Below are 72,089 nucleotides of genomic sequence, written 5' to 3' on the forward strand. Positions count from 1 at the left end.
ACTTTTAAGATAGAAAATCATTTCATACATCACATTTTGAAGCATGTGAAATCAGTTGGATGAAATCACAGTTATAAATCACATGTCATTGATTCTATAGCATGATGTTTTCTACTTGTAGTCCCCCCCATTAAAGTATTTATAAACATTTGAAAACATTTAAAAGGTTAATTTAGGGGTATGAACTCACCTGTAGATGATGGTTTGGATGAACTGAACGATGTAGGATTGCTAGGTGTCAAATGAAGACTTGTACACACACTATGATCCTAGTGAACATATAATCACACATATATGTATTCGATTAGAATTTAAACCACTAATTGACAAAGTTAATACATCCTAAGACATGTTAAATACCTTATCTAAGTGCTTCAAGTCATAAGGATTGCATCTAAGTGTTGTAGGACCTTGTTATTGTGTTTGGGGTTCAAGGGTAAACTCCTTTGGAGTTTACGGTACTGATGACCAAAACCCAAGGAGTTTACGACAGTAAACTCAAGGGTTTATGGTTGTAAGCTCTACACTTTATGACCATAAGTTGTTTTGAAGTTTTACAAGTCCTTTGAAGAATTTCTACTTGGTGGTTAGGCCTTTGGAAGGGACTAGGGCAACAAAACACTCCTTTGAGGAGTTTACGGCCTCATGGTCATTTCCCTTTGGGTTTACTACCTTAAACCCATATGGAAATTGGTATTGTTATGTTTTCAAGTCCTTATCTCATCAAGGTAATTGTCTAGGTTAGTTTTTAGGCCTAAGGAAGGAATATGGCCCAAATAATCTCACTTTAGGGTGTTTACGGTTTTGGGAGATCCCCAAACCATAAACACATAAAAAGGTTGGACTTTGGTGTTTTTGAAGGCTTATACACATCAAAGGAATGTTCAAACATATCAAGGAAGGCTTAAACATCCAACTAGGTCTTAGATTAAGGACTTAGGCACACTTTGGTGCCTTTCTTGGTGTTTACGGCCCAAGAACATTCTTCGACCGTGAACACCTTATTCCTTGTGTACTTGGCATATTTTCTTGATGCTAACATGTAATACTAACTTAATAAGACTCAAGGATGGAAGTACTTACTATAAGGAAGCTTGAAATATGCTAAAAGTTCAAGAACACTTAGTGTGTGTTCTTGATATTTTTGGAAATGTAATCAAAACACAAAAATGAATGGATGAATAGATGCACAAACACTAGATTAAGTGTTATATCAACTTGGAATGGCTAGAACACTTACAAGTTTGAAGATCTTGATTTAATTCTAGGATGATACTTGAAAGGGTTTTTGAGTTTACTCTTTTGGTGATTGGGGAGTAAACCTAAAATGACTAGGTTTTGGGGAGTAAGCTCATGCTTATGCATGAGTTCACGGTTTTTGGATGATTTTCCGACCCAAACATAAAAGTTTGGCCGTGAACTTCTAAGACACGAGGTGTTTTCGGTTTAGAAATTTCAAGACCCGCGACGACACTTCCTTTCACCCGTTCGTTTAAAGAATAATATTACAATAATCAAATGAACTTTAAGTTTTTTAAAAATAAGTAATAAAGTAATTGAATTATAATAAGAAGTGATTGACTTTTAGGGTTTGACCGAATGAAAATTACGGGTTGTCACATCATCCCCCCGTTAAAGGGAATTTCATCCTGAAATTAAAGTCTAAGCAATTAAAGTAGTTACAAACAACTAAGCAAAAAGATGAGGATATTTTAGTTTCATCTGATCCTCATGCTCCCAAGTGCATTCCGATCCTTGCTTGGCGTTATAGCAAACCTTCACTATCGGGATACGGCTCTGCTTTGTTTGCTTGACCTCTCGGTCCATGATCTCTACTGGTTCTTCCACGAAGTTGAGGCTCTCATTGATCTCGATCTCGTCGAGTGGAATAACAAGAGTCTTGTCGAATAGACACTTCTTCAAGTTCGATATGTGGAAGGTAGAATGTAGGTTACTGAGTTCATGCGGTAGATTGAGTTTGTAAGCTACGGGGCCGATTCGGGCAAGGATCTCGAAAGGCCCTATGTATATTGGATTGAGCTTCCCACGCTTCCCGAAGCGTATCAGGACCTTCCAGGGTGAGACCTTTAGTAGAACTCGGTCGCCCACCTGGAATTCCAATGGTTTCCTTCGCTTGTCAGTGTAGCTTTTCTGTCGGTCTCTAGAGGCTTTCAATCGTTCACGAATTTGAACGATCTTCTTTGTCGTTTCCCGAATTATCTCCAGACCCGTGAGAGTGCTTTCGGGAACTCATCCCTTAGCTAACTGGGTATCACCCACCTCAGCCCAGCATAGAGGGGATCTGCACTTTTGGCCATAGACGGTCTCGAATGGAGCTTCCTTTATGCTTGTGTGGTAACTATTGTTGTAGGAAAATTCGACAAGGGGTAAATGAGTATCCCATGCTTTCCCGAAGTCTATCACACAGGCTCGCAACATATCCTCCAAGGTTTGGATAGTTCTCTCACTTTTCCCGTCGGTCTGTGGATGGTAGGCTGTACTCATGTCCAGCCTAGTTCCTAGGGAACTTTGTAATAACTGCCATAACCTCAAAGTGAATCTACTATCTCTGTCTAAGATAATAGATAAGGGAACACCGTGTAGTCTTACAATCTCCCTAATGTAAGTTCTTGTAAGTTTCTCCATCTTGTCTGTTTTTTTTTATTGGCAGGAAGTGTGCAGACTTGGTCAGTTTATCGACGATGACCCATATGGAATCAAGTCCACCCGTCGTCTTGGGCAACTTGGTTATGAAGTCCATAGTGATCCACTCCATCTTCCATTATGGTATCTCCGGTTGTTGTAGGAGACCGGAGGGTTTTTGGTATTCGACCTTTACCTTCGCGCAAGTAAGGCATTTACTTACAAAGGTAGCAATATCTGCTTTCATGTTAGGCCACCAGTATAACTTTTTAAGATCCAGATACATCTTATCTGAACCTGGGTGGATGGAATAACGAGTGTTGTGAGCTTTGGTCATGACCAAGTCTCTGAAGCCACCATGTTTTGGTGTCCAGACCCGATCCATGAGGTATAAGGCTCCGCCACCCCTGACTTCCAAGTTCTTATCCATCTCTCTAAGGGATTCACCCGCCACATTTTCAGGTTTCAAAGCATCGAACGGAACCTCCTTAATTTGCGTGGACAAGTGTGAATGGATAGTTAGAGTCAAAGATTTGAATCTACGAACAAAGTATTCCTTCCGACTTAGGGCGTGAGCTACTACGTTGGCTTTACCCGGATGATAACGAATTTCGCACTCGTAATCACTGAGTAGTTCGACCCACCATCATTGTCTCATATTGAGCTCCTTTTGGTCGAAAATCTGTTGAAGAATTTTGTGGTCTGTAAAGATCGTTCTTTTTGTACCATACAGATAGTGTCTCCAGATCTTCAGAGCAAACACTACTGCTCCTAGCTCAAGATCATGGGTGGTGTAGTTAACCTCATGTGTCTTCAGCTGTCTTGATGCATAGGCAATGACTTTACCTCGCTGCATCAGAACACATCCGAGTACTTGATTTGATGCATCGCAATAGACAACGAAGTCTTCTATCCCTTCAGGGGGATAGTATTGGTTCGGTACACAAGGCTCGGTTGAGCGTTTGGAACACTCTTTCCTGTTTCTCTTCCTAGTCAAAGGCCACGCCTTTCTTTTTCAGGGTTGTAAGTGGTTTCGCTATGCGGGAGAAGTTCTGAATGAACATGCAATAGTAGCCAGCGAGACCTAGAAATTGACGAATTTCTGTAGGTGTCTTCAGTGCTGACCAGTTCTCAATGGCCTTGATTTTGGAAGGGTCCACGTGTATTCCTTCATCTCTAACAACTTGGCCCAAGAATTCGACTCGTCGGATCCAAAATTTGCACTTAGAGAACTTCGCATAGAGTTTCTCCGATTGTAGTGTTTCTAAGACTCTACGGAGATGTTGACCATGTTCCTCCTTACTTCGAGAATAAATAAGTATGTCATTAATGAAGATGATGACAAACTAATCCAAGTATGGATGACACACCCTATTCATCAGATCCATGAATATTGCGGGCGCATTAGTTACTCCGGATGGCATCACTACAAATTTGTAGTGTCCATAACGAGTTCGGAAGGCTGTCTTGGGAGCATCTTCCTCTAGCACTCGTAGTTGGTGATATCCGGATCTTAGATCTATCTTCGAGAAGTAGTTGGCTCCTTGAATTTGATCAAATAAATCGTCAATGCGGGGCAAAGGATAACGATTTTTAATGGTAAACTTGTTGAGTTCCCTGTAGTCGATGCACATGCGAAACGATCCATCTTTCTTCTTGACGAACAAGACCGGTGCTCCCCATGGTGAGAAGCTTGGCCTAATAAATCCCTTCTTGAGAAGTTCGTTGAGTTGACTGGAAAGTTCCTGAATCTCTGCCAGTGCTAGACGATAAGGAGATTTGGCTACGGGAGTAGCTCCTGACACTAAGTTGATTCTGAACTCGACTTGGCGTTGTGGTGGTAATCCAGGAAGTTCTTCTGGGAAGATGTCAGGAAAATCGCGTACTTCTGGGATGTTCTGAATGTCTTTCATTTCTTGACTCATATCGACAGCGTGTGCAAGGAATGCATGATATTCCTTTCGCAACCACTTCTGGGCTTGGATGCACGAAATGATGCGAAGACTCGTACTCGGTTTGTCGCCATGGATAATTAAGGTTTCATAGTTAGGAAGGTTAAGACGAACTGCTTTCTCAAAGCACATGATATCGGCGTGAAGAAGACTCAACCAATCCATGCCGATGATAACGTCGAAACATTTAATTAGAACCGGCATGAGGTCTATCTTGAAAGTATGGCCATCTAAAGTTAGAGTACAACCTATGTATATGCAGTTAGTACTTTCCGTTTTCTCGTTTGCCATCTCTACAATGAATGATTTATCTAAAGCACTGGGTTTTTGTTTAAGTAGGTGTGCAAATTTATGGCTTACAAAACTCTTCTCTGCTCCACTGTCGAAAAGTATTCAAGCATATGAATTATCGAGGAGAAACGTACCAGTAACTATCGTAGGATCAACTACTGCTTCCTCGTGGCCCATAGCCATAACTTTTCCTACTCCGCTAGCCATCCCCGCCTTTGGGCAGTTCCTCTTGTAGTGGCCCACCTCGCCACAATCGTAGCAAGCTTGGCCCACACCGGCGTTAGGAACTTGGGCGGTCGGCGCTGGTGGAATATTGCAGAAATGGGCTGTATGCCCCTTCCTGTTGCAGTTAGAGCAATTCATTTCCTTGCAAGGTTTGTGGTGGTGGAAGTTGCATTTGTTGCACTTCGAAAGAGTTCCAGCATAAGTCCTGGCTGGTAAGGGGTTCGCAGGGACAACAGGAGTTACCGTGGCAGCATTGATTGCCACAAGTTGTTGTCTCTTGGAGGATTCTTGGGAAGTCCCTCTTTTCCTCTTGTTCCACACCTTGTTGTTGTTGTTTTTTTTGTGGCTGGGGTGTAGGGATTGATGGGTTCCGGTGTTTCTCGTGGTCTATGAGAGATTGTGCCAGCTCCTTGGTACTGTCAAAAGTGACAGGCTTGGAATCTAACACACTTGACTGGATCTGGGGCGACAGTCCCCGAATGTATCTCTCTATCTTCTTGCTTTCGAGAGCAATCATATCAGGGCATAGGATTGCCAGATCACAGAACCTATTTTTGTAGGTTGATATGTCGGATCCAACCATTTGTAGACCCCAGAGTTCCTGCTCGAGTTTTTGTATTTCACCTCGAGGATAATACTCTCTCATCAGCATATCCTTCAAGTGTTCCCAGCTGATGGAATATGCCACCACTATAGTCAGATACTTAACATGGCCATTCCACCATGTTAGTGCTCTGTCGGAGAAGGTACAAGTTGCAAACTTGACCTTGTTGCCCTCCTGGCAAGCACAAATTTCAAAGACTGATTCCATCTTTTCAATCCATTGTCTCAACAACATAACCCCACCAGTTCCATTGAAGTTTCGGGGTTTGGAATTTGTGAAGTCCTTGTAGGTGCATTCCCGAGGATGTCCTTGGCTATCGCCGTGGTTAGAGGGATGTGTACGTGTTCTCAATCCACTAGGGACAGGTGTATTGATAGCTGATACAACAGCTGCTACGGTTGCTGTGAAGGCCGCGTGGAACATAGTGACATCGAAAGGAGGAGGTGGTTGAGGTGGTGGTATCAGTGCTTCGCTATTTAGGTTACGCCTGGGATTCCTGTGTGGCGGCATTTTTTAACTATAAGTTTTAAAAGATGACAACATTGATAAGAATAATCGAATAATGAGAGTGACTCATGGACTAACCCTCCATAGTCCAACAACACAATGGATAGTATGATTGAATGAAGATAATAACATTTGGATAATAATTTCCATATGATTAGATATTTGTCAAAAATATTGGAATTACGGATGTAACAAGTTCGGGAAAAGTGGCCTAGAAGTAGGCCTTACATCAACCAAGATAGGAAAATTTTGACAGAGCTATGACTAGATCAAGACCTAACAAGTCTAAGATTTACAAAGATAAGGAAATTAGACCAAAGTTTTTACATAACTAGGTTATATCCAAAAGATGAGTCGATGAGATTCTATCGGTGACGAGAACTACTAGCATGAGTTCTTGATTCCGACATTATGCGTTCCATGTCCCTTATACGCCTGTCAGCTCTTGCTTGCTGAGCACGAAGTTCCCTGACCTCAGCTTGGGTTTCAGCAAGTTCTCTCTGCAGAGCTTCATTTCGGTCCAGAGTCCTTTCCTGAGTAGACTCTAGTTGGCAAATACGGACACTGTTTACGCCAGAGTTGGCGTCAATCTCCAAGACTCGATTGATAGTTGATTGACCCAATATCGTGTTCCGAGAAATCCTACGAATCATGATGGGTAGGACCCTGTCATCAGAACCTCCCTCAGTGAGGTTGTAGAAGCTTTTGTCTCCATTGTAGGGGATATTTTGACCAAGTTCCTGACTCCATGTATTCAAGATTGTGGCCCACAGAGGCGTGGGTCCTTGAAATGCAGGACGGGGGTTCAGGTTTGGGTTTTGAGCAGCTGGAGGTAGGTTGTTAACTTCAGGCTCCGAGTCAGAACCATCAGAAAAGCCCTCAGCATGGTGATCATCCAAAGGGATTGGATGATCATCTTCTGGTTCTTCTTCTAGCCATCCAGCGTTGCCTTGGTTTGGGAAGTACGGGTCACCATGATGAAATCCCGCCATGATATCTACGCGAGAAAAGGGATATGAGAAATAACTAACTAGACGAACTAAGATAATTATAGTAACACTAAATACCCCTATGGTATTTCTTTGTGGTTGTGTTGGTAAGTTTTTAGACTTGTTACCACATCACAACCATTCTTGGGCGTATGCTAATCACTCCTTGGACCAACATAGTTGATCAGGGTATGCCACTCCTAAGACTGACCATATATCCCCAGGCTCAGTTGTGATATTCAACAATAATAATACTTTTGTTCTTGTCGTTGTGACACCGATTTTAGTATGAATGCAGGCACAAATACTTACTTAAATATTTTGTTATTTAAAAGTATAAACTCTTAGTCAGAGTGTTTTAATCCTAATGTATTTATAGTTAGTATATCTTTTTGTTGGATTAGTGTCTAAGTCCATAACTATTTTGGTATGTACTTGACCCGATGGTGCATGGTCCTTTTGGGTTGCCTTCACCAAAGCAACTTGATAGGATGAATTATGGAGAGAAAGGATTAAATATGATTTATTAATATATCATGAGAATAATATATTAAAGGAGAAATCATATTGTTTAATTAATATTAGTTAATAATTAATTGGTAATTAGTTTTGTGACTGGAAGAGATTTATTAAACTTAAGGGACTGGAATTGTAATTATAAGATAATTGCAATTTGGGCCATGGATTGTCTTGTATTGAGGAGTGGACAAATTCTATGGGGAAACCCATGGGGAAATCGTCCAAGGCCTTAAGGAAAGGAGTCCATGGGTTGCTTAGGGCTTAAGCATCCAAATTAGGGTTTCCTTGTTAGATAACCCTAATAGCCTAACTATATATACATCCCTTATGACCCAAAAACGTGGCTAAGCTTTGTTCTAGGGTTTCACACGTTTTTGGGCAGCCTCCATCATCTCTCATCTTCATCCTCTTGCTTATGGTGTTTGTGAACCATTAGAGGAGTAATATTTGTGACTCTAAGCTTTCTAAAGTCAATACAAAGAGATTTGGGATTGTTATTGCTACATAACAATCAAGGTATGATCTTAAACCTATTCTCATGTTAATATGATTACTTGAATGCTAGAATTATGGTTAAAAGTCTTGGATAACTTGCATGTACAATAGAGAAACCTAGATCCAAGCATTAGGGTTTGTATGAGCACATAGGATGTTCTTATGACGAAAACCCATCACTTTTATGGGTTGATATACTATATTCACTATAAACAACGCTTTGATACCAATCTGTCACACCCCAAAACCAAGAATGACGGAAACGTTCAGGGGTGGAGGACGTCATGTACAATATCACAACAATGCAAAGTAGTAAACAAGAAACAACATCATCCATTGCATTAAAAGTAAATATTTAATACATGTGTGTTCTTTAAAAGTAATAAGACACAAAAATATGAAATCAAAACAAAAGACGAGTCTTGTCTATGCTCCGTCTTCTCAAAACTTGGCCATCGTACCTATCTACGGGTGACCTGAGAATACAAGTTATTTTGAAAGCGAGTATCAACATAAAGCTGGTGAATCCATAAGTATTTAAGTGTCATTGTCTTGTTTTGGAAAGCTGTTATGAATGCCATGTAAATCTTTGAATGAAACAATTGATATAAGTATGAAAACCCTAGAAAATCCCATATTTCCTATCAGTATAAGAGAAGTCTTCTACCAAGACCCGCATGTTTTGAATGTAGTCTTCTACCAAGACCTGTATGTTTTGCTGTAAAAAAGATGGTTTTCCCTTTTATGACTATTATTAACAATATCTAGTCTACCTCCTCATTTATGTGATTGTAACACAAAATAAAAGTAATAGGAAAAGTATAACCATAAAAGTATTATCCTTTTGCATTAGGATAATGCGACATCGCGATTACCGAAATGTATAACCTAGAACATCCGAAGATTGTTCATTTTCCTTTGTAGCTAACAGCAGGTTTGAGGAATGGTTAGTCCCATAAAGGTACTCCTAATATAAGTATTAACCGTAGGCATCCGTAGATATTCAATACGTCTTTTGCTAACAGATCGGTTCCAGAATGGTTAGTCCCGTCAATTTATCCTTTTGAACAAGGATAGGCAAAAAAAATTACACATAATGTACTAGTAACTTATCCTACTGAATCTGGGTACAAGTATTCATGTAAGTGTATACAAATAAATGTATATATTTAAATGTATTCATGTAAGCGTATCGACGTAGACGTATTCATGAAACATGTAATGTATAGTATAGACTCATGAATGAACTGACTCTGGTGTAATTCCTTGTAATAGGAATAATGTTTTGTATCTCCTAACTATCCCTATAATAGTTAACTGGAATATAATTGATTCTCCAAGCAGGTTTATACACCCTTGCTACACAAGAGTGTGGGAAACTAAATGAAGGATGAAAGCTTTCATATCAATACATATATAAGAACATAAGTGAATAGATATAGTTTTGTTCAAGAAGATGAAAATGGTTTTGTAAGACATTTATGAGTTTTGAACAATAATTAACAATGAATTGATATCATTTTAATTTACATTTGTAAAGTAATACATTTGATAACAAAGTATTTTTAAGATAGAAAACCATTTCATACATCACATTTTGAAGCATGTGAAATCAGTTGGATGAAATCACAGTTATAAATCACATGTCATTGATTCTATAGCATGATGTTTTCTACTTGTATTCCCCCCCCCCCCCATTAAAGTATTTATAAACATTTGAAAACATTTAAAAGGTTAATTTAGGGGTATGAACTCACCTGTAGATGATGGTTTGGATGAACTGAACGATGTAGGATTGCTAGGTGTCAAATGAAGACTTGTACACACACTATGATCCTAGTGAACATATAATCACACATATATGTATCCGATTAGACTTTAAACCACTAATTGACAAAGTTAATACATCCTAAGACATGTTAAACACCTTATCTAAGTGCTTCAAGTCATAAGGATTGCATCTAAGTGTTGTAGGACCTTGTTATTGTGTTTGGGGTTCAAGGGTAAACTCCTTTGGAGTTTACGGTGCTGATGACCAAAACCCAAGGAGTTTACGGCAGTAAACTCAAGGGTTTACGGTTGTAAGCTCTACACTTTATGACCATAAGTTGTTTTGAAGTTTACAAGTCCTTTGGAGAATTTCTACTTGGTGGTTAGGCCTTTGGAAGGGACTAGGGCAACAAAACACTCCTTTGAGGAGTTTACGGCCTCATGGTCATTTCCCTTTGGGTTTAATACCTTAAACCCATATGGAAATTGGTATTGTTATGTTTTCAAGTCCTTATCTCATCAAGGTAATTGTCTAGGTTAATTTTTAGGCCTAAGGAAGGAATATGGCCCAAATAATCTCACTTTAGGGTGTTTACGGTTTTGGGAGATCCCCAAACCGTAAACACATAAAAAGATTGGACTTTGGTGTTTTTCAAGGCTTAGACACATCAAAGGAAGGTTCAAACATATCAAGGAAGGCTTAAGCATCCAACTAGGGCTTAGATTAAGGACTTAGGCACACTTTGGTGCCTTTCTTGGTGTTTACGGCCCAAGAACATTCTTGGACCGTGAACACCTTATTCCTTGTGTTCTTGGCATATTTGCTTGATGCTAATATGTAATAATAACTTAACAAGACTCAAGGATGGAAGAACTTACTATATGGAAGCTTGAAATATGCTAAAAGTCCAAGAACACTTATTGTGTGTTCTTGGTGTTTTTGGAAATCTAATCAAAACACAAAAATGAATGGATGAATAGATGCACAAACACTAGATTAAGTGTTAAATCAACTTGGAATGGCTAGAACACTTACAAGTTTGAAGATCTTGATTTAATTGTAGGATGATACTTGAAAGGGTTTTTGAGTTTACTCTTTTGGTGATTGGGGAGTCAACCTAAAATGACTAGGTTTTTGGGGAGTAAACTCATGCTTATGCATGAGTTCACGGTTTTTGGATGATTTTCCGACCCAAACATAAAAGTTTGGCGGTGAACTTCTAAGACACGAGGTGTTTGCGGTTTAGAAATTTCAAGACCCGAGACGGCACTTCCTTTCACCCGTTCGTTTAAAGAATAATATTACAATAATCAAACGAACTTTAAGTTTTCTAAAAATAAGTAATAAAGTAATTGACTTATAATAAGAAGTGATTGACTTTTATGGTTTGACCGAATGAAAATTATGGGTTGTCACAGAAGAGTCGACTCATGAGGAGCCTAACGGCTAAAGTTTTGATAACAAGACTAGTACGCTAAGCGTACATAAGGTACACTAAGCATACTAGGTGCACCCTAGTACATTGTGCATACACTTGTGTACGCTAAGCGTACTCGCATCAGATGAAAACCCTAATATTTAGGGTTTGAGTGCTATATAAACGTCCTTATGAGCTTATAACCCTCTCTTACCTTAGCCTCCATAGATTTGATCCATTCTCCTCAAACCCTAACCTCTTTATTGAGTGTGTGAGCTAAAAGAGTGTGCTTTAAGTAGTTAGAGAAGAAGGTGTTGCATTAAGAAGTTGGAAAAGGAGGATAAGCATGTAGATCTGACGTTTCTTTGTGCTCTAGAAGCTCCAGAAGGTAAAAATCTCAAAACTTTATGCTTTTCTGATGTAGATCTTGCCATACTAACTTTATAGAACCATTTCTTGTCCCAAAAGTCCCAAGTTGGTGCATGTTATTATTTGAACGAGATAAGTTGTCCTTTCAGACCCTAGAAGGGGTCCTAAGTGATAAAAATGATCTACAAATGGCTGAAAGTGTCCCATGCATGTAGTAGAAGGGTCTTAATGGGTTAAGACCGTGTATGTCTAAAGTCTTAAAGTTCAATACTTTATGGTTCTAAGGCACTTGTGGTCGATGGATCTGGAGTTTGGACTTAAGTGCTTAAGCCATTAAGCACTTATTAGGGTTTTGGCAAAACCTCACGTACGTCTTGCGTTATTTCTATATGCCCAGCATATTGCATCAACCACCCCGATGGTGGTCAACACAAAATGAAAGCATACCTAGCGTACCAGAGGAATACGCCCCGCGTACGCCCTCTGTTGGGCTTTTGACGACTTGAGCTTTGGGATTGGGCTCCTTTTTGGGCTAGTTTAACATAGGCCTTGCTGGATTTTTTGAATAATTGTATTTTGGGCCAGTTTTGGATTTGGTTCTTAAAATAAGGCCCAAGTTGGGAGTTGGGCCCAACTAGGAAAATTGGGCCAATAATGGGCGTTAAGTATATGGACTTCTAGACAGTAGATTTGATAATTGGGCCTTGGACCAATTATGGACTATGCGGACATTTAGTCAAGATTGATATCTCCTGTGTTGACTTAGTAATTGATTATTTTGGATAGTTCGGGATTTTCAGTGAGAAAGCGATCGGAGACTTTTAGTCCAGTTCAGCACTACTTGAGAAGTGAGTTATCTTTACTATACTAAGGGGTCGAAGGCACCAATGTCGGCCCATTGGATCTGATATCCTAGTAGTTGGTGATATGTTAAGTATAAGTTAGTTGTGTATGCTAGTTGTTATGCTAGTTTGGTAGATCTGTAGGACTACCTGTATTTCTATTTGATTATATGTATGTGCATTAGTTATGTTATATGTCGACATGTTATGTGGGATGGGTTGAGGTTGTACTGCTCCGCGCCATAGCCAACAAACCCTCGAGTATGCTACATATGAGCTAAAGGTCGGGCAGGGCATGCCAGACTTATACTGAGGACTCAGGAGCAATCCATATACGAGTTGAGGGTCGGGTAGGGCATGCAAGACTTGAACCGTGGGCTCAGGGGCAAGCCAAATGTCAGCTGTGGGCCCGGAAGGCAAATCAGACTCACAATGTAGGCCTAAGGGTAATCTAGTCTGTAAAGATATGGACCCATTACATGCTGTTATTTGTATATGTGTTATTTGCTGTGTATTGGTATTTTGTGGGAACTCACTAAGCTTCGAGCTTACAGTACCAGTTTTGGTTTCAGCTACCTCAGATGATCGCAGGAAGGCAAAGGCGTGATCATATAGTTTCTCACATTTTATGACTTTGTTTCTGGTAGAGTCTCATATGGAACTATTTTGAAAACAAATTTGTAATAACTATTGGGTTTTGAATGATTTAAGAAGTTTTTAATTGGCATGATTTTTATGGGTGTTACAAGTTGGTATCAGAGCCTTGGTTTGAGTGAATTAGAGGAACACTCATGTGAATTCAGTCTCAAACCAAGGAAAATATTTTCAAAACTATTTTCAAATGGGTTTCAAAACATGTTATCTGAGCATGATTAAGCCCGATATCTGACAGTTTGTTGCTACCCAGTGTTGTGATACCCTGTTGGAGTTACAGGAGGCCGCTAGGCAGAGTGAGTTGGAGATTGAGCTACAACTGAGAGAGAAGAGGCAGGCCCGTGCACAGGCACAACCGAAACCAAAGCAGCACAAGACCACTGATTCTGGGAAGGAAGTTCAGTGCGGCTATACTTGTTGAAAGTGCGGAAAGGGTCATTTTAGGGTTTGTCGAGCAGGTAGCGGGTGCCACAAGTGTGGAAAGGAGGGACATTATGTGAAGGATTGCCGCCAACCTGCCCCAGTTCCGAGTGTGATGATATGTTACCACTATGATTAGGTTGGCCATGTGAAGGTCAACTGTCTGTTACTCGCGCCTAGCCGCCGCAAGCTCCTGCATCAGCCACATTGAGGATTACAGACAGGAGACAAGGTCGAGCAGAGCCCCCGAGGACTCAGGGATGCACCTTCCAGCTTACAATAGAGGAGGCCAGGGCAGCACCAGACTTGGTCGTTGATATCTTTCTATCCCTTATCTTACTGATTATATTTGTTTTATGATTATATGTTTGTACCGGTGATTATGTACCTTTTTAGTGAACTTCTTACCTATATTGGTATTATATGACTCGGGGGCGAGTTGTTTTTTGTCTCTCAGACATTTAGTAGGGAGTTCAGGGTGCCAGTAGGAGAGCTGGAGTGTCCGTTGCGAGTCTCTATCGCCAACGAACATGGGGTTTCCGCTTATTTGGTTTATCAGGTTTGCGTGTTAGAGATCTTCGGGGTATTTTTCCTGATAGACTTGATTCCAATTCCCATGGGGGATGTACGCGTGATTGTGGATATGGACTGGCTCAGTCGTTTCGGTGCCATGATCGACTGCAACGGTCAACAAGTAGTAGTTCAAACCCCAAGTGCGGGAGAACTGATTGTCTATGGCGAGGGTACCAGATTGGGATCAAAGTTTTGTTCAGCTGCCAGGGCTCATCAGTACATTAAGCGTGGGTGTGCGGGTTACTTAGCGTACGTGGTGAATATGTGGGTCAGGGATCAGATTTCGGTTTCAGAGGTTCCATTTGTCAGGGAGTTCGGTGACGTGTTTTTTGGATGAGTTGACCGGAGTGCCTCTAGAGAGACATGTCGAGTTTAGGATCGACCTAGTGCTAGGTGCGGCCCCTATCGCTAAGGTGTCATACTGGCTGGCACCATTAGAGATGCAGGAGCTGTCATCACAGTTGCAGGAACATCTTAGTAAGCAGTTCATTGCTCCGAGCAGTTCTCCGTGGGGAGCGCCAATTCTCTTCGACAGGAAGAAGGATGGTTCGCACCAGATGTGCATTGAATACATGGAGTTGAATAATTTGATGGTGAAGAACCATTATTCACTCCCAAGGATAGATGTGTTGGATTACATGTCTAAGGCCATAACTATTATTAGTATGTATTCGACCCAAGAGTAGCATGATCCATTTAGGTTGCATGACATCGGAACAATTGGATAGACTAAATGAGAAAAAAGGATAGTTAAGATTTATATTAATATATTATAAGTTCTGATATATTAATATGAAATCATATTATTTAATTAGTATTGATCAAGAATTAATTTAGTGATCAAAAGGAACTAATTAAATATGGACTCTTATATATATATATATATATATATATATATATATATATATATATATATATATATATATATATATATATATATATATATGGTGGGCCAAGTTCATTTAGGTTGGGCTAAGCTTTCATGGATAGTCATTGAGTGTTTAACCCATGGATCATATGGAAATGAAAGGTCACGGGTATTAGGGTTTACATGAATATAACCCTAATCCTCCATACTATGTAAAGAGGTCTTTGGTTCATGAAATGGACACTACAGTGTGTAAGAAAACAAGAGTGAGTCAATTTCAATTGTGAACCTAAGTATCCTTATTCTTAAGTTATTACAAGTTGTTTTTGGTGTTGTGTGATTCCATTTGAGGTGCAACACTTGGGGTACTAAGCTCTTAAAGGTTCAAGACTTCAAGCCCCATCAAAAGGTATGTCATCTAACTAGGCTTTGTAGTATAGCTGCTTTATATTTTGTTAGTTAGGACTAAAACATTGGAATATTAAATATTTGCATGTATAATAGAGAAAAGATAGGTCCAAGGTTTATGGGGTTGCATGTACACCATATGAGTGTTAATATGCTCAAAACCCATCAGTGGTATCAAAGCCTAGGCGTGTTTTCATTTATACTTGATGCAAATTGCTGAAAATAGAAGTTTATATGCTGTCTGGTCAGCTGACTCGCCGATTCCATTAAGAGACTCGACGAGTCCATGTGTAAATCATCCAACTCGTTGATTTGGTTCATGCACTCGACGAGTTGGATCCCCTAATAGCGTATCTTTGAGTTTTAAGGCTGGAATTGGTCTAGAATCATAACCTTAAATTGTTTTGGACTTATAAAACCTGTTTTTGATGTGGTAATGATTATGGAAAACCAATTTCAAGGTTATTATCAAAATTTCAAGTTTTATGTGTGTTTATGTAATTCTTGAAATTATTGATATGATTGTTCATACACTTATGAGTTTTGGTAGATCATAGGAATTATTTGCAAATTGTTTTTAGTTAATTCTTGATCTAAATATGTTTTAATGGAGTCCATAATTTGTCCTCAAGTTATGGATTACCAAAATTCATTTCTTTTAAAGATCCTTTAACATTCATAGGTTACACATTTGAAAAGTCTTTATCATCATAAATTGTTTTATGAACTCCATAACTTGTCCTCAAGTTATGGAAGTTCAAGAGTCTCTTCATTAAAGGTTTTAAAAACTTTAATTAAACTCATAAGTTATAAAAATCCAAAGGTTTTTTGAATTTTTCAAAACCTGCCCTCACGTTTTGGAATTTTTAAAGTCTCACACACTTTAATTCCAAACCCTAGAGTTTTAAAAGTTAAAATCCAACTATTATACTTTATAGTATTATAAGCTATTAATATATATATGTAACGCCCAGGTTTTAGGGCTAATCATTTTAGATGATGTAATAGTCTAGATCAACTATTTTAACTATTTTTGAAGTAATAAAGATGAATTACTTGAGTATTAGGTGAACTATGTGTATTTATGTGCTTATTATGTATTTTTAACCTATAATAAATAAAAAATAAAAAATAAGCGTCAAAATTAAAGTGTGAGATAAGCTCTATATCTTTACATAAAGGTGTAGAGTACGTTTCTGCCTAGGCATGGATATAAAGAACGTCGAAAACGGAGTTCGTATGCAAAAGATACGATAGTTTTAAGAAAATAAGACAGTAAAACACTGTTTTTCTTTAATCGCATAAAATCAAATAGATCCGTTGAGGTACTTACATTTTGCCGACGGGATTTCCGATAACGTTTTTGGACTCAGGTTATACTCTATTATTTAATTTCACACTCGAAATAATTTTAATAAAAATATTTACAAAAGTCTCGAAAACGGACACCACGAGCCGTTTAGACGCAAAACTTCAAACGCAATTTTCCGGAGATCCGTAACTCCAAAAATTAATCCGTTTAATGTTCCAAAATCCTTGAATTAAACTCTATCTAACGGTATTCTCGAAAAAATTTCTCAATGCATGGATCTCGAGACACCCAATTTTGTGTGTTTTAGGCAATTAAAGGAGGAATAACCCATGTGGGACCCACATGACTTGCATGGGAGAAAATCACCAGCCAATTGCTTCTCCTCTTGGTCTTGTCCACGTGATCTTCTCCTTATCCTCACTCTTTTGCTTGCACACTTCAATTTGTGAGTACATTGCTTAGCTGGAGGCATGGCTGAAACTTGTATGTGAGTGTGTGTTTACTATAAAATGAGACTTAGACACCTTCATTTCTCACTCACAAAATTTGCCATCATATTCCTCTTCTTAACCTCTCTCTCAATCTTAATCTCTCCATCTATATCCCTCTCTATCTCCCTTAGATTGAATAACCACCATTTCCACCACCCACTGCCATCACAAGCTCCTCCGTCCAACACCAACCTTGCACCATCACTACCATCTTGGTGCCACCGTAAGTCCTCCATCTCTAAGATTATTATTATTATTACTATTTTTCCTACGTTGTTGAAACTCACTAGGGAAGCAAAAAAAAATTCATGTGTTTTCTTTCTTAAAACCTCATGCACATATGTGATGTATTTTCGATCAGTAGCCAAAAGAAAGAAACCATTCATTTCTTTTATTAGCCACACGTAGGAATTGCTTGTTTGATCAGTAAAATCTGAAAATAAAACTCAAACTTCCATTTATTTTATTGAAGACAAACCCTCAAGTTATGCTTAGTTTCCAAAGCAGCCTATTCTTATTTCCTAATTTACAAACAACATTTATAGACGTAAATATGAAAGAAACATATATACATATTTTTCTTTTTCCTTTTTCTTTTCCGAACTTCCATTTCAATTAACTACATGTAGTCCTTATAGTTATTCAAATAATTCAAATCCCCCTCCATGGAATTTTGATTGCAAAATAAGTCCAAGATGCAAACTTGGAATTTATATAATTCATTTTAGCCATTAATTTGAAAAGTATTAACAAACATAGCCCCATTTGATTTATTAAATTAGTAAATGGACCCTATACCTTGGCTAGTTACCAAAATACCCTCCAAATATTAATTATATTAATATTTCCTTAGGAAACTAAATATTCTCGGAGATTCGTATTAACGGAAATACTACTCGACCTTCTCGTATCCATTCCAGAACACTAATCGTCTATCGAACATTAAGGTGAGTGCATAGTTACTTTCAACTTACACATAGATATGAAGTATTTTATATAAATTACGTGTTGTGTGTGCATATTATCTGTATACTTGCTATTTATGTTGGATGAACGATTTTATACACGTTTTAAATGATTTAAACTGTATATGTATTTTATATCTACAACATGTGTTGGATAAAACATGAGTAGATGTAATAATTGCTGTGTGACAAAATAAAATAATGAGAGGCCTTGTTATAGATGTTATTGATTATCCAGTCATCTAGCGGAGTATAGATGACGACCACGGACTACTCTAGACAATCCAGTGGAACGCTAGCAGGCTCGCAACCTGTAGGTGTTTATTTGAACTGTGTGTTTACCAACAGTACTCCATCCCCCACATGGTTGCCTTATTTTTCATGAATTGCTAAAGAATCCCCGAAGCAGATGAAAGTCCTTAAACTAGGTCCGTTGTGTTAGATATTTTAGGGATGTAAAGTGAGGATAACGGGAACGGGTAATCGGGTTTGTTTGGTTTGATAAAGTTAATAAAATTATTTATTGTGGGTTGAAAACCCCATGTGCTCACCAGGCTCCCAAGCCTGACCCACTTAGTTTCTTGTATTACAGGTAGTGGCGCATGAGCATAGATGTTTGGATGAGAGATAAGGGATTATAGGCTTGTAAATACGAAATAATGTAGTAAGGCTTATGTTGTACTGTTTATTCTTTTGATTTGTATCGAACATGACATCCTGAGTCTTTTAATGAAATACATTTCTTTGGGAATGCTTTTGATAAATCTTTATCATACTTTGTTTTGGGACAAATTCTGTAACATTTTTAATTAAAATGTTACTCTTATTTTTAAACAAGCATAAACAAAATTGGTCTTTTCTGGCTGTGAAAATGGGGATGTCACAATATATATGTATAAGACCAAGTCAGTCTTACCGTTAATAGCCTTCATTCACAAATCTGATATATAAGGGGGAGGGGGTATAAGGTTGCTACCTATAAAATGGCAACTTAATGGGTGTGTACTCTCACCCACCGCTTCCTTGTCTGGTGGAGGGTCTTTAGCCGAAAGGGTAGGACAAGGACTATAATTCTCCCTTCATTATAAGTATAATGATAAATATAAAGTAACTAATCCTTTTATAAATTCCCATTCTTAGTTACTTTAGGAAAATGTGAATTTGGTGCTAACCCATGAAATTACACTTTGCACTTTGCTTAAGTCATTAGTGGAGCGTGTATGGTTAACCGCCACACTAACTTGGATTTAACAAGGTTGGCAATGGGTGGCTTAAGGTTTATCATAGAATCGGTGGAGTGCATGTGGTTACCTGGCACATCGATTAGGTGATAAAAATTAAGAGTACCAAGTATATTTGCATGGTTATTCACACCTTGTTTTGTGATCCTTGGCATCCCAGTCACATAACTTGAGAGGGCACAATCGAGATTGAAAAATGCCATTGAAAAGTTCAATGAATCTTAAAAGATATAGGAGTTTCAAATCCAATTAAAACCTAATAAATTATTTTGGTTTTCTTCGTGGAAATTGGTGAATCGTCATTCGCCTACCTTCAAATATTTTATAGCTTGGATTACAGCATCCCTCTTCGAAGTTATAAAATATTGTGTTGGGTCGTGGCCTTAATATTTCATATTGGGTGTTTTATTAAGGACTTAAATCAACTAACTTGAATTTCTCCCATTGTAGATGTCTGGTTCAGAAAACTATGATCTTCCCAAATCTCTTGGAACAAGCTTTCCTAATGAAGATGATTTTCCGCAATTGGTTCATGGAAATCATAGTTCACTTCATTCAACTCCTCTAATATTCTCCCTAACCCACAAGCTCGAAGACTTGAAATGTTCAAGCTCACTTAAGCCCTGGTTGCAATGAAACATAAAGATGGAAGACCTGTGTACACTCATGTCTTAGGAATGAAGTCACACATTGACAGGTTTAGAATGTTGGATGTCGTTGTCACAAGGAAGTTAGCTATTGACTGGGTTCTTCAGTCACTTCCCGAGTCGTATAGTGAGTTCATTAAGAACTACTATGTGACAGATCACGACATGACCCTAATAGATCTATCTTATTTGCTTGTTGCTGCTGAATCAGAAATGATTTGGCGCAATGGTCAAACAAATAACGGTAGAAGGTCTATTTCTCAAACTTCCATGGACATCGACAATGGTAACATTGGAATTCCAGAAAAGCTTTCTCTTCCCAATGGAAAGGGATCGACCTTGGTCAACCCAGTTGACCAAAAGGTAAAGGGAAAGGCTAAGTCTGTGATAGTCCCATGTACCATTCCCAAAGAGTCTATATGTTTTCATTGTTAAGAGAAGGGGCGTTGGTTGCAAAGCTCCCCTGGCTATCTGAAAGATCTAAGAGAAGGAAGAATCAAAAATTTTGACTTTGCTTCATGTAACGTCCCGAAATATTAAGAGTAGATTTGAAGGGCTAAAAGTGTAAATTTTGAAGGGCAACTCGGCGAGTCCATGGATGGACTCGGCGGGTTGGGTCCCGACTTTGGTCACGTCTCAAGTGACCTACTCGGCGAGTCCAAAGATGGACTCGGCGAGTAGGTGCTGAGTGGAGAAAACCTTAATTCTCGGGGCTAAGCCCTATATAAAGAACTTAACATCCATTCCCCTAGCCTCTTTACTCATCCTCAAGTCCAGAAACCCTTAGCATTCGTGTGTGAGTGGGTCAAAGTGCATTTGGGAGCTTGAAGAGTATTTGTTGAAGGAATCTTGGGAGTTTGGAGGCTTGGAGCAAGGGGCTTTGCTTAGATTTGAATTTCATTGCAGTTGGGGCGTTCTTTTGAGGTAATATCTCGTTCTTGGGTTGTTACTCATATGGATTCATCATTTTGGGGTTTATGGGGAGCTTATCTTGGTATGTTTTGGAGTTTGGAGGTTAGATCTGAGGTTGCTACCTCAAATCTGGAATGGGGAGGGTGTAGAGTGAATTAAAGTCCCTGTGTTTGAGTGCTTAGTGAAGCCATCATGTCCCAAACCCTAGCTCTAAAGTGTATAAGGCCTAGATCTCTTTGGATTCACGTAAATTTTGCCACTTTACGTGATGTGTGGGTTGTAGGAGGCTAGATCTATGTTTTGGATCAATTGCATCGCCTGGAATGCTTCTGTATGGATTCAGACTGGTGGTACTCGGCGAGTCACAAGGATGGACTCGACGAGTTGCTTGAAGATAAGCTGGAACTCGACGAGTTGGATGAACAACTCGGCGAGTAGGTTGAAGATAGCCTTAGACTCGGCGAGTCTTGTCGAAGAGTCCCAATACTTTCTGGTTGAGTCGAGAATCGATGAGTCAAGGGATGACTCGGTGAGTTGGGTGCGAGTGGACTCAGATTTGTTGGACTCGATGAGTCTCGGGGTGACTCGGCGAGTTAGGTCGCGGATTGAGGGAAGTTCTGAGCTTGGGGACTTGGCGAGTCATCGGGTTGACTCGGCGAGTAGAGTCAGTCAGGGGTTGACTTTGACCTTGTCCATGGGTTGACCAGTTGTCTTCCAGGGGTATTTTGGTAATTAAGGGTATTTATTGAGTTGAGTGTTTTGGTGTTCAGTGGAGGAGTTCGTGTCGGAGTTGGAGCAGCGAGATCTTATCCTTTCAGCCGGCAGTTTCGAGGTGAGTTATCCTTACTATATCAACAAGGTCTAAGGCACCAAGGCCGACACTTTTATCAGATTGAGCTCCGGGTATCTGTTGTTATGTTATTGCTTTGATATGTTTGCATCCTGGTAGTTAGGATGGTATTCGTTAGAGACCTGGTTAAGGTCGGTATCCTGGTATGTAAGGTGAGGCTATGCTAGTGATCGGTTAGGTCGGTATCCTGTTAGAGTATGTTGTGTTATGTGATCTGCTAGATCGGTTTGCCTGAATATGGATTGTTATGTGATTGTATGTTTATGTGCACATGGTTGTTTGGAATGGAGTTGGGTTGAGGCGAGTCCTGCTTTGTGCTGTAGGCCAAGATACCCAAGGCGGACCGGTTGTTCCGAAGGCCCAGCAAGCAGTCCGGATAGGCTGTAGGCCCCATGAGGGCGAACCAGACGTGCCGAGACTCGGAGAGTGGACCAGGCCAACTGAAGGCCCGATGCGGGCGGACCAGTCATACTGTAGACTCAGAGAGTGGACCAGGTGAGTTGAAGGCCCAGTGCGGGTGGACCAACCACACTGCAGACTCGAGAGACATGATGGGACTTAGAGAGTGGACCAGGTGAGTTGAAGGCCCAGTGCGGGTGGACCAACCACACTGCAGACTCAAGGGACATGATTGGACATGGAGGGTGGACCAGGTGGACTGACGGCCCGACAAGGCGGACTAGTCCCACAGTGGACCCGATATGCATGATTGTTCTGTGATTCGTTATGAGATAGCAGGATATGTGTATGGTATATGTGGTTGGTATTTTGGGGTATCTCACTAAGCTTTCGGGCTTACAGTTGTGGTTTAATGTTTTTCAGGTTCTTCAGGAGACCGTGACAAGGCAAAGGCATGATCGTACCGCTCCTCATGATTTTGTTGTAATGTGATTCTGGGAATACTCTAAATGATTTGTATTGAAAACGTTTTTGTAATAATTTAATGAAATCAGGTTGTTTTTGAAAAATTTTAAATTGGTTGGATTTTTCGGTCGTTACAAGTTGGTATCAGAGCCTTGGTTTGAGTGAATTGGAGGAACACTCGTGCGACTCCAGTCTCAAATCGAGGAGGGTTTTCGAAAGAGAATTTAAAATGGTTTTTAAAAAAAATAAGTAAAGGAGGACGCGGAGGTACGATCAGTCGGAGCCAGTAAGTAACCCCAAAATACCATACATGATATTTGTTTTATTGAGCTTTGATAGAACAACATGCTAGAGTTAGGCTAGGGATCTTCATGATTTCATGATGTGTTGCCTGATTTATCATGCCTGCTAGCCTAGGGTTTCCTTGTGAGAGATTTCTAGTGTTCCTCTAGTAGTGAGGATAGAGTGTTGTTATGTGTGTTTTCTCTAGGGTGTTGTGGTAATACTTCATACAAATATGGGTAGGTGTGGAAGGTAGTATGGACCCGTACTACTGAAAGCACAGGACCCATACGCGTATCTGGGAAACCATGACCTCTGGGGCTGGGTTGAGAGTTGGTTCCCGGGATAGTGGGAAGTGTCTGAGATTTTGGTGGTTTATTTTCAGTATAGAGATTTCAGGGCATGCTGGGAGTGGATCCGGGTCAGGATCAGGAGCAGGAGAGGGAGTTCCGGGTCAGGATCGGGACTTCGATAATACGAAGCCTCCCACCTTTGATGGAGTTTAGGATCCGATCGTTGCTATGAGATGGTTATCAGACGTGGAGGGGTGTTTCTTCACGTGTTCATGCCCTACTGATCAGAGGGTGAGGTGTGCTCTGAACCTGTTAAGACTCGGGGCAAAGGATTGGTGGAGGTTGACCACGGGGTCATATTCGGATGCGCAGAGGGCTGCGGTTTCATGGGATCAGCTCAGAGAGATGTTCAGCACTCGTTATGTTCCGTAGGTCGAGAGGGAGTGGTTGGCTCAGGAGTTCCTTGAGCTGAAGCAGGATTCGGAGTCGGTGATGGAAATCACCAGGATGTTTACTGAGAGGGCGATGTTTTGCCCTGAGTTCGCTTTGGAGCAGGCTTAGATGTCCCGATATCTGAGTATGCTAAAGAGAGACATCAGACAGTTTGTGTCTGCGCAGAGGTGCGAGACCTTGTTGGAGTTGCAGGAGGCCGCCAAGCGGCGTGAATTAGATTTTGAGTTGCAGTTGCGTGAGCTGAGGCAAGCTCCGGTTTAGTCGCAGCCGGCGATGAAATGGTCTAAGACCGTTGATTCTAGGATGGGAGATCAGGGCAGCCACATTTGTGGAAAGTGTGGAAGGGGTCACGCCGGAGTTTGTCGGTCCGGTGGTACATGCTGCAAGTGTGGAAAGGAAGGACACTATGTGAGGGATTGTCGGCAGTCAATGTTGGTTCGGGATTTGAGGATATGTTATCATTGTCATCAGGTTGGGCACTTGAGGGTCAACTGTCCACAGATTGCTGCAGGACCGGTGCAGGCTCCAGCACCGGCCACTTTGAGGATCACAGGAGGAGGTCAGGGTGGAGCGGAGCCCCCAAGGGCTTAGGGTTGCGCTTTTCAGCTTTCAGCAGAGGAGGTCAGAGTAGTGCCGGATGCAGCTGCGGGTATGTTTCTTTCTTGTTGTCTTGATTATTTATGATTATTGTGGAGTATCGTTCATCTGCTAGTCTCGTTGGGTGGTTTTCGTTTTGGTATCCGTTTTTCCTTGAGGGTTTGGCATGGTTATGGGTTAGTATTTCGGGTTTTCGCTGGTTATCTTTTGTGAGAATTATTGGTGGATGCGGCGTTGGTTTGAATGTCGGGTAGCATCTGTAGTCTGAGGAATGGATACTTGAAGATTGGGTTCCTTTCGAGTGGAATGATCGGTGAGGAAATGTGTTTTTGCAAAGGTTGCTAGTGCTAGTGGGAATCAGTCTGAGTGTAAGTGTTGGGTTTTGTGCAAGGTTATCTTGGGAGGTCGGTGATAGCAACCGGTGATTGGTAGTCAGTGCCCTAAGTGGGGGAGAATTGGAGAATTCTCCGGAGGATCGACGAGTATGAAAGGTTGTTTACCTGCATGGGATTCAGTAGTGTCTCGGTCAGCCAAGGGCATTGGTTGGTATGAGTAAATGGCAGGCGTGCGGGGCGGGATACAGACCAAGAGCTTGATTGTGCAGGGCCTGGGAGCAGGCCGAGATCGAGTATGTATGATGGAGATTGAGTTCGGAACCCCTAGGGGGCTAGAACAGTATGCATGGGAGGATTTCCCGGAGATGTAACTCGGAATGTTGATTGCTAGTTGAGCGGTCCGGATAGACTGAAGGCCAATAGGCGTACCAGTCAGGCCGAAGGCTCGATGAACGGTCCAGCTAGACTGAAGGCCCTGGAGGGCGGTCCAGGTATGCTGAAGGTTATGAGAGTGGTCCAGTTTGGCTGAAGGCTTGGTAAGACGGTCCAGTCATGCTGAAGACTCTGCAGGTGTCGTTAGATCGGTGTGAGGTAATGGATTGAGTATGTCGCGATATGTTAGCGTTGCAACGTTTGGCCCCGGATATTGATCGCAATCAGTGGAGGTAGTGCATGGGATAGCGGTTACGCTATAAAGAGGTGGTGTAGCATTGGGTGAGCACCGTGGCTCTTGTCGTGATGACGAGGCGGTCAAGTGGTTTTCCTGGGTATGGAAAGAGGGAGGAATGTAATTCCGAAGGGGAGTGCAAATTCACGGAAGTGAAAGTGGCAGTGTAGAGTTATGATCGGAGTGGTCCGACAGTGGTCATTGAGCGGCGTGTGCGGCGGCGGTATGGGATGACATCATGAGGGGATGTCTGCTGAGGTCGCAGAAGGAAATTCCGAGAATGTAGAATCAAGAGGCTCGTAAGGGATGCAGGTATGGAGTTTTAGATTCCCAGCTTGTTTTCGGTGAAGGAATTGTGTAGCAGTGGTTCATCCTAAGGGATGTTTTGAAGGTCGTCAGTGTGATGGGTTTTCCTAATCCGAGGGTGCTAGAGCTAGTTCAACATGTGCATGAGATTGCAAGAAGAGAACTCATGGGAGTTGCTCTGAAGAGTGTGTGTTTTTGTCAGCATGGAATGGATAGAGTTGGACTCGGATCGGGAATCGGGTGGTGCATAGTTATTTATAGCTCATTTGGGTCAAGTAATGGTTGTGATTTGGAGCAGTGATGCATCGTGAGTGGTACTCAGTTGTTGTGTGTGGTTATCAGAGGGTAAAGCTGGTGCCCGGTTTGAGACGGTGGTCAGGACACCGCAAGGAAAGAGAAAGTGAGTGCGAGTTTCGATGGGTATACTTGAGGGACCTGGTCCGGTTAAGTCCAGGTGGCGTGTTGTGGGAGTATTTTTGGAGATGAGTTGCCGTAGGCTTCGAGGACGAAGTCTAATTTAAGTGGGGGAGAATTGTAACATCCCAAAATATCAAGAGTAGAGTTGAAGGGCTAAAAGTGTAAATTTTGAAGGGAAACTCGACGAGTCCAAGGATGGACTCGGCGAGTGGGGTCACGACTTTAGTCGCGTGTTAGGTGACCTACTCGGCGAGTCCAAAGATGGACTCGGCGAGTAGGTGTTGAGTGGAGAAAACCCTAATTCTCGGGGTTGATCCCTATATAAAGAACTTAACATCCATTCCCCTAGCCTCTTTACTCATCCTCAAGTCCAGAAACCCTTAACATTCGTGCGTGAGTGGATCAAAGTGCATTTGGGAGCTTGAAGAGTATTTGTTGAAGGAATCTTGGGAGTTTGGAGGCTTAGAGCAAGGGGTTTTGCCTGGATTCGAGTTTCATTGCAGTTGGGGCGTTCTTTTGAGGTAATATCTCGTTCTTGGGTTGTTACTCATATGGATTCATCATTTTGGGGTTTATGGGGAGCTTATCTTGGTATGTTTTGGAGTTTGGAGGTTAGATATGAGGTTGCTACCTCAGATCTGGAATGCGGAGGGTGTAGAGTGCATTAAAGTCCCTGTGTTTGAGTGCTTAGTGAAGCCATCATGTCCCAAACCCTAGCTCTAAAGTGTATAAGGCCTATATCTCTTTGGATTCACGTAAATTTTGCCACTTTACGTGATGGGTGGGTTATAGGAGGCTAGATCTATGTTTTGGATAAATTGCATGGCCTGGAATGCTTCTGTATGGATTTAGACCGGTGGTACTCGGCGAGTCACAAGGGTGGACTCGACGAGTTGCTTGAAGATGAGCTGGAACTTGACGAGTTGGATGAACAACTCAACGAGTAGGTTGAAGATAGCCTTAGACTCGGCGAGTCTGTTCTTGGACTCGGCGAGTGTTGTCGAAGAGTCCCAATACTTTCTGGTTGAGTCGAGAATCGGTGAGTTGGGTGCGAGTGGACTCAGAGTTGTTGGACTCGGCGAGTCTCGGGGTGACTCGGCGAATTATGTCACGGATTGAGGGAAGTTCTGAGCTTGGGGACTCGGCGAGTCATCGGGTTGACTCGGCGAGTAGAGTCAGTCAGGGGTTGACTTTGACCTTGTCCATGGGTTGACTAGCTATCTTCCAGGGGTATTTTGGTAATTAAGGGTATTTATTGAGTTTAGTGTTTTGGTGTTCAGTGGAGGAGATCGTGTCGGAGTTGGAGCAGCGGGATCTTATCCTTTCAGCCGGCAGTTTCGAGATGAGTTATCCTCACTATATCAACAGGGTCTAAGGCACCAAGGACGGCGCTTTTATCGGATTGAGCTCCGGGTATCTGTTGTTATGTTATTTCTTTGATATGTTTGCATCCTGGTAGTTAGGATGGTATTCGTTAGAGACCTGGTTAAGGTCGGTATCCTGGTATGTAAGGTGAGGCTATGCTAGTGACCGGTAAGGTCGGTATCCTGTTAGAGTATGTTGTGTTATGTGATCTGCTAGATCGGTTTGCCTGAATATGGATTGTTATGTAATTGTATGTTTATGTACACATGGTTGTTTGGAATGGAGTTGGGTTGAGGCGGGTCCTGCTTCGTGCTGTAGGCCAAGATACCCAGGGCGGACCGGTTGTTCCGAAGGCCCAGCGAGCGGTCCGGATAGGCTGTAGGCCCTACGAGGGCGGACCAGACGTGCCGAGGCTCGGAGAGTGGACCAGGCCGACTGAAGACCCGATGCGGGCGGACCAGTCATACTGTAGACTCAGAGAGTGGACTAGGTGAGTTGAAGGCCCAGTGCGGGCGGACCAACCACACTGCAGACTGGAGAGACATGATTGGACTCAGAGAGTGGACCAGGTGAGTTGAAGTCCCAGTGTGGGCGGACCAACCACACTGCAGACTCGAGGGACATGATTGGACCAGGTGGACTGAAGGCCCGACAAGGCGGACCAGTCCCATAGTAGACTCGATATGCATGATTGTTTTGTGATTCGTTATAAGATAGCATGATATGTGTATGGTATATGTGGTTGGTATTTTGGGGGTATCTCACTAAGCTTTCAGGCTTACAGTTGTGGTTTAATGTTTTTCAGGTTCTTCAGGAGACCGTGGCAAGGCAAAGGCATGATCGTACCGCTCCTCATGATTTTGTAGTAATGTGATTTTGGGAATACTCTAAATGATTTGTATTGAAAACCTTTTTGTAATAATTTAATGAAATCGGGTTTTTTTGAAAAATTTTAATTGGTTGGATTTTTCTGTCGTTACACTTCAGGTAAGCCCACTATCTAACTTTGTTAAGTTCCTAATTGATGATTCTTAGTACAAAATGTGACTCGGTTACATTTTGATGTTTGGCAGGATCAAACAAAGGGAAGGAAACTTAAAGGAATAGTATCTTGAATCTTATCGCGAAGATGAATTTCAATCGCATGGTTCGAAGATCGGATTCTTGAGCTACTACTTAGGAGTTATCATAGATTGCTAGGAAATATGTAATAGCATAGTTTTCATTTTATTTTGCATTGTAGGGAATTTTTTTCCCACATTTTAATAAATAAATAAAGTTTTGTTTTATTTTATATCTCCTTGCAATGACATTTACGGAAAATTGATGTTTGTATGTTTCTAGCAATAATGGAAATATGAATTTGATTCTTTGATTTGTGGTAGTGTCTAAATTTACCAAATAAGAAAAGATTCTCATCACCAAAGTTGTCAATAGGACCGAAACTTGGAATCATGCAAGTTGTATGATAAATGAGAATTTTCATCTTTGGAAAATTAAGACTAATTCCTCGTTCACATGTATACGTGAGTCAAGTGAAGGACTAAGGGATCGAGTATACATTCTTGTGCACTGGTCAAGTCCACCACAAAATATCGATAAGACTATTCACTAATATTTACTAAACTTTAGTAAATATGGTTGTACTTACAAGTTTAAGTATAATTTTGAAGCATTGGAAAAGTTTCGATGTATGGCAAAATTAATGAGAAGAATCAAATTTGGTAGAAAGATAAAAGTTTCTCAAATCTGAAAAGATGGGTGAGTCCTTTAGTATCATGTTTTATGATCATCTTAATGATTGTGAGACCATATCACAATTCATCCTCTAAGGACATCTTAGTGCATTCTTATGGATAAGAAGAGGAGTCATGAATTTTTGAAATGGTTAAATCAAGAAGATGAGTCATGCTTCATTCCAAAACAAGTCTTTGAGTCATACTCCAATATTATAACTTGAGTGACACATCTTAAAGAAGGTTTATTAACACTTGTCAAATATAAGAGTAAAATGTGTTCTACTCTTGTACATTTGAAATTGGTAAGCTGTGATGTTTTGGATAAAACAAAGACCAACTAAGGCCAAATGCATGAAGTGTTTGTCTTGATAAGAATCCACACTATCACTTGAATATTTGTTTGTCAAGGAATGGGTCTTGGCAAGAGAGTCTTATATGTGAAGAGGATAGTGGGAGTCTAAAAGATCCTGAAAGAGTTTCAAGATCTAATCAAGAATAAAACCTGCAGTTTATCACTAGCACACAACTTGAGGTTTATAACCTATCATGTTGACATATTCCAATTTGTGTGCCTATTCTAGTTAAAGTTGGCTTTGCATATGAGTTCTGGGAGTTCTCAATTGGTTTCATAACAACTTGGAAGCAATGGCAGGACCTTGTGCTGCCAGGTGGCAAGAAGTTAAGACTGAACAAGTTTAGTCCATATGAATTTGGATTTGTCACTAACCTTGTCTTGTGATTATGGTTGACAAATTCACATGGATAGGAACACATACACCATAAAATCTAAGTTTCATAAGGTTTCTCTCCGATTCATGAAAATGATGGTGAGGAAATGCTTTCACTAAGTGGTTTTAAGTAGATAGCAATTGTGATATTTCCATTCTTAAAGTCGTTAGTGGAGCGTGTGTGGTTAATCGACACACTAAAATGGACTTGTGATGAATGGCAAAGGTCTAAACAATTGAGACTATGATTACGACATCCCTTTTCATAGTTCTGAAATTGTTTAGACACACATGTGTGTTGTCTAAGGAAAGGTGTATGATTTTGATAAAGTTTTATAAAAGCATCTTGTATCAGAAGTCTGAACCTTGATAAGAAAGTCAATAAAGTATTGATTTCTAGAAGTCCAACTGATTTCTGAGTACATGTCAAAGCTAGTGGGAGCATAAGTGTTATGCTAATAATCATCATGTTAGTGGGAGCATGATAATTGTAATAAGTGTTGCAAGTTAGCAATATTAATTATAGAAAACAAAAGTTTCAATTAGGAAAAGTTGTTTTGTTATAATTAAGGGAGATGAAATTATACTTCATTTCAATTCTAAAAAGCTTAGATTGAGATTTTAATCATCTTTAGTCAAAGATATATATATATATATATATATATATATATATATATATATATATATATATATATATATATATATATATATGAATTTTATGTTGGAATGGCTCAACTTAAGGAAATTCTATATATATTGCGTTCTTAGAATTCGATTATGATTACGACATCCCTCTTGATAGTCGAATTATGAAAAAATGGAAAATAAAATTTATTGTAGCAAAAGACTGATCTAGGATCATGTCTTTATGTGAGACATCATGAATCGTATCCCATATGCTTCGAATATAGGACCGATTACATGTGTTATAATATTTATCCTTTCTAAATTTTCCAAATGCCTAGGGCATTAAGAGGGGGAAAATCTAGAATTGAATATGACTAAAATGATTAAGCAATGGTCGAGGACAATCTAAGGTTTACCAAATATTGGTTGCTCATGGACAGTTGGAAGAATAGTGTAAATTTTTGAAGGACCATATTAATATATTCTGAAAAGAGGCAACTCTTGTTTAGAAGTGATAGTCAAAATGGGAATATGGAGATGTCTCCATAGGTGGAAGTTATTCAATCTATGTAAGATTAGAAAAATTAATGCAGGAAGGATGTTTAAAGCAATGTATTTTGAATATGAGACTTCGTTCCCCTGGGATTGATCTCCATTGGAATACTCTGTAATGTCTGTTGCCAAGTCTTTATGACTTTGTGCATAATCATTACAAAGAGGATCAATGCATATAAGTTTAAAATCTAACAGATTTCGGTAAATGACAGGAATTTGGAATTCTTACATTTGCGGTAAGGATTTGGGATTGTCAAATGAGAATCATTGGAATTATGTTCAATCGATCTATTCCACAAAGTAAAGATGATAGACAAACATAGTGTACATACTTGGTGTATGGCATAACTATTGTTTGGACAAACATAGTGTGCATGCTTAGATCATGGCATGATTATTGTTTTGATTCAAGTATAAAGTTGATTAATTGAAACATTATACAATGAATAATGTGTAATAAGTATGGTGATAAATAAAAGGTGTTTTATTTATATTCATAACATCTGGCACCATATTGGATCTAATTATTCTTGTGTTTCACTTTGCATGTTTTGACTTCCAGAATAACTAGGTCATTCTTCCCGAATGACTAAGTTATTCAAATCATTCACAGTCGATAATACGTTGGAAGTAGGTATTAAGGCAAGATTGTCATGAAATTGTCTTGTAGATGTCTAAGATGTTGGACATAGCGAGAGTTGCTACAACATTCATGAGTGCTCATAAGTTCTGAGTATTGGATTAAACCCATGCTCATTTGAATCACTTCATGGATTTTATCTCGAGTGATCATGAGATGATAATATCTTATATTCTTCAAACCTAGAAATATGAAATGTTGACTATGAGTTAGTTATACATTGATTGTACAAAAACACATTGGTAACTTGATGTTATAAAACGTGCCTTTGTGTATGATTCAACAAGTAGTAGAACAAGCATATGAGTCGAAGTTTATCCATTCCTTTTACCCTTGGAGGGATAAAAGCGATATATGTGGGCCTTCAATAATTTAGTGATGACACCCCTAAGTTCTTGGCTAAGCCTGGACTAATTTGATTTGTTCAATTAGTCAGTCGTCATAAATCGGAAATTGGGAAACAACAAATTGACAGAGAGAATGATTATAATCCATGTCTTAGTCCATATGATATCTAGAATGGAGGAATATATGATCCCTTATCTAATGGACAAGTCATTGACTAGGTCAGAGTTTGACAACAACTTTAAGAGCTACGATTGTTAGTCGGGTTTTGGAGTCATACACAATAATAGTTTTAGACTTATCCAAGTGGGAGACAGTTGGATTAGATGTCTAAGTCTATAAATATTATTGGTATGTATTCAAATCGAGAGTAGCATGGTCCATTTGGGTTGCATGTCATCGGAACAATTGGATAAACTAAATGAGAAAAAGGATACTTACAATTTATATTAATATATTATAAGTTCTAATATATTAATATGAAATCATATTATTTAATTAGTATTGATCAAGAATTAATTTAGTGATCAAAAGGAACTAATTAAATATGGACTCTTATATATATATATATATATATATATATATATATATATATATGGTGGGCCATGTTCATTTAGGTTGGACTAAGCTTTCATGGATAGTCCATGGAGTGTTTAACCTATGGATCCTATGGAAATGAAAGGTTATGGGTATTAGGGTTTACATGAATGTAACCCTAATCCTCCACACTATATAAAGAGGTCTTTGGTTCATGAAATGGACACTAGAGTGTGCAAGAAAACAAGAGTGAGTCAAGTTTAGCATGGACTCTTATATATATATATATATATATATATATATATATATATATATATATATATATATATGTGGTGGGCCATGTTCATTTAGGTTGGGCTAAGCTTTCATGGATAGTCCATCGACTGTTTAACCCATGGATCCTATGGAAATGAAAGGTCATGGGTATTAGGGTTTACATGAATGTAACCCTAATCCTCCACACTATATAAAGATGTCTTTGGTTAATGAAATGGACACTAGAGTGTGTAAGAAAACAAGAGTGAGTCAATTTCAAGTGTGAACCTAAGTATCCTTATTCTCAAGTTATTCCAAGTTGTTTTTGGTGTTGTGTGATTCTATTTGAGCTGCAACACTTGGGGCACTAAGCTCATGAAGGTTCAAAACTTCAAGCTCCATCAAAAGGTATGTCATCTAACTAGGCTTTGTAGTATAGTTGTTTCATATTATGCTAGTTAGGATTAAATCTTGGAATATTAAATATTTACATGTATAATAGAGAAAACATAGATCCAAGGTTTATAGGTTTACATGTACACCATAGGAGTGTTAGAATGCTCAAAACCCATCAAGATGATATTTTCGATCAGTTGCAGGGGGTATCTTGGCTCTTCAAGATAGACCTGAGGTTCGGGTACCTGATGTACGATAAAATTACAGAAATGCCTTAAACGGTTTAATGTTTTGGATTATTTACATGTTTGTCACAGTGTGTTTATGTTTTTAAGCTCATTAAATGATTGGTTGATAATGGTTCCTCCATTCTCAACCTTTTTTTTTCTCTCAATTGACTCTTCATATATATATATATATATATATATATATATATATATATATATATATATATATATATATATATATATATATATATATATATATATATAATCACCTATAATGGTGCTTTATTTCCTTTTACAATTGTTGACTAAACAGATATTCAAAGCCTTTAATAATTATATATATTATTACAATTGCATTGCTCTTTATTCTATTACCAATTTACAATTATATTGATATATTTTATTATAATTATATTTTATATATAATCTTAATCATGATGAGTTTCTCTCTCTCTCTCTCTCTCTCTATATATATATATATATATATATATATATATTATTTTAAAAGTTCAATTAGTAATGTCTGTATGTCACTTTTTTTTTCAGTTATTTTTTTCAAAATGGCAAAATTTTATGAAGGCCACAGTGTATAAAGGATTAAAGGGATGGAAGTAAGTTAATATGCGGTTCACTCCATTCATAATCCGTTGTTGACGTGATCGGTTGAATTTCATCGCTAATTAAAGTTCAACATGAAGCTCTATGGAAAGATGACAAAAAATCGTGAACAATGGTATATTCAATTTTTTTCTGATAAAAAACTTGGCTTAAAAACTTTAAACAAAAAAGAGGTGTTTTTTTTTCTATAAATATGAGTTTTATGGTATAATCCGATGTATGTATATCCAATGTATAAGTGTATATCCAATCCCTTAGCCGTTGATCGCTATAAATTTCGATGCTTACAATTGATTCATTGGTTCCTTGTTAATAATTGTTCTTTATTTCAATTCATCATATATATATATATATATATATATATATATATATATATATATATATATAGAAAGAGAGAGAGAGAGATAAGTTCAATTGAAAATTTAAAAAGGTTGAAAATGGATGAATCATTATTAACCAATCATTTATTTTTGTTGTAAAGTCTTCTATCGTACAGGCAGAAAGGGGAAAGGAACACATGTGTGTTTTGAAACATAACATTTTTCCTTAAACTATGTTAATCATTACCTCAACAAATAAATAAAAACTATTTTTTTTTTAAGTTTTAAAGAACTATTTTTGTCGAAAAATGATTTTAAATATATCAAAATTTATAATTTTTTATTCTCTATAAATATATGCATGTATATTGACATATTTTTAAGATAAAATAAAAATAAATATAGTTTTAACTCTCGTTATTTATAAATAAATAAAAATATATTAGATTTTTTTTATTATAATACATTTGTTATTCATTTATGAATGAAAATATGCTTGTTTATTTTACAGTTCAAGTATTATTCATATATGAATATAATATGTAAAAAACTTTTTAATAAAAAATCATCTCTGATCAATATTTTATTCATATATGAATAAAACATATATTAGCTCTCGTCACCATTTGTATTCATATATGAATAACACGTTTATCAGAATTTTGTTACAATTAATTTGTTATTCATATATGAATAAATAGTTGAATTTTCAAAACATTTCGTCTTTTATTAACATACTCTTAGTCATATAAGAGTAAAAAATGAACTATATCAAAAAATCTGATACGTGTTTTATTCTTATACGAATACAGTATTTGGCGAGAGTTAATGAATGTTTTATTCATATATAAATATAACAACTGACAAAAGATGATGAAAAAAATATTTTAGGTAAGAAAACTTTATTACGTATTATATTCATATTTATTTGATACTTAAATTATAAAAAAAATAAATAAATTTTTTATTCATAAGTGAATAACAAATGTCCTGTAACAAAAATCTAATACACTTTTATTTACTTACGAATAAAGAGAACTAAAACTATAAAAAAATATAAAATTTTTATTTTATCTTAAAACTATATTAATATTGACATCTAGTTATAGAGAATAAAAATTATGAATTTTGATATATTTAAAATAATTTTTCAATAAAAATAGTTTCTTAAAAATTAAAATAACAAAAAAAAACTATATTTTTGTATATATTAAAGTAATGATCAGTATAATTACAAAAAACATGTTTGATTTGATAAATATATGATCAAGTGTTAAATAAATATATGACTGAGATTCATTCTCCTATGTTCACCTTTTTTTTTGTGCTGAATGGAACTCTCTCCTTTCTCTCTTTATATAACTTTTAATATATATATATATATATATATATATATATATATATATATATATATATATATATATATATATATATAAGTCCCGCTTGATAGTTGCTATTTGAGAAAGTACTGTCTGGTAAAGTGATGTCTGAGAAAGTTTTCTGACTAGGAAAGAAACCATACTGTTTAATTGTACATATGATTGACTATGCTGAATGATGAAAAAAAGTAATAATTCAATAGAAAATAAATTTTAAAAAAGTTATTTAAAAAAATTAATAATCCAATAAAGAAAGAGAAATGCGGAGTTTGGTGTATAATTGTCTTTCCAGCCCATTCAACCAGAAAGACATGATTCTGGGGCTTTCTGAGAAAGATATATCTTACCGGAAAAGACCTTTTATTTTGTGCAAATCAAACAGTCTTTCCGGTCCATTCAGCCAGAAAGATCTGTTTGGAACTGAAAAGATGAGTATCAAATCAAGCCTGATAAATTAGTTTTTGATGTAGCACTGAATTTCATTACCAAAGAATTGTTATTGTAGTGATGTAGATAGTAAATACAAAAGTTCATGTGAGACAATTAAAATGTTAATAGTTTTGCAATGATGTGGGATGTGGATTGTCTTAGTATAACAATATATCCTTCTAACGATTTTTTTTTTACTAAAATAAAATAAAATAAAATCGAAAATAATATTAAAAGTATCCATTTAATGCTCAAATAAATATGGGTATTAAAGTCAATGATTTGGTCTATGATTTTGGGTGAATGCAATGGTATAAAACAAATGTTATGTGAGTTAGTGAGTGTGTAGGTTTAATAAAAGAATCAAGATAACCGTGTTAAACAATCTTCGTCTCCATATCATAGCATATTTAGCGTAAGTGTGAAATCTACCATGAATGGAGTTTGGGATTATTGTCCTTGGTCTTTTCTTCTCCTACACACTTATCAGAGTCAATTTCATAGTTTTTGAGATCAGTAAACCCAAGTACCTACCTCCAGGCCCAGCCCCGCTGCCAATCATCGGAAACCTCCACTTGCTCGGCGACCACCCACACCAATCCCTAGCCAATCTAGCCAAGATCTATGGCCCAATTATGTTCCTTAAACTTGGTCGCACCACCACACTAGTCATCTCCTCCGCCGCTACTGCCAAAGAAGTCCTCCAAAAGCAAGACATTGCTTTCTCCTCCCGCCATATCCTCGACGCCTTCAACGCCCACAACCACTCCCATTACTCTGCCGTCTGGCTCCCCGTTTCCACGCAGTGGCGCACTCTACGCAAGATTCTTAACACCACCATGTTCACCAACTAGTTCCCTTGATATCAACCAACATTTACATAGAAAGAAAGTTCAAGAACTCGTGGCATACTGCAGAAAAGCCAGCATGCGCAAAGATCCGATAGACATAGGTCGAGCTGCTTTCAGAACCACCCTGAATCTCTTATCCAACATTATTTTCTCCGCTGATTTAACAGACCCGTATGAGGATTCCGGTAAAGAGTTAAAGGAGCTAGTTGGAAACATCATGTTCGAGGCCGAAAAGCCAAATTTGGTTGACTTTTCCCGGTGTTAAAGAAGATCGATCCACAAGGGATCAGGAGGAGAATGACACGTTATTTTGGGAAGATTTTTGAGACTTTTGAGGAGTTGATTGAAGAGAGGTTAGAGATGAACTAGATCCAAGCATGATGATGTATTGGACGTATGTCTGAAAATCAGTAAAGAGAATCCAGATGAGATCAGTCAAGCACACATCAAAAGTTTATTTTTGGTACGTAAATTATTTAATTTTCTTGTATTTCAAATATAGGGTCAAATGAAAAAGTGGTATATATGTAGTTTAATTGGTTGTTAAGGCATGTCTCTAAGACTCTAACCATAATCTGATTATCTTTCTCTTGGGTTTTTGCCTCGATCTAGATTTAGGTCGAATACATATGACTCCTATCTCCTGCCAAATAAACTATATTTTGTACTAATATATGAAAAAGAAAAAAAAAAACTTTTTTGTTTTTTATTTATTAATAAAATTAAAAATAAATGTCAATATTATCTAATATTTATAACATATATATAGTGTGATTGCGGAATACATGTCTATTGATTTTCTTATAACAAGAAGTGAAAGCAATAATTGCAATTTTAGATTAGTTTATTATATCATAAAATAAATGATAAAGAAAAATCTATGTATTGTAGTGAAAATTAAAACTTCAGTTTTTTTTTTTTTTTTTTTTTTTTATTTTTTATTTGTTAGTTACGTGACACATTTCGGTGTATTTTTTTTTTCTGTTACATGACACATTTTTATGATTTAATCTTTCTTGAAATTTTTGGTTTGTACATTTGATCTTTCTTGAAATTTTTGTTTTCTCATTATTTTTCAATTAGTTTGATTTTATTTCAAGAAGACAAAATTACAAAAATGGTCCCTATGTTTTGTCAAAAGTAACAAACTTAGTCCCTATCTATTTTTTTTTATGTATTTGGCTATTGTGGTTTGCAAAAGTTGCATTGGAGGTCCTTTTTCATAACACTGTTAATTTTAGCCGTTTGGGGTCATTAAGTTAGGGGTATATTCGTTTTTTTACGTTTGCTTCTCCACCCCCTTTAATAAGCCCTAACCAACGTTCACAAAAATCAAGCTAGCATCTCTGAAAGATCGAAGCTCTCCTCTCTTGCAAGAATGGTGATTTGTACGTGTGGAAGTGTTGCTGTGAGAGTCACATCTTGGACGGACCTCAACCCGGGAAGGCGATTCTGGTCTTGTGCTCGAAATGGTCGAAGCTGTCCATTTCTTGGGTGGGTGGATGATCCAATGTGCCATAGAGCTGTGGAGGTGATTCCTGGCTTGCTGAGGAGAATGAACAATGTTCAAATGATGTTGATTCAAGCTCGTGCAGATGTTGTGAAGCTCAAGTGGATGCTTATTCTGTCTTGGTTCTTTTTTTTCGTTTATATACGTATGCACTAAGTAGTAGTTGGATTTGGGGATGTATTTGGTCAGTGTATTTTGGATATGTAATGTCGGATGGTGTGTAGAACTAGAATGGGATATTACCAGTTGATTTTGGGATGGGATGTCATGTATTAGAATCTTAATGTAATGTATGGTTTTAGTTAATCAGTTTAATGGCATTTTGTCTTATGTTAATTATAAAGCATTGTTTTTTTTTTTTTATTATTGATTAGGAATATTGGAATGGAATGGAAAGAGTTGTGTCCATTTATCAAAGATTGGAATGGAATAAGTTGTGTCCATTTATCAAAGATTGGAATGGAATGAGAAAAATACAAAATCAAAGCCCTATAAGTAAACAATGGAATGGAATGTGTTTTGGTCATTTATCAAACAATGGAATGGAATGAGTTTTGGACATTATCAAACAATGGAATGGAATGAGTTTTGGTCATTATTAAACAATGGAATGGAATGAGAAACACACCATATCAAAACATGATAACTGAGATCATTATAACCAGAAATGTAGCATGACATATGGCTATTATCAACTTGATTACATCACTAATTTAGGTAGTTGCAAAAAGATGTAATTATCTAGATTAAACATGTTTTAACAAAAGCATCAACACAAGTTTATAATCTTAAACAAAAGGTATCCAAATAACTTGATTAGTCATGCTTTCATTTGTATCCAACTTCACTTAGGTCCTACTTGAGGCTTTTTTTCCCTTGTCTATCTTCTTTGCTCTTAACCCACCCATGAAATCTTCACTTGATCCACCCACTGAACCTTGACTTGTTCCACTAAATGCATCTTTACTTGATCCACCCACACCACCTTGACTTGATCCACCCACTACTCTCTGACTTGACCCCCCTTGCCCCTTACATGTTCTAGAGTTATGTCCTTTGTTATGACACTTGGAACAAGTAACAGTCAAGAATTTCCTAGATAGGTTTTTTGATTGGTTACTAGCCTCATCTATAGCCCTCCTCCTCTTTTTCTTTGGCCTTCCAACCTACAAAAATATTAAGGAAATGTTAAAACTGGATGAATAATAAACTATGTTAACTAACATTCAACTTACTTGTGTGTGATGTGTAGGTGGTATAAGAGTGGTTGGACATCTAGATTTTGGCCACATGCTCCTGCCATTGATTGGATCTATTTTGTTACAGTACATTGCCCTCCATGTTTCTAGCTTATAACAAGGATGCACCCAATATTCAGGTTGTTGGGCCTTTTCACCATTTTGAATATGTTCCCATATTGCACAAACTCCATGCCTGCAGACTATCCCTGTTATCTCCCAATACCTACAACTACATGTACCCCCTTTCAAGTTGACCACATACTGATCAAACATCATACCAGTCACTTGATATTTTCTAGAACCACAAAAGAGTGCCCTATATTTGCTTGCAGCTGTTTTGATTGTGTCAAGTATGGTAGTTGCAGTGGGGGTTAATAGACTTTTGCATTTATCAATTTCTTTTTGTACAATGCAATGTCTCTTCATCAAGTACACTCTTATGTACTCCAAACATGTAATTAGAGGCTTGTCCCTTCCATGATCTAGCTTAGAGTTGAATACTTCACACAAATTGGTTAAAAGACAATCTGAATGGGCTCTACCTGAGAAATGAGACCTAGCCCAATGAACTGGAGGAATCTTACTTAGCCATTCATGAGCCTCTGCACTGAAATCTTTGAACTCATCCATTGACCTTTCAAAGTGCCTAATGGTTGTATGTGTAGCACACCTCCATAAGTGATCTCTAAACTCTTCTCCCCTCCATTGCAACTTCATGTTTTCATGTATATGTCTCAAACACCATCTATGCTCTGCATTTGGAAACACTTTTGCTATTGCAGGTATTATGCCCTACATATAATGTAAATTACAGTTAGTATTGTTACAAGCTTTAAAAGATACTTATGTTATATGTATTATACCTTTTGTCTGTCAGATACAAAAGTGAAGTTGCATGATGTATCCAAATCCAAATCATCACCAAGGCATTCTAAGAACCATGTCCATGAACTTGTTGTCTCAGTTTCCACAACTGCATATGCTAGTGGATATATTCCATTGTTGGAATCAAGACCTACAGCTGTTAGAATTTGTCGAGGGTGTGGTCCTTTCAAGAAACATCCATCCAATCCTAATAATTCCCTTTTTCCAGATTTGAACCCCAACTTAAGTGCTCCAAGACAAATGTGTATCCTCTTGAAAATACGAGTTTGAACATCAGGATTTGGTTCATTACACACTTCTAGCTTCACTGTTGTACCTGGGTTATTGGTTTGTAACTCCAAACAGTAATCTCTCAGCAAATTATATTTCCTTTCGTAGTCACCATATAGTTGTTCCTTTGCAATCGATTTTGCCCTGAACACCTTCATTCTTGATATGCTTAATTCCAAATCCATTTGAAGCTCTTTTTGTAAGGCTGTTACTGGGATGCGAGGGTTGGAATCCACTTTTTGGAGAATAGTGCTTGGAAGATATCTAGATGTACATGCCTTCACATTTCTACTTTGTAAGCATAAATGCTCATCAATAACTGTCTTCACCAACCATTGTTCCTCTTCCGTAGATCTAGATATCTGAATAGCAAAAGGACAAGAATCTTTTTGTGAAATTACAGTTTTACCCTTCGATGTGGCTTTACTTACAGTGGAGGGCCCACCATCAGTGGAATCTGGAACCACCCCTTTACACTTGACTCTTACTCTCAATTTTTCATTTTTTGCCATGTAAAGGGCCCTCCTTGTTTTTATTGAAAGCATCTTCACGTGACATTGTATATCTTTTTTGGTTTTAAAAGCTTGACCCACAAAAAATGGTGTAACATGAACTACCCCGGAAGAACAAGGCACCTTCTGGTTCAGGTTTTTTTAACATTCTCTTCCTTAGGTCTTCCTCATATCCTGCACTTTCAAACTCATCATTGTTGATCACACCTAAATCATCATCTTGATTTAAATCTAATTCTATGTTTGGACCTTGTCCAAACCATTCAACCTCATCCACACAACTGTGAAACTCTCTCATATCAACCTCCCAGTCATCTAAAATAGCTTCTGGGTCAACAATGTAGTCAGAATCATCATCTTCTTCTGTATGCTCTTCTGTATCATCTTTTGAATCCTCTGCATGCCCTTCTTCATCTTCTTCTTCTTCAGCTTCAACCTCTCTTTCAAACTCACCTATATTCTGATATCCATCACTACTAAAAGGCTCAAAATCATCTAGCATTTCCCTATGATTCTGGCAATTAATATCACCTGTAATTTCTTGCATTGTATCAGTTTCTTCTGGTATAGGGAAATACGAATCATCCTTAAACTCATTAACCATGTCTTGTTTGTTTGGCTCAAAAGGAACTAGGGACATGGAAAAATCATACACACCATCTTCTCTCTGAGCTTGATTAGTTGATTCTATAAATGGGACATTCATGTCTAATTTCTTGCTACATGAACCAATTCCCTTCTTCTTAGGCCTAATCCTATTAAGCTCAGGAGAAGGATCATCATCCAGTTGCTCAATAACAACTTTACTTGGGGACATGAAGTAAGTATGAAGTCTTGTAGAACCATGTTCAACGTACACATTAATCACTCTGTTTTGAGGGACAAATTGAGTCATAGATATAACGTCTTGATCATTTCCTAAAGCCTTCAATCCAAAATCTAAGTCTAGATTAGGAATTCTATAATGATAGTACATTGTGTCATCCGCAGAATACCCTATCTCACAAATCATGTCATTTAGATCATGAACTGAAAAAAGATCAGTGTCAACAAAGTCATATAATGCCAACCTTCCCTCAACGTACTTTCTTCCTGGGAACTTTGAAAAAAATCCACCATGATGTATTTTTAAAGTGAAGAAATTGTCGTGACCATCTGAAAAAGAAAAATGATGAGCCTTGAATATATAAAACAAGAAACACCAAACAAAAGATGAAACAACTTACTGTAATCTTTATCAAGGTCGGGTGCAATCGTATGAGGACCACGTAAATTCCACATACAAAGTACCATTTTCAGTTGATAAAACCTAAAATCGGATGGGATGGATGAAGGATGAAGATCTTCAAGATGATCAATAGGCTAAGGTGAAAAGGAGAAGAATGGGGTTTCTTGGATCTGCTTAATGAGGATAAGTTAATGACGTATCGTTGCCTAATCCATCTTAAATGAGCGCCAAATGTAAAAAGACGAATATACCCCCCAACTTAATGACCCCAAACGGCTGAAATTGACGGTGTTAAGAAAAAGGACCTCCAATGCAACTTTTACAAACCACAATGGCCAAATACATCAAAGAAAATAGATAGGGACTAAGTTTGTTACTTTTCACAAACCACAGGGACCATTTTTGTAATTTTGTCTTTCAAGAACATCGCAATATCAATCATCGTTGATAAAATTTAGTACGTACACACTATTTTGTAGACTTCTGGCAGCAACAATATGCAAATACCAGTGTGGAAGTATTATTAAATCATTTGCAAAATAAACTTCAAGCTACAATTAATTCAGTAAGTTTTTTATTACTTTAATATCGATATGAAAGTCAAAGATTTGGTGTATGATTTGTGATGAATGCAATGATATAAAATAAGTATTATCTGAATGTGAGGATTTAATAAAAGAATTAAGATAACCTTATTAAACAATATCCGTCACCATATCATAAACTCCCCTACATATCTCGTGAAAGTGCAAAATCTAACAGTAATGGAGTTTGTGATTATTGCGTTTGGTCTGTTCTTATCTTACGCACTTATCGGAATCATTTCCACAGTTTTTGGGATCGGTAAACCCAAGAACCTACCTCCAGGCCCAACCCCGCTGCCGATCATCGGAAACCTCCACTTGCTCGGCGACCACCCACACCAATCCCTAGCCAATCTCGCCAAGATCTATGGCCCAGTTATGTTCCTTAAACTTGGTCGCACCACCGCACTAGTCATCTCCTCCGCCGCTGCCGCCAAAGAAGTCCTCCAAAAGCAAGACCTTGCTTTCTCCTCCCGCCATATACCCGACGCTCTCAACGCTCACAACCACTCCCATTACTCCGCCGTCTGGCTCCCCGTTTCCACGCAGTGGCGGACTCTACGCAAGATCCTTAACACCAACATTTTCACCGGCAACTCCCTTGATACTAACCAACATTTACGGAGAAAGAAAGTTCAAGAACTGGTGGCATACTGTAGAAAAGCCGGCCTGTGCAAAGATCCGGTGGACATCGGTCGAGCTGCTTTCAGAACCACCCTGAATCTCTTATCCAACACTATCTTCTCCATAGATTTAACAGACCCGTATGAGGATTCCGGTAAAGAGTTCAGGGAGCTGGTTGGAAACATCATGGTCGAGGCCGGAAAGCCAAATCTTGTTGACTTTTTCCCGTTGTTAAAGAAGATTGATCCACAAGGGATCAAGAGGAGAATGACACATTATTTTGGGAAGATTTTTGAGATTTTTGAGGGATTGATTGAAGAGAGGTTAGTTATGAACAGATCCAAGCATGAAGATGTATTGGATTTGTGTCTGAAAATCAGTCAAGAGAATCCAGATGAGTTTAATCGAGCACACATCAAGAGCTTGTTTTTGGTACGTCTTCTATTTCAAATATAGGTTTAAATGCAAAAGTGGTATATATGAAGTTACTTAACGCATGTCTCTAAGAATATAATCCTAATCTGATTATGGTATCAAATATCTTTTTCTTGGGTTTTTGCCCGGATCTTGATTTAGGTCGAATACATATGACTCCTGTCTCCTGCCAATTAAACTATATTTTGTACTAATATATGAGAAAATTAAACATTTTTTGTTTTTTAATATAATAATAGAGTTAAAAATAAATCTCGATATTATCTAATATTTATAACATGAAGTTGCATTGTGATTGTAGAATACATGTGTATTGATTTTCTTCTACCAAGAATTGAAAGTGAAAATTACAATTTTAGATAAGGCTTTTTTTTTATTATAAATATATTATATCATACAATAAATGATAATAATATCTATGTATTATAGGAGTACAGCTTCGGTTTATGTTTTTTTTGTTTACATGCACATTTTGAAATAAGTATTTGTTTTTATAGTTGATAATTAAAAATGAATTTTAAATAAAAGTTATGATAAGATTATTATGTATATAATTAAAAATAAAAAATAAAAAGAATATACAAGCGTTAAATATTTTATGTTATTATTGGACATAAACATGTTAATTTGTCACAATATAATAAAATTTTAAATGATAGTTAAATATAAATAAGGGAAGAAAATATAATACGCTGATTTAATATCATTAATTTTATAAAACAAAAGAAAAAAATTACTATAATCTTTATTGATCTTTTAACATTTTGTAAGTTTGTTTTGTTATTTATTTTGTGTCCGGTTTTTTTTTCCTTTAAACCGTAGTTTTAATAATATCCTGATTTCAAAAAAAAAAAGAAAAATAGTAATAGAATATTATTAAGTTGATTATGCTTCTCGATTAAAAACCACTAACTAGAATGCTGTTAAATCAACCCTTAATTATAAAATACACATATTTTCAATGATATATTAACTACTAATTTTATTTTATTATAAACATCGTCAACGTGGTTAGTGATGATGGATTTAAAACTAAGTATTCTAATTTTCTAATTTCTAATAGGAGTCAACACAAGTTGGATCACAATGTCAAACCTTTATGCCGATCGTCTAATTAAAAAATAAAAAAAAAAAACGAAAATAATAACAAAATATAGTTTATTTTATTATCCTAAAATATTCAGTGGTTACATCGGTTTTTTTATTTTTTATAATAAAGATATTATTTATGTATTTATTACTGATGTCGATTTAGATTTTTTTTAGACATTTGGTATTCTAGTTGTAGTACAATAAGTGTGTATAAGGACCACTATAAAAATTGTTGTTTTCTAAATAAAGTTCTGATAAATTATAAAGACCGATTTCTCGATATTTCACCATCTCTCGATTTGGATCGAAATAGTGCTGAAGATTCTCCACATACGAATCACATAGAATACACAAAAGTTTATCGACTTCAATATTTTATCTTTTATCGGGAGTTTATTAAGAAACAAAACCAAGCTAACACTTTAAAGGTTTAATCTTAATAGGAACTAAAGTATTCCATTTCGTTGCCGATTGATCAATAATCAAAGTAACTTAAGAATCACAATTTGGTAAAAACTCAACCAAATTGAATTTAGATCAAATTCATACAAAAAATGAGAAATTAAATAGTCTTTTACTTTTTATTTCTATTATTCTTCCACCTATTTTATTTTAGATGGTGATAAGTTTCATTAAATTTAATTTAAGTTTAATTAGGATTCTAAATTTGTATACTTATTATCATCTTAAATAAGTTAAATAGGTACGAAAAAATAGGAACAAAAGGTATAAAAAAGTTTAATTTCTCTAAGAAAAAATACAAAAACTACCATTAAATTAGTAAACCTCATTAAACATCAATACATAACTAAAATTAACCGTGGTACTACAAGTTTATATGGGATTCTGTTTGATCCTAAAATCTAGATATCAACATATATAGTCAAATTCTGAAATTCATCGATTTCGTCAAAGTCAACTTTTCACCGAACAAACTATTATCTTTTCGTTCTTAATTGCCGTAAATAAATGAACTTTCATTTTTAATTGTCATTATTTTTCAATTAGTTTGATTTTATTTAAAAAAACGTGGCACTATCAACCTTCATTAAAAAATTTAGTACATACACACTATTTTGTAGACTTCAGTACGTGGCAACAACCGATATACACCTACAAGAGTACAAGTCTCGAAGTATTATTAAATTATTTGCAAAGCAATTAAATTTCAAGCTACAATTAATTCGGTATTTTTTTATTATTTTAATATCATGTTATATATTCTATATAATTGTAGGACCTGTTTGCCGCCGGCACCGATACGACTTCAAACAGCTTAGAATGGGCAATGACAGAAGTACTACGCAACCCACATATCATGACGAAAGCAAAACATGAGCTCGAAGAAGTTATTGGTAAAGGAAAAATAGTAGAAGAATCTGACATCTTAAACCTACCTTACTTATGGTGCATCGTGAAAGAAACACTAAGGATTCATCCACCTGTCCCTTTGTTGATCCCTCGAAAAATTCATAGTGAAGTCAAACTCAATGGCTTCATTGTGCCTAAGGGGACACAAGTGCTTGTCAATGTATGGGCCATAGGGCGAGACTCAACCACGTGGGATGACTCATTGATGTTCAAACCAGAAAGATTCTTGACCTCAAGTCTTGATGTTCAGGGTCGGGATTTTGAGCTAATCCCGTTTGGTGCTGGAAGAAGAATATGTCCTGGTTTGCCACTTGCTATCCGCATGGTTCCTGTGATGTTAGGAACACTAATCAATTGTTTCGATTGGAACATTGATGCTGGACGTAGAGATAAAAACATTGACATGAGCGAGAAGTTTGGAATCACCTTGCAAAAGGCCAACCCTCTTTGTGTTGTTCCAATTCCATTAGATTAACATCTACCCGTTTGTATGGTATTTTTTACGTGTTTTTTGGGCTATATAACAATGTGGTTTTATTTTCTTTATTATAACATTATTATTTCATATTAGACATTATTATTTTGTTAATATAAAATTCATACAGAACATATTTTACATGTTGTGTATACAATTAGTCCTATTAAAGTTAAATCAACTTTTGCAAACAAGTAAGGAAATGGTATTCATTATACGGCAACTATTGTTTCTGAATTTACCTAAGGTTGTTAGGGTAAAATTTACATCCTTTGTTTAAATAATTTCCAAATATCAACTTTTAAAAACTTATTTGTAAGATCAATACCCTTGTGTTGATGTTCACACAGATCCAACACCTAGTTATATAGTAATATATTTTGCAGGGAAGTGGCAGATTAGTGAGTTACATTTATAAATAATTATTGGCAATGGTATTGGAGGAGGCATTCCGCACAAAAGAACTTTTAGGTTCACCATCATCAGAATAATAAAACACACATTTATTTTGGAAATGTTATACTCAGATAGATTCTTATTTCAATTATCTTTATCGACATTTGATATACCTTCATAATTTTCTAACGGGTCCCATCTGCTAATTTGTCACCGTCATATTCAGGCTGTCATATACAGGCTTGTAAGCATGCGTACCTTTTTCATGTATTAATATACTAATTTCCACCTATTATTTTTGTTTCTTACTCTATTCGAGGTCATCATAACAAGGAATAAATTACATACTTGATTTCTTCCAACATCACACCAATTTTCCTTAGCCAATCGACTTCTAGTCGAAATAGGAGATTGATAAGAAATCGCTTGGTTAATACTATTGTGGACAATTGAATTGATACTAAACAACGTCTCCATATGTAAGGTCATAAAACCTGTATTTTAACATTGAAACTTTAAGATCAACATGATCAACAATAGGATTTTAGTGTTAAAAGATGTATACAATTATCACAGGGAATTACAAAAAAGGATCTACATCTAAATCTATATAAAATAATTCAACTTCTAACTCTTTATGAACTACATCTCTTAAGTATATCCTACAAACGATATAGAACTATAGAAGTGACTATATATTAGGATGCATACAAGTCTCATACAAAGTCATAAGAAAATTTCCCACATGTTATAATATGTTGGGATGCAAAGTTCTTCATGAAGGATAACAAGAGAAGACTTAGAAGACCCAATTCGACATGTGGGTTTTTAGCATTGTACATGTGGAGTTGTAAATAATGATTGTCATATTCATTGTAGAGTGTGTTTGATAGATGTAGTCAAGGAGAGTTATGTTTAGAGTTATTTATTTACAACTAGATATAGATCACACTTTTTGTAACTACTTAATATGATCGATAATGTTTTTTAGCACCCAAATCATCGTGTCGATTGTGTTCTTATTATTCATCATGTCAAATCAAGCTTTCGTGTCCTAACAAGTGGAATCAAAATCAATCCATGAAGATTCAAGTGATCAGTTCATGGAATGATTCATGATTTGACATCTTTCTACACAATTCGAACAATTATCAATCTCAAAATCTATTGGAATCATTTTCCAATTGTCAATTTACTTTTCATTGATATTTTTGTTAGATCAGATATGAAAAATTCAATATTAAAGCCCAAAGTTCAGCCCATAATCAATCCAATACCTCTTATTTAGCCCAACATCAATTATTTACTTCATAAATAAATCACTTTTGATTTTGCCCAAAGTTTCAGTTTGTTACTACTCATAACCCGTTTATTTGAGCCCAAGAATTAGTCTTGATTGATTAATCTGATCTCTCGTTCGTGGATCACGTTTATTTGTAGTATCACAGTACATGCATCATAGTAATCAAAGTACAAACAACCATTGCATTTAAAAGTAAAAGTATTTACATGTGTTCAATCATTGTATATTGATACCAAAATAGTTATAGTAAAATACAGAAGATATGACTCAAAATGGTTCCATCTTCTCAAAAAGCTTGGGGAGTACCTGTTTTGTAACGTCCGAAAAATACATGCCAAAAATTTCATTTTTAAATAAGTTATTATAAAACCATAAGTAATAAAACATCCATAGGAATTATTTGTAACTTGTTTGGTAGTTTAATTCTTGATCTTGATGTGTTTTAATGGAATCCATAATTTATCCTCAAGTTATGGATTACCAAAAGTCACACTTTTAAAGTGCATTATTAAACACATAGGTTACATAAAATGAAAAGTCTCTCATTTTGTTAATCCATTAACTCATAAGTTATGAAGGATGAAAAGTTTCAAACGTTACAAAACTTGCCCTCAAGTTTTGGAACATGTAAATTCTCTTTAAAAACTTTAGTTCCAACCCCTAGAATTTTAAAGGTTAAAATTCAACCCTTATACTTTATAATATTATAAGTTAATAATATATATATATATATATATATATATATATATATATATATATATATATATATATATATATATATATATATATATATATATATATATATATATATATAAGATCAAGTCGTTTTACCGTTAGTAGGCCTCATTCACGAAGCCGGTCTATAAGGGGGGTATAAGGTTGTTGCCGATAAAATAGCAGCTTAATGGGTGTCCACTCTCACCCACCGCTTCCTTGACTAGTGGAGGGTCGTTAGCCGAATGGGTAAGACAATGACCTTAATCCTCATTAAAAGTATAATGATTGTAAAGTAACTAAATGTTTTTTTTTTTTATATAAATTCTCAATCTTAGTTGCTTTAGGAAAATGTGAATAAGGTGCTAGCCCATGACATTACACTTTGCACTTTGTTTAAGTCGTTAGTGGAGAGTGTGTGGTTAACCGACACACTAACCTGGACTTAACAAGGTAGGAAAAGGGTGACTTAAGGTTTATCATAGGTCGGTGGAGTGCATATGGTTAACCGGCACATCGATTGAGTGATAAACATTAAGGGTACCAAAGTAATTTGCATGGTTACTTCACATCTTGTTTTGTGATCATCGGCATCCCGGTCACAAAACTTGAAGGGCACACTCGAGATTGAAAGATGTCATTGAAAATTTCAATGAATCTCAAAGAATCTAGGAGTTTCAAAACCAATTAAAACCTAATAATTTATTTCGTTTTTTCACGGTGGAAAATTGGTGAATCGTCATTCACCTACCTTGAAATATTTTATAGCTTGGATTACGACATCCCTCTTCTAAGTTATTGAATATTGTGTTGGGTCCTAGCCTTAATATTACATTTGGGTGTTTTATTAAGGACTATCTTCATATCTAATCGAAACTTGTCTTTCTGTTTTAGATGTCTTCAAACAATGTTGCTTCTTGCTCAAACCCTACCTGCTCCTTCTCTCTCATGAACAGTTGTAGGAGAGTCATCTTCGATGGTTCCAACTTTATGGATTGGGTACGAAACATCAGGATGATCACTCGTTACGAGGACAATGAATCTGTCCTCGACAAGGAGATAAAGGAACTTGATGAGTCGTCTACTACTCCTGAAGAGATTGCTGAATTCCGGACTCATGAGAGAGATGCCATGAAAGTGGCATGTATCATGTTGACCAGGATTACAGCCGAGCTCCAGAAGTCATATGAGGACTATTACCCTTTTGAGATGCACCGGGACTTGATGGACCGCTACCATCAAAGTGCTCACCAAGAGAGGTATGACATCATTTGCTCCATGACAACAACCTGAATGAAGGATGGTGAACCCATCACGGGCCACTTATAGAAAATGAAAAGGTATGTGGACCGTTTGTTGAAGCTAAATGTGAAATTCCCCGATGAGTTGGCAATTGACATCATTTTACAATGCTTACCTTCTTGTTTTGATCAATTCCGAATGACATACCACATGAACAAGGAGGAAGTTACACTCAGCAAACTTCAAGGACTCTTGAAGAGCGCCAAAAATAGTCTTAAGGGTAAATCGGTTGTTACCACTCCTACTCCTACTGCGGCCCCGGTCTTGGCAATCGGGCAAGGCAAAGGGAAGAAGAGGAATAACCTTATGAAGGGTACCAAGGGAAAGTCCCTTGATGGCTCCTCTTCAAGCAGAACCAAGAAATGTTTCGTCACTCCTTCAGCCAACCCTAAAGAGGCTGAATGCTTCTATTGCCACAAAAAGCTTCACTGGAAGTGAAACTGTCCAAAGTATCTGCAAGATGTGAAGGATGGGAAAGTGAAACTCAACCATGCAGGTATTTACACTATATTGTCTAATAACTCACACCATTCTAATTCTTGGTTCCTTGATACCGGTTGTGGTATTCATATTTGTTCTGATTTGCAGGGACTAAGAAGAAGTGAGGATGTGGAGCATGGGAAGATAAGCTTAATAATGGGGAATAGGAAAGCATCACCAGTCACCAAGATTGGAGTTTATACTTTGTTGCTAAATAGTGGGTTAACATTAGATTTGAATAAATGTTGTTACTCGTCTGAAATGGTGAGGAATATTATTTCTTTTCATGCTTTGTACAAACAAGGGTTTACCTTTTCTTTTCTTAATGAATATGGTAGTATTAATGTTTTCTTTAATAATGTTCTTTATTATAAAGAATTACCTTGTGACATTGTGTATGAAGCTGTGTCGGTTGTAGATAACTTAGGAAATAATGTATTGTGTATTGATTCTTCCACTAACTTGGAAAATGCATCACTATGGCATTGTCGTCTTGGACATGTAAGCAAGAAACACATAGGCCAACTCCAAAAGGATGGACTCTTAGAGTTATTTAACCAAAAGTCGGATGATAGTTATGAATCTTGTCTACATGGAAAAATGAAAAAATTACCCCTTCACTGGTTCTTGTACTAGGGGTGAAGATTTGTTGGATCTGGTACACACGGATATGTGAGGACCCTTCAGAACCACCACAAGGGATGCTAACCGCTTCTATGTGACTTTTACTGATGATTTTAGTAGATATGGATATGTCTACTTACTCAAACATAAGTCAGAAACCTTTGAAAAGTTCAAAGAGTTTAGCAGGAAGTGGAGAATCAATTGAGCAGGAACATTAAGATTTGAAAGACCCCAACTTTCGTATTTTTGAAAGACCCAAACTTTCATAACTTCACAATATCATTACTCCAAAACATGCTATTTGCATATTTATAAAAGCAATATTTTACATTGATAAAAAGGGAATTACAAACTTTTGGATACAAACCTTCTATTACAAAGTGTTATATATATTACATAACTACCCAGGATATTGTAATTCATACAAACATAAAATGTAGTACAAAAGTACTATTACAAATTATTCTACATCTTTCAATAGTATGTAAACATACTAGTTACTTATCACCTGCAATTGTAAAACATTGATACAGTAAGCGGTGATGCTTAGTGAGTTAAAAAATAGATACAATATAATGTTATGCCATATATATACTTCAATGTGGCAAAAGCAAAGAGGAACAACAAGATGTATGTGAGATCATGTGACAAGCGTTCATATCAATCAAAGACTTTATTCAAAGATATAATTTTCAATTCTTGATATACATCAATAAAGCTTTGGCCCAAATGGCATAGAAGACATGCAATTTCTGATTAACATCTTGTTAGATTTCAGGCTTATAGTCCTGTCTAACCATTTTCCAATGCCATAGAATAGAAGTCATTCTCTTACGGAGACATGCTCTACATGGCCAGAGGCTACGTACCAGTACCAATGTGAATCTAAGTCCTTTCACTGATCACATGGTCAAAGGTATTACAATTGCTATAAACATAGCGAATAACACGAGAAAATAACTCAGAATAATAACACTGAAAAGCACATAGCACATATAACACATAACATACAATTGTTCCTATATATTGAACTCACCTTAAGTTAACCGGGGGTTAAAATAGTAATTTGGACAGCACTTCGGCTTTAAATATGTCTTTCTATGTTGAAAACCAGGAGCTTAATTGAAAACCAGGCTCTGCGAAGGTAGGGATTCAAAACCGAAAAGATCAATTTTCAGGCTTCTCGGGGGTCTCGGGACGTGTTTCGGGTGCTAAAATTGATATCGGGGCTTCGGGGAAAGCCAAAATGAAGAAAATATGGAAAGAGGGGCTAAAAGTGACAAATTTCCAAAGTTAGTCGGAAGGTCTCGCAGCCTCTTTCGGACTAAAGGGGCTAAAAGTGACAAATTTCCAAAGTTAGTCCAAAGTTAGTCGGAAGGTCTCGCAGCCTCTTTCCAATGTTAGGGCCGAGGTTCGGAGTCGGCTAAGCAGTGAAGGGCTCGGTGGCAGCTTCAACGAAGGGCAGGTGGCGCGAAGGCGAGGCTCGGATGCGAGGGTCGGACCAGTTGGCGCGCATGCGAGGCTCGGTCAGTGAGGTTCGGATACGAGGCTTGTAGGCGAGACGTGTCTCGCTCCTGCTGGACCTCGGCCTCGGCGAATCGGAAAGCAACACACGTTGGTCTTGGGTTGGGCCACATCTCCATTGATGCCGCTGCTTCATGCGAGTGACGTGTCCGAACACTATTCATGCGAAAATTCTCGGTTTTCGGGCCCCGAACTTCTAAAATCCATAACTTTCTCATACGAGCTCCGTTTTTGACGTTCTTTATATGCACACGTAGCTAAAATTAGGCTCTACAACTTTCGTTTAGACTTAGTCGGCTAATTTTGACTTTATTTTTAATATTATTATTTTTAATAGACCGGGAAAGGAAAATCCGTTAAAAATTCATAACTTCTTCATCTGACATCCGTTTTCGTCAAACTTTTTACCGTTGTACTACATATGACGAGACCTTAGATTCTTGTTTAGGATGTATTGGTAAAATATTGCTCGATCTAAAATTCGAGTTTTTAGCTGTCTACTGTTAAGTTGAAACTTTGAAAAATCATAACTTCCTCATACGAAGTCAGATTTGACGTTCTTTTTATCGAATTTCTCGGTTTAACGAATACTACGACTTTCATTTAGATTACAAAGGCTAAAATCAAAAAATCACTTTTTATGTCATTCGGCACCGTGCTGATTTTGTCGCGGATCTTCGGTTGGTCATAACTTCTTCGTTATAACTCGGATTTTGACGAGGTTTTCGCCTACAAGTTTCTAACGAGATTCTCTACAACATCAAATAATAAAATTTTACTTATTTAAAATTTTATATTTTCGCTAAATTTCACTATTTGGCTTTTAATTGGAATCTCATAAGACTTCTAATATTTTCTGAGTGATTTTAAACATTGTTTTACTTCACTTCTAGTAAAAAACATCTATTACAACTCAACACTCAATTTTACATAATATTTCACAATTTTATTCATTACAAAACACGATTTCAAAACATGTATGTTACAAATACCTCCTCCTTTTAAGGATTTCGTCCCTGAAATTACATCGATTAAAATAAATGGGGATATTTTGCTTTTATCTCATTGTTATTCTCCCAAGTATAGTTTGGGCCACGATGGTGTTTCCACTTGACAAGAACCAATTCTACTTCTTTATTGCGTAGCTTAGTTTTTCTTTTATTCACGATTTCTTCAGACTCTTCAACATATCTTAACTTATTATCCAATTTCACTTCGAATAATGGAACTGTTTGATCGTAGATGCTCAAGCATTTGCACAGATAACTTACATGAAACACATCATGAATACCTGCAAAATCTTCAGGCAATTCTAAGCGGTATGCTTGCTTTCCAATTCTCTGGATGATTTTGAAAGGACCAACAAATCTAGGACTCAACTTTCCTTTCTTCCCAAATCGCATAAGGCCTTTCCATGGGGATACCTTCAGCATCACGAAATCACCCACTTGGAATTCTATAGGTCGTCTTCTCTTTTCTGTATAGGACTTCTGTCGATCCTGGGCCGCTTTCATTCTTTCTCGTATGATTTGAATCTTGTCAGTGGTGTCTTGAATCATTTCAGGGCCTCCAAGGATCTTCTGTCCTATATCACGCCTATATAACGGCGTACAACATTTGCGACCATATAATGCTTAATATGGTGGCATTTTAATTGAAGTGTGGTAACTGCTATTATACGAAAATTCGACAAGCGGTAAGTATTTATCCCAGTTACCACCGAACTCCAAAACACATACACGAAGCATATCTTCTACTGTCTGGATTGTTCTCTCCATCTGACCATCTGTCTGCGGATGATAAGCGGTGTTGAGAGCAACTCGAGATCCCAATTCGTGTTGCATACTCGCCCAAAAGTGAGAAGTGAAGCGAGTATCACGATCGGAAATGATCTATAGTGGCACTCCATGTCTTGCAACAATTTCATCCAAGTATACTTGTGCGTATTTCTCCATTGGAGCCATTTCACGCATGGCGAGAAAATGTGCACTCTTAGTCAAGCGGTCGACGATTACCCAAATGTTATCATGCTGTCTAGCAGTCTTTGGCAATTTGGTAATAAAATCCATCGACAGCTCTTCCCACTTCCATACAGGAACACTAAGACTTTCTGGGGTTCCATAAGGTTTTTGGTGCTCTATTTTTACTTGTAAGCATACTAAGCATTCTTGTACATATCTTCCAATGTCTCTCTTTAATCCAGGCCACCAATAATCAGCTCTTACATCATAGTATATTTTACTTGTACCAGGATGTATTGATAGCTTAGACTTATGAGCTTCATCTAAAATCTCCTGTCTTAATCCACCAATCTTTGGAATCCATATACGATTCTTAAATACTTTTAATCCTAGTGGATCATCAAGTAAAACATCGACACAATGTACCATTACTTCCTTCTTCACATTTTCTGGCTTTAAGGCTTCAACTTGCCACTTCTCTAGTTCATCAAGAATGGTGAACTTCACCGTAGTGTGAGTAATAGTATAACACATACTATTACGATAAACTTTCCTGCTAAGTGCATCTACAACCACATTAGCCTTAGGATGGTACAGGATTTTGCAATCATAGTCTTTGATCAGCTCCATGGCTCGTTGTTGTCTCATATTCAGAGTTTGCTGACTGAATATATACTTGAGACTCTTGTGGTCAGTAAATAATTGGCATTTCGTACCGAAAAGGTAATGTCTCCAAAGTTTTAGGGCAAATACTACTGCAGCGAGTTCAAGATCATGGGTGGGATAATTCTTTTCATAATCTTTCAGTTGTCTTGAGGCATAGGCTATCACTTTACCACGCTGCATCAACACACAACCGAGTCCCAATCTTGAAGCATCGCTATATACGGAGAAATCAGCATCACCTTCTGGGAGTGATAAGATGGGAGCATGAGTCAAAAGATCTTTTAGAGTTGAGAAAGCTTTTTCTTGAGCTTCACCCCATTCAAAATTCACTTCCTTCCGTGTAATACTTGTGAGAGGTACGGCTATACGAGAAAAGTATTTAATGAATCTTCGATAATATCCCGCAAGACCTAAGAAACTTCGAATTTCGGAAGCATTACAGGGCACTTCCCAATTTTGAATGGCTTCGATTTTGATGGGATCTACAGATACACCGTTACTAGAAATAATATGGCCGAGAAATTGAACTTGACGAAGCCAAAATTCACATTTCGAGAATTTAGCATAAAGTTTCTCCTTTCGAAGAAGTTCTAAGATTTCAAGAATATGAACGGCATGATCGGCTTCAGATTTGGAATAGATTAGAATATCATCAATGAATACGATGACAAACTTATCGAGCATTGGGTGGCACACTCGATTCATCATATCCATGAATACGGCAGGAGCATTTGTCAAACCGAATGGCATGACAAGGAATTAGAAATGCCCATAACGAGTACGGAAAGCAGTCTTCGGTACATCTTGCTCTTGTACTTTCAACTGATGATAGCCGGATCTCAAATCAATCTTTGAGAAATAGCTAACACCCTGAAGTTGATCGAATAAATCGTCAATGCGAGGTAGTGGGTACTGGTTCTTGATAGTCACCTTATTCAGCTCACGATAATCAATGCACATTCGCATCGATCTGTCCTTCTTCTTGACAAACAATACTGGAGCACCCCAGGGAGAGGTACTCGGTCGAATAAAGCCTTTGTCTTGTAATTCCTGCAGTTTGATCATCATTTCTTTCATCTCGGCTGGCGCAAGACGATAAGGAGTCTTTGCAATCGGAGCAACACTGGGCACAAGGTCAATTTGGAATTCTACTTGTCTGTCCGGAGGAAGTCCAGGCAGATCATCGGGGAAAACATCGGGATATTCGTTAACAATGGGAATATCATTTACAGTTTTATTCTCCTTTCTTGATATGTCAACTGTATAGGCCAGATAGATAGGAAAACCTTTCGATATGAATTTACGAGCTTTGAGGAAAGAGATTATTTTTAAGATCCTTTGTTCACCGTAGACTTGAATAGGATCTTCCCCTTCAATTGGAATGTGTACCATCTTTTCGTAACACAAGAGTTCTGCATGGTTTTTTGACAACCAATCCATGCAGAGAATAATATCGAAATTGGGAAAGGAGATAGGGATTAGGTTAGCAAGAAAATTATAGCCTTCAATTTCTATGACACAATCCCTATAGATTTTATCAGCAAGTAATGATATACTTCCTGCAGTATCTACGTGAAATGGTTGTGCGAGTGCATAGCAAATAGTTTGAAAAGAATGCGCAAATTCATAAGATACGAAAGAATCCGAGGCTCCAGAATCAAATAAGATGTGAGCAGGTCTAGAGTTGACAAGAAATGTACTTGTCACGACATTCGGGTCCTCACGTGCTTCCTCTGCGGTAATCTGGAATGCACGACCCTTAGCTTTTGGCACCTACTCCTTTTTAGCTGGAGTACTCTTTGGTTGTTGGACAGGGACTTGACTTTTCGCTGGTTGTTGAACAGAAGCTTGACTTCCCATCACTTGGCTGGTAAGAGTAGGGCAAAAATGCTTCTTGTGGCCAGTAATACCACATGCATAAGAAGTCACATCCTTCCTTGGGCAAGCTGGCTTGATATGACCTGTTTCTCCACATCCATAATAGACAATGGATTCCTTGTCTATTTTGCATTGACAAGGATGATTCCTTCCACAAACGCGACATGACGGCGATTGAATAGAAAAAGATTGTGACCTACCACGGCCACGAAAAGCACTCTGAGATTGTGCTTGCTTGCTTGGATCAGTTCGAATAGATTGAGTTTGTGGAATAGTGGAAGCAGGAGTAGTTCTTTCAGTACGTGGATGCTTTGGAATAGTAAGAGTGGCACCACGTATTTCTAAATCATGCTCACGCCTTCGAGCATACTCAACGGCTTTTTCGAATGACAGAACATCCCGTTTGACAACGAAATCATGGATTTCGTGTTGTAGTCCCTCCATGAATAACTGAATTTTCTCATCTTTAGTTGGAATATACTTCGTAGCAAACGTTGCTCTTTGATTAAATTGAGTTTCGTACTCATTCACAGTCATTCCTCCTTGTTTAAGCTTGAGGAATTCCTTCTCCAAACTTCTCCTCATATCTAGAGGGCAATACTTCTCTAGCACACGAGTCTTGAACAACTCCCAGGATAAGTTCTCCTGGTCACATCCATCGAGAACTTCATATGTTGCTTCCCACCAGATTAAAGCTTCTCCAATGACCATTGCAGAAGCATGGATAACCTTGTCTTCATCATCCACATGAGAAACACAAAATACTTTCTCGGTGTTCTGAATCCAAGTTAGAACAATTATAGGATTAAGGACACCAGAAAACTCCGTAACACCACTACTCTTAAAACCTTTGAACGAGGGACGCTTCACCTTTCCGCTTGAAGATTCTCTAGTGACTTTCTCTTTTCCTTTATCATCATTCTTTTTGTGTTCTTCGAGAGTCTGTCGAATAACACCGGTAAGTTTACCTAAGAGTCACTCCTCACGAGGAGATACTGGAGTATTCACTTCCTCGGGTTGAGGATCTCCACCAACCTCAGGGGTATGGCTACTTACTTGTTCAGCCATCGATCTGAAATACGGAGTAAGATAGTATTTTAGAATATTAGGGTTTACTATTACCTAATACTTCTACTTATATATTTCCTATGGTTTGTATCCCTATACTTACAACGATTAATTTCATATATTGAACTTCCTATAGTTTAAGTCTAAATACCAATCCGTGGAATTTAGTTCGCTTAAACTACTGCACTGATACCATGTTTGAAAGACCCCAACTTTCGTATTTTTGAAAGACCCAAACTTTCATAACTTCACAATATCATTACTCCAAAACATGCTATTTGCATATTTATAAAAGCAATATTTTACATTGATAAAAAGGGAATTACAAACTATTGGATACAAACCTTCTATTACAAAGTGTTATATATATATATATATATATATATATATATATAACTACCTAGGATATTGTAATTTAAGAAACATAAAATGTAGTACAAAAGTACTATTACAAACTATTCTACATCTTTCAATAGTATGTAAACATACTAGTTACTTATCACCTGAAATTGTTAAACATGGATAGGGTAAGCAATGACGCTTAGTGAGTTCAAAAATAGATACAATATAATGTTATGCCATATATATACTTCAATGTGGCAAAAGCAAAGAGGAACAACAAGATGTATGTGAGATCATGTGACAAGCGTTCATATCAATCGAAGACTTTATTCAAAGATATACTTTTCAATTCTTGATATACATCAATAAAGCTTTGGCCCAAATGGCATAGAAGACATGCAATTTCTGATTAACATCTTGTTCGATTTCAGGCTTATAGTCCTATCTAACCATTTGCCAATGCCATAGAATAGACATCATTCTCTTACGGAGACATGCTCTACATGGCCAGAGGCTACGTACCAGTACCAATGTGATTCTAAGTCCTTTCACTGATCACATGGTCAAAGGTATTACAATTGCTATAAACATAGTGAATAACACGAGAAAATAACTCAGAATAGTAACACTGAACAGCACATAGCACATATAAACATAACATACAATGGTTCCTATATATTGAACTCACCTTAAGTTAACCGGGGGTTAAAATAGTAATTTGGACAACACATCGGCTTTAAATATGTCTTTCTATGTTGAAAACCAGGAGCTTAATTGAAAACCGGACTCTGCGAAGGTAGTGCTTCAAAACCGAAAAGATAAAATTTCCGGGCTTCTCGGGGGTCTCGGGACGTGTTTCGGGTGCTAAAATTGATATCAGGGCTTCGGGGAAAGTCAAAATGAAGAAAATATGGAAAGAATGGCTAAAAGTGGCAAATTTCCAAAGTTAGTCGGAAGCTCTCGCAGCCCCCCTTTATATAGGGCCGAGGTTCAGAGTTGGCTAAGCAGTGAAGGGCTCGGTGGCAGCATTAGCGAAGGGCAGGTGGCGCGAAGGCGAGGCTTGGATGCAAGGGTCGGACTAGCTGGCGCGCATGCGAGGCTCGGTCAGTGAGGTTCGGATACGAGGCTGGTAGGCGAGACGTGTCTCGCTCCTGCTGGACCTCGGCCTCGGCGAATCGGAAAGGAACACGCATCGGTCTTCGTTTGGGCCACATCTCCAGTGACGTCGCTGCTTTGTGCGAGTGACGTGTCCGAACACTATTCATGCGAAAATTCTCGGTTTTCGGGCCCCGACCTTCTAAAATCCATAACTTTCGCATACGAGCTCCGTTTTTGACGTTCTTTATATGCACGCGTAGCTAAAATTATGCTCCACAACGTTTTTTTAGACTTAGTTGGCTAATTTTGACTTTATTTTTAATATTATTATTTTTAACAGACCAGGAAAAGATAATCCGTTAAAAATTAATAACTTCTTCATCCGACATCTGTTTTCGTCAGACTTTTTACCGTTGTACTACATATGATGAGACCTTCGATTGTCGTTTAGGATGTATTGGTAAAATATCGCTCGATCTAAAATTCGAGTTTCTAGCTATCTACTACTAAGTTGAAACTTCGAAAAATCATAACTTCCTCATACGAAGTCAGATTTTGACGTTGTTTTTATCGAATTTCTAGGTTTAACGAATACTACGACTTTCATTTAGATTACTAAGGCTAAAAAGTAGTTTATCAAAAACTCACTTTTTACGTCATTTGGCGTCGTACTGATTTTGTCGCAGATCTTCGGTTGGTCATAACTTCTTCGTTATAACTCGGATTTTGACGAGGTTTTCGCCTACAAGTTTCTAACGAGATTATCTACAACATCAAATAATAAAATTTTACTTATTTAAAATTTTATATTTTCGCTAAATTTCACTATTTGGCTTTTAATTGGAATCTCATAAGACTTTCAATATTTTCTGAGTGATTCTAAACATAGTTTTACTTCATTTCTAGTAAAAACCATCTGTTAGAACTCAACACTCAATTTTACATAATATTTCACAATTTTATTCGTTACAAAACACGATTTCAAAATGTGTATGTTACAAGATTCTTCGATCCGATCGAGGTGATGAGTAGTTAGTACAGAGTTCATTGACTATCTTAAGGAATGTGGGATTGTTTCACAATTCACACCTCCCAGGACACAACAACTTAATGGTGTGGCTGCGAGGCGTAATCGAACTTTGTTGGGCATGGTTCGTTCCATGATGAGTCGAGCTTCACTATCAATCTCGTTTTGGGGGTATGCCTTGGAGACCGTCGCCCATATTCTTAATCTAGTCCCTACCAAAAAGGTTGCCAAAACACCTCACAAGATGTGGACTGGAAAAGTTTCCGATCTGGATCACATCAAGATTTGGGGTTACGAGGCTTTCGTGAGGCATGAGACTCACGATAAGCTCGAACCTCAAAGTGAGAGGTGTATTTTCATCGGCTACCCACATAAAGCCTTTGGTTACCTCTTCTATAGACCCAGTGAGAATGTGGTCTTTGTAGCAAGGAGGGGAGCCTTTCGCGAGAGAGAGTTCATAAGCCAAGGAAACAGTGGGAGGCAAATTGACCTTGAAGAAATTCAAGAGTCAAGTGGTGAAGGAACCTCAAACCCTAGCAATCAACATGAGGAGGAAACTCCTGTTAATCCGACTGACGAGTCGGTACCTCTGAGACATTCCACGAGAGTTAGGAATACACCTGAGCATTACTATGGTTTCCATATTACTGCGGAAGGTGATACACTTATCAGTGATAACAGACTGATAAGTCTGGATGAACCTAACAGCTACACTGAAGCCATGGCAAGCCTTGAGGCTGCTAAATGGAAAGAGGCTATGGACAACGAGATACAGTCCATGTATGAAAATCAAGTTTGGAACTTGATTGAGAATGTACCAGGTCGTAAGAAAGTGGGTGCAAATGGATCTTCAATAAGAAGACCAACATGGATGGTAATGTACACACTTATATGGCACGACTAGTTGCAAATGGCTTTTTCAAACTCCGGGAGTTGATTATGATGGTACCTTTTCACTAGTAGCGAAGATTAAGTCTATTAGGGTTATGTTAGCCATTGCTGCATTTCATGATTATAAAATATAACAAATGGATGTCAAAACCGCTTTCCTTAATGGAAGGCTGGCTGAGGATGTTTACATGAGTCAGCCAAAGAGTTTTGTTAGTACATAGTACCCTAATAGAGTGTGTAAGGGCAAGAAATCCATTTATGGATTGAAACAAGCGCCACGCAGATGGAAACTTTTTTTTGATGAGAAAGTCAAAGAGTTTGGATTTTTGAGGAGCGAAGATGAATCTTGTGTATACGTCAAGGCTAGTTGGAGTATAGTTAGCTTTTTGGTACTGTATGTGGATGACATACTACTCGTGGAAAATGACATCCCAACTTTGCAGGAGGTTAAGTCCTGGCTTGGGAAGTGTGTCGCTATGAAGGACCTTGGAGAAGCTGCCTATATCCTAGGGATAAGGATTTTAAGAGATAGGAGTAAAAGACTAATTGGACGTAGTCAGAGTACCTACTTGGATAAGGTGTTGAATAGGTTCAGCATGTAGAATTCCAAGAAAGGAGAGTTACCGATCCAGAGTAATGCCAGACTGAGTAAGACTCAGAGCCCAAGTACAGAGGCTGAGATAGCTGATATGAGTTGAGTACCATATGATTTCGTTGTAGGCTCAATCATGTATGCTATGAATTGTACTCGTCTTGATGTGGCCTTTGCATTGAGCATGTTCATCAAATATCAGGGGAACCATGGCAAGGCTTATTGGACTGCAGTAAAGAAAATTCTCAAGTACCTTCGGAGGACTAAGGACTGGGTCCTTACCCTCGATGAGAGTGATGACTTGAGAGTAGTATGGTATAGTGATGGTAGCTTCCAAACTGATAGGGATAATTTTCGCTCTCAGTCAGGCTGGGTCTTTACCTTAAACGGAGGAGCAATTACTTGGAAAAGTTCCAAGCAGGAGACAGTGACTGATTCAACTTGCGAATTAGAGTATATAGAGGCAAACGAGGCAGTGAAGGAGGCTATATGGCTAAAGAAATTCATTGGAGACCTTTGAGCTGTACCAGCTATAAAGGAGCCCATGGAAATTTTCAGTGATAGTGAAAGTGCAGTTGCCATAGCCAAGGAACCAAGGGATCACGGAAGATCCAAAAATATCGACAGAAAATACCATTTCATCAGACATCAAATAGATGAAGGACTCCTCATGGCAAAGAGGGTATCATCGGATGAGAACCCAGCAAATCTCCTAATGAAGGGACTTGGTAGGGTTAAGCATCTCCAGCATGCAAGGCACATAGGGCTGAAGGATGATATTAGTTTTAGTAGTTAGATAGCTTTGAAATTTGTAAAGTGTAATTGACATTTGATGATAAATCAAAGTTGTTGTTTATTTATAAGTATTAGTGTTGCTATCTTTTGTCAATCATTTACTATCATTTCAATTTTGCATGTTTTGACTTCCAGAATAATTATGTTATGGTATATCATATTATTCAAATTCTCCACAGTCAGTCATATGTTGGAAGTAGATATGAATCAAGACTATCATGAGTTGGCTTGTAGATGTCTAAGTTGTTGGATATAGGAAGATGTGCTACAACACTCATGAGTGCTCATAAGTTCTGAGTATTGGATTCAACCCACACTCACTTGTATCACTTCATGGAATTTATCTCGAGTGATTGTGAGACGGTAATATCATATAAGTCTTTAAACCTAGAGATATGAGTTGTTAACTATGAGCTGGTTATACATCGCTTGTATGAAAATGTATTGGTAACTTGATGTTATAAAACGTGCCTTTGTGTATAATTCAACAAGTAGTGGAACAAGCATATGAGTCGAAGCTTATTTGTTCCTTCTTGGATTAGAAGCGATATCTGGGCCCCTCGATTAGTATGGTCCATTTGGGTTGCATGGCATTGCAACACTTGGATAGACTAAATGAGAGAAATGACACTTACGGATTATTAAAATATTATAAGTTCTAATATATTAATAATATTATTTAATTAGTATTGATCAAAGAATTAACTTGGAATTAATTAAGTGATCAAAAGAAGACTAATTAAATATATGGGGTTGATTGTGTAAATCATCTATTCTTGTATAATGGCTAATGATCCATGGTTTGTGTGGATTGGGTTAAAACCCATAAGGTGCTCCATGGTTAGTCCATGGAGTTTACAAACCCATGGATCATGGAATATGGAAAGCCATGACATCTAGGGTTTACATGGTGTAACCCTACTTGTGACACAACTATATAAAGACCCCATGTTAACCAAAATCGGCCACTACAAGCAAGTAATGGAGGGCTAGCCGATTTTGAGGTGTAATTATGATTCACTCAAAGTTATTCTAAGTATTGTGGTGTTGTGTGAGACATTTGAGACATCATACTTGAGGTGCTAGGCTCACAAGGTTCTCAAGGAATACAAGCAACAAAAAGGTATGTTCTTCTACTATCATTTATGTTTTAAAGTTCCCCATGCCATGCTAGTTAAGTTAAGAACCTTGGAAAACCATTTTCTCATGTATCTTAGTAAAACATTGATCCACGGTTTCTAAGGTTGCATGTACACCTTAGGAGTGTTAGAATGCTCAAAACCCTTTAGGTAGATAGTGGTGGTGGTGGCTGTTCTCGGTTTTCCGGCCAAACAAAATGCACACACAACACACACTACAGTAGAAATACACCCACACACTTGGTTTTCTCGGAACAGGAACACATATGTGACAACCCGAAATTTCCATTCGGTCAAACCCTAAAAGTCAACCACTTCGTGTCATAAGTCAATGTCATTATTTCTTACTTATAAGAAAAATAAAGTTTGTTTGATTATTTTAATATTATTTTTAAGCGAACGGGTGTAAGAAAGTGTCGTCTCGGGTTTTGATTTTTGAAAACCGCAAACACTTCGCGTATTAGAAACACCCGACCAAACTTTTATGTTTTGGGTTTAGAAATCACCAAAACCGTAAACTCATTCCTATGTATGAGTTTACTCCCCAAAAAGTTACTCATTTGTGTTTACTCCCCAAAAGTCAAAAGAGTAAACTCCAAAATATCCTCTCAAGTATCATCCAAGATTTAATTCCAAATCTTCAATCTTGTAAGTATTTTAACCCTTTCAAGTTAGTAAAACACTTAATCTAGTGTTTGTGCATCTATTCATCCATTCATTTCTGGTTTTTGTTTAGATTTTCCAAAACACCAAGAACACCAAGAACACACACTAAGTGTTCTTGGCATTTTTGCTCAATTCAAGCTTCCTTATGTAAGTACTTCTATCCTAGAGTCATTTAAAGCTAGCTATGCATGTTTATACCAAGGAAATTTGTCAAGAACACAAGGTTGGAGGTGTTCACGGTCCAAGAATGTTCTTGGGCCGTAAACACCATAAAGAGGCACCAAAGTGTGCCTAAGTCCCAAATCTAAGCCCTAGTTGATGTTTAGAACATCCTTGACATGTTTAAACCCTTCCTTCTTGTGTTTAAGCGTTGAAAAAGCACCAAAACCCCCAATTTTATGTGTTTACGGTTTAGGGATGTTCCAAAACCATAAACACCCCAAAAAGTTGGTAAATGTCCATTTAAAGTCCCATAGTTGGTTCTTATGGCTAAATCTAACCTAGACTAGTACCATGATTGAACTAAGGACTTGAAAACCCAAAATACCATAAACTTAGGAGTTTAATGTAGTAAACTCATGAGTTTAAGGTAGTAAACTCATGAGAAATGGTCCTTAGACCGTAAAATCCACTGAGGAGTGTTTTGATGCCACACAACACTTCCTAAGGCTAATTCGTGAAGTAGGAATGCTTGGAATAGCCTAGAAGACTTCAAATCACCAAATGGTCAAAAGATTTGGAGTTTACGGCCGTAAACTCAAGAGTTTACGGCCGTAAACTCAAGAGTTTACGACCGTAAACTCAAGAGTTTACGACCGTAAACTCAAGGGGTGTTGATCCTTAGAGAGTAAACTCATTTTAAGAGTTACCCTTGAACCCCTAACACACTAGCCTTTCCGTACAGCACTTAGATGAAACCCTTGAGACTTTTAACACTTGTATAAAGTGTTTAACATGTCTTAGAGTGTTTTAACTTTTTTTATTAATTGTTTAAAGACTAATTGAGTATATACATATATCCTTATATGTTATTAGGATCTTTGTGCGTGTCTAAGTCTTCACTTGACACCAAGCACTTATCCGACACTTCTTTCTGATCCACTTACTACAGGTGAGTTCATACCCCTTAACTAATGTTTTAAATGTTTTATGCGGGGGGGGGGGGGGGGGGGGGGGGGGATACAAGTAGAATCATGCTAATTATTGTATCAATCACAAGTGATTAATAAGTAGAATTATGCTAGTTATTATATCAATCACATGTGATTAATATGCAGCATTCAAATGACTCACTTCACTTTAAGCATTCTTACCAAACATGTTTCTCAAATGATTTTCTTAAATGTTTTATATGTTTAAAAATCCTTATTAAACGGTTCATTACACACTATATGATCCTATTTCAAACCATTTTACTCCGATCTGTTATACTCCAAGCTGTTATCAAAACGTTTTTACTTCAAACTGTTTTATTGATTGACATCAAGTCAATCTTTTCTTAGGTAATAATTATGTTCAAAGGTTTTACAAAACTCACTTTATGCTTTTATATTATAAATTGCATGCCTATATATGTATATTTATATGAGTAATGTTTAAAAGACTCAGGAAGGCTATCCACCCTATTTCCTTTTCACGCTTGAGATGTGGTCTGGTGGGATATCGGGTACCCGTCCGAAGGTCGTTTAAATATTAGTTATGTATCATATGTGCATATATAGTCATAAAGGCCCTTCCAGTTCATCCAATGCCCTTGGGTAGCAAGGGTATACATCCATGTTCTTACGTACCAGTTATATTACTAGTAAGCTACCATATGGGTAGTTTAGGAAGATAGTAGAACTATTACTAGAACACAATATCATACTATGAGTCAGTTCATTCATGAGTCAATACTCACTACTATGAGAACATATACAACAATACTAGAGAAGAACATATACAACTATACTAGAGAAGAACATATACAACTATACTAGAGAAGAACATATACAACTATACTAGAGAAGAACATATACAACTATACTAGAGGAGAACATATACAACTATACTAGAGAAGAACATATACAACGATACTAGAACAAGTACATTACTATACATGCTAGATAGAGAGAGATCACACCTTACAGCTATCACACGTGGAACATTACAGTACAATACTATACTATTACATTGATATGTTTACATGATCACATGTACATGAGTACACTTACAGGAATTACTAGTACATGTTATATGTACAGATTCTGTTATATAATCCTCATTCTTATCTTTACCTTGAGATTCAATCACACAATCGACGAGATAGATTGGGATCAATATCCTAGTACCCAAGGATACATTGCGGGACTGACCATTCCTAGAATCTCTGTTAGCTACAGAGGTAAAAGCACATGCACGGATGTTAACGGTTGATACCATTAAAGGTATACTTTTGGGGACTGACTATTCCTATACCCAACTGTTAGCAACAGAGGTAAATATACATCTATGGATGTCTTCAGTTAACATTGTTAGTTGCCCTTATTCCAAAGGGTAATACTAATGCATCTTGGTCTTGGTAGAAGACTACATTCAGAATAGTTAGGTCTTGGTAGAAGACTACATTCAGAACAGTTAGGTCTTGGTAGAAGACTACATTCAGAACAGTTAAGTCTTGGTAGAAGACTACATTCAGAACAGTTAGGTCTTGGTAGAAGACTACATTCAGAATAGTTAGGTCTTGATAGAAGACTACATTGAGAACAGGTAAGTCTTGGTAGAAGACTCCTTTTATTACTAATAGGAATCATAGGGATTTCTAGGGTTTTTCAAACGTTTACAGTTGTTTTACAAACCTCTTCATACTCACAGTTCATATACAAATTCTTACATACAAATACTTATGTACAAATTAAGACACTAAATACTTATGATCTCACCAGTTTTAAAGCTGATACTCGCTTTCAAAATTACTTGTATCCTCAGGTCATCATAGACAGGTACCGATGCAAGGAGAAAGGAAGATGGAGCTTGTTCGAGACTTATCTTTCATTTTGATTTATGCTTTAGTGTTTATCAAAATTTGACAGAACACACTTGTATAATAATTCTATTATTAATGCAATGGATGATGTTGTTGCTTGTTTACTACTTTTCATTGTTGTGATACTCTTCATGACGTCCTCCGCCCTAGAACGTTTCTGCCATTCTTGGTTTTGGGGTGTGACAACATCCACCCTCTTGGTGGCGTTTGGCGACTGTGGCAACAACAACGACAGTTAACAGCGGTCTTGCGATGGTAGCCACTACCTCACGGTGGTGGCGGTGGTTTCTTTTGGTTCCCTGTCAAGTAGCCATGGTAGGAATGGCGACAACAACATATCCTAGTGGTTTTTCTGGCTTTGGTATCGTTGGCGGCGGCTAGAGAGTCACGATGGCCACCACAACGTCACTCCTTCTTCGATCTTATCTGATGCAATTTCGCTCCCTTCCCTGCTGGTCTTCAACGTCGTATGATGGTGCTATGTGGGTGGGGGGAAAAATGGGTGAATGGTAGTGGTTCATTCGACTCCAACATTCATGGCGGTCGCCGGTATTGAGGGAGACATAAGGGTGGTGTGGCGCCATTAATAGAATAAGGGAAATGTGGCGGCTGTTTCATCCGACTAAGGTTAGGACTATGGGTTGGATTATATACCTGACACCCTTTAAAATTCCTTCCATAATGGCAAGAATGCTCCCTCCATGTTTCATCCGACTAAGGTTAGGACTATGGGTTGGATTATATACCTGACACCCTTTAAAATTCCTTCCATAATGGCAAGAATGCTCCCTCCATCGTGAAATTATCTTGTTTTTTCTCCAATATTTACCCTTTAATTCCCTACTCCCATAATCATTTTTCATAATAAGTCTAACTGTTACAAAACAACCCATCCTCTACAAATTATTCTCAAATGGAGTCCATATGTTACCATTCAACCCCTTAGCTGCCGAAATCTCTTCAAATTAAGTCCCAATAATTTACCAAGTAATCCTTTCCTTCATAATTATTTACAAAACAAATCCAAAACTTACACTTTTAACCCCCGACTTCTAAAATTGTGATAGTTAGCTCCTCGAGACCAACACCATGCTATATAATTATTGATTTTAGGGGTACTATTCATTCATAAATTTATTTATTTATTTATTTAATAAATAGTGTGTTACAACTCTCCCCTAGTTAAATTTGATTTCCCCCTTGATTATTTATTTATTTATTTATTTATTTTTATTTTTTTATTTTTTTTTGTCATTCCTTACATGCCACACAACTTGAACTACATGGCCACAATCCAGAGCATAACCCCAACCTTTCCAAGGCAACTGTAACCAACCCTCATAGGGTTCTAAAACCTAAAGATAAACAAATTCCTTGCAATATGATCACATTTACTCAATCTGAATCGGTAGTCTCGAGATCGTCTGTCTCCCTGTAGACCTTCCACACTGAATCATTGCCAAATTCATAGTACTTATCTCCCAACTGGCTACTCAACTTCTGCTAACTTAAGATACCTACAGAAAACCGAATCACAGATTATACATCGTTGCTGACAATTCTTTACTTGACAAAGGAGATTAGACATTCATTCAAGAGGTAGTTCATTCAAATGACCAATTTCCCAGGGATACAATGAACAACGGGAGACCAACCGGGAGATGAACCCTTTTTGAATTGATCGGATATGCTTCCTTTATCCCCTGGACCAACATACATATAATAAGCAGCTCATAAGCATGAACACTCATACCTGGCCTAATCAGCCTCGGGCTAGAATACTAGGGATGCCTACTACGGGTCCAGTCAACTTCAGGATGGAATACCCTCATATCATTCACATGTTTGGCCTAATTAACCCTAAGGTTGGAATACCAAACATATTAGATCCAATCGATCATGGGGTCCGACCATTCTCGAGAAGGAATACCCTAGATTAGAATACCACTATATACGAAACTCGGGTCTAAACTCATAACATGAGATTTAAGGACCTACCCTTGTAGCCGATTATGGTTCGTCCGAACCTCAACCACGTGTCCATTACGAAAGCGCTCCAATAGGAGAAATGAACTACTAAGATCATTAGGCCCACAGCCTATGACTGGAATACCCTTACATGGTCCTCAATATAGGTCTGGATTGCCTCTGAGCCTACAACATGAGTCCGTATACCCCACCTAGCCCTCAGCTCATGACAAAAATACTCCCAATAAACTATCAACATTGTCCAAAAGAAAAGGACTAACCAACATCCTTCACCACATCAACCAACTTCGCGATGCTAAAACCCCACCATGCACGATTCAATTATAGAATAAGCTGTTACCCAAGAAAAATCCTACAAAACCATGGTCGCACATGACCCTAGAATAGGATGATAGTCGAACTCTAGATCCAATTTGCAGACTATAACCCAAACCTGAGCATGTACGTAAGTCAAACCAACCCTAATCCCACCTTGAACACCCACAGATACACACGAAGAATCACTACCATTCACATACTTTGAAATCCCGGACATCATATTTACTCACCACAAAGACTACACCTGATCAAGACTGATTTGATTATACTAATACAAAACTAGTCTGAGAAGACTTTTACAATTATCCCGAAGATTACCGAAACCCGAGTCTGATACGAATCAAAATACTATTCCATCATCGAGGGGAAACATACAAAGACTTAGGAAATATAAACACACTGCAAAAGGGAATTGGTGACACGTTCCTAGCTTCTCAATTGTCGCCTCTTGAATTCCTTTGAATAATTCCCACTTCCTGAGAGGCTCACCGATTAATGCCTGCCCGACCATTCAGGAAACCGTAACCTGAACAGCAATAGATAAATCCTTCAATGGGTGATGCTCAACTTGATAATTCCCAATTCTCCCCCGCTTAGAACACTAATCACCACCCACTGGCGTGAAGCCAAAACATAACTTAACCATTCCAACCAAGTATCATCATACTCAACCATGGAATGAATAACCTACACAGAATAATCCTCTAAATACGGATCCAACGAACCCTAAGATAAGTCTGAAATTCCAGCTAAAGGCCTCAGGGGTTCCATGTTATATCCACTTACAAAGCATATGCAACCACTTAATTATGATCCGGACATACCTTCGTTGCTTATAATCCAAATATAGCCGACACCAAGCCATCTTATCTCC

General features: G+C 37.6%; 3 protein-coding genes, 1 long non-coding RNA gene and 1 pseudogene across 5 annotated transcripts; 3 read left to right on the top strand and 2 right to left on the bottom strand.

Annotated features, from left to right (window-relative positions):
• Positions 1-17,411: 17,411 nt before the first annotated feature.
• LOC145013131 (uncharacterized) lies at positions 17,412-19,070 on the top strand. The gene is made up of 3 exons (XR_013664848.1): positions 17,412-17,573; positions 18,204-18,297; positions 18,908-19,070. It is a non-coding gene; the product is annotated as an uncharacterized LOC145013131 (long non-coding RNA).
• Positions 19,071-36,776: 17,706 nt separating this feature from the next.
• Positions 36,777-38,278, top strand: LOC145010489 (geraniol 8-hydroxylase pseudogene; annotated as a pseudogene).
• Positions 38,279-39,486: 1,208 nt separating this feature from the next.
• Positions 39,487-40,729, bottom strand: LOC145008720 (uncharacterized). The gene is made up of 2 exons (XM_078967319.1): positions 39,936-40,729; positions 39,487-39,866 (listed from the first exon to the last, which is right to left on the bottom strand). Exons 1-2 carry the CDS (start codon positions 40,656-40,658, stop codon positions 39,549-39,551), a joined length of 1,041 nt encoding a protein of 346 aa, XP_078823445.1. The 5' UTR covers positions 40,659-40,729; the 3' UTR covers positions 39,487-39,548.
• Positions 40,730-40,798: 69 nt separating this feature from the next.
• On the bottom strand, positions 40,799-41,608 carry LOC145010490 (uncharacterized). Its single transcript, XM_078969023.1, has one exon. It carries the CDS (start codon positions 41,606-41,608, stop codon positions 40,799-40,801), a length of 810 nt encoding a protein of 269 aa, XP_078825149.1.
• A 1,706-nt stretch (positions 41,609-43,314) lies between these two features.
• LOC145008719 (7-ethoxycoumarin O-deethylase-like) lies at positions 43,315-47,512 on the top strand. 2 transcript variants are annotated; one of them, XM_078967317.1, is made up of 3 exons: positions 43,315-43,401; positions 43,668-44,476; positions 46,809-47,512. In XM_078967317.1, exons 2-3 carry the CDS (start codon positions 43,799-43,801, stop codon positions 47,415-47,417), a joined length of 1,287 nt encoding a protein of 428 aa, XP_078823443.1. In that variant the 5' UTR covers positions 43,315-43,401; positions 43,668-43,798; the 3' UTR covers positions 47,418-47,512. The 2 variants fall into 2 exon arrangements, with proteins under 2 accessions (XP_078823443.1, XP_078823444.1); XM_078967318.1 differs by lacking the exon at positions 43,315-43,401 and having other exon boundaries at positions 43,532-44,476.
• Positions 47,513-72,089: the final 24,577 nt, after the last annotated feature.

This window comes from Lactuca saligna, chromosome 8 (genome assembly GCF_052625555.1).
Source record: "Lactuca saligna cultivar CGN05327 chromosome 8, ASM5262555v1, whole genome shotgun sequence".
Lineage (NCBI taxonomy): Eukaryota > Viridiplantae > Streptophyta > Magnoliopsida > Asterales > Asteraceae > Lactuca > Lactuca saligna.

Bases quoted from the DNA above. Each gene is read 5' to 3' on its own strand.
- LOC145008720 (XM_078967319.1), bottom strand. From the start codon at position 40,658: ATGAAGTTGCAATGGAGGGGAGAAGAGTTTAGAGATCACTTATGGAGG. The intron at 39,867-39,935 runs GTAAGTTGAATG...ATATTTTTGTAG, and splicing joins CACCTACACATCACACACAA to GTTGGAAGGCCAAAGAAAAA.
- LOC145008719 (XM_078967318.1), top strand. From the start codon at position 43,601: ATGGAGTTTGTGATTATTGCGTTTGGTCTGTTCTTATCTTACGCACTT. The intron at 44,477-46,808 runs GTACGTCTTCTA...ATATAATTGTAG, and splicing joins ACATCAAGAGCTTGTTTTTG to GACCTGTTTGCCGCCGGCAC.
- LOC145010490 (XM_078969023.1), bottom strand. From the start codon at position 41,608: ATGGCAAAAAATGAAAAATTGAGAGTAAGAGTCAAGTGTAAAGGGGTG.